Here is a 72,089-nt window from a genome sequence, read left to right as displayed (position 1 = left end):
CAGAAATGCTAACCAAATACGCATGTCCTGGCGGATCTCGGCCGATAGTCTCGTGCGATGATGGCACTCTTTAAGGCCGACCATCGCTTGGGCAATTGAACGGGAAAAGGGGCGGGCCATTGGTATTACCCTCAGGGCAAAATTCAACTGTCCCACCAACTGCTGTAATTGTTGCAGCGTAACTTTTGATGCATTTATACACACTTGCAGCGCAGCCCTGAACTTCAACACTTTCTCAGCTGGCAAACGGAAACACCCTTCAATGGAGTCCAACTCGATCCCCAGAAACTCGAGGCAAGTCGTAGGACCCACTGTTTTACCCGGCGCCAATGGCACACCAAACTGTTTCATTAACACACAAAATTCGGCCAAGGCCCGGCCACATTCAAGATCCCCGGCTGCCCCAAGAAACAGAAAATCATCAAGGTAGTGCATTACATCTTGGAAACCTGTTTTCTTTGTGAAGACCCATTGTAGAAAACTACTGAATTTCTCGAAATAAGCACAGGATATAGAGCACCCCATTGGCATACACCTATCCATGTAATAACAACCCTGAAACATGAATCCTAGGAGACGCTGGTCGTCTGGGTGTACCGGGAGCAATCGGAACGCTGACTCGATATCTGACTTCGCCATCAGCGCCCCGGGCCCCAGGCGATTCAAAATGGCTACGGCCTCATCGAAGGATGCGTACCGCACCGAACACACTTCTGGATCGATTGCATCATTTACGGAAAGACCTCGTGGAGCTGATAAATTATGAATCAGTCGGAACTCACCGGGGTCTTTCTTGGGGACTACCCCTAAGGGAGAACAAACAAAATTCTGGACCGGGGGTACACTAAACGGGCCGGCGACCCGACCTCGAGTCACCTCTTTCCGGATCTTATCCTGTACTACGGTCGTATGCTGCAGGACGGAAAGTTGATTTTTACACTTTTCCACACCCTGAAAGTCCCCTACCGGGATGCGGAAACCATACGAAAAACCGTTCCGCAGCACCCCAGCAGAAGTACGATCCGGGTATTCACTGAGCCAGGGAATCATCGCCAGGGTATCAATCGGAGTAGGTAAAGGCGCCCCTCGGACTATATTAGACCTGTTTGGCACCTCCTCTCCCCCCATTATCACCCGTTCTGGCTCTGCACGAGGACTCAGGATGGGACGACCCACAACCACTACATTCATGTTTGAATTTACACGATCCCTGGGGTCTAGTACATTTACCTCTGTTGTAATTAAAGCAGAAACCCCTTTTTCCGGTATTGCCGGCAGGTTTCGAGTAATCGTCGGCACCCGTACCTGATCGAAAGGGCGTCCCCGCATATTGCCGGGAGGATTCGCCAACATTACTTCCCACCAACGGCATTTTCAACATTCCTGACTCCTTCATTTTATCCCAAGTCAAGGAATCATAACAATCCCAGGTTAAACTTTTATTATGCTCCTTTTCCTTTCTGAACAGATTATCGTAACAGAACCAATGATTACCCTGGTGCGATGTCGAGTACCCCATGATTCGTGATTGATAGATTGGGAACTCGGAAAGCAACTCAGGTCTACGTTCCCCCAAGATTGATGTAAAGATTCCCCAAGCATTGCCCCAATTGCCGATATTCTCATTCACTTTAAAGGCGGCCATTTTTGCGCGCCAAACACTCGGATGCATGAGATCCTTCTGACTCTTTACATGCTCTACCTCATAATGATCAACAAGCAATGAGAAAATGTTCACATACTCCCCCGCCCAAATCTTTTCCTTAATTGCCAAAGGAACATGTTGCCCCAACTTTTCTCTCCGAGAGGGTGTTGACTCATCCCTCGCGATCGGCAATGGCCGCTTACCTGCACCTGACGCTGCCTCTGTGGTCGCAATCGTCCCTGGTGTCTTGTCCCCTACTGCAGCCGGCACGGGCACCTTGGCTGCTTCCCGTTTCTCACGCAATTGCTTTATCAGCGCCTGCGCATCGACAGCCGTGGCGCCCTCGTTACCTTTACCCAACCACGCTGCCAATTGTGCTGCCAGCTCGGGCGGCATATCATCCTCGGACACGGGGGTGACCACAACGGGAATCGGATTCCCCTCCTCCGGCACGGGAGTTGGAGCCTCGAGCGGGGCACTGGGACCCGGGATGTCTTCACCCGCTGCCCCCCTCCTGGGCCTCTTGTTTTTTCCTCCCGGGGCTGCTCCCGCCAAAGGACGTTTTGGACCCCCTTCCTCATTCTTGTCCACCCGCTTCTTTAGCTCGGACATCTCCTTCATGAGAACACGCAGCATCTGGTCAGTAGTCATGCGCTTTCCCACCTTCTTCGGCATTCTCCAACAAAGTAACTGCAAAACAAACAAGAACGATTAAAACGCTCAAAATTGGCTCTTCGTTCCGTCTCGAGCTCACGTGCAGCGAGGAGGTGCAGCTTCAGAGCACAGGAACAAGAGGATGTCTTCTGGTCTTGCGTCCCTTTTTATCCATCTTCAGGGCGGGCGTAAACCCGCCCCTGCCTGCCCCGAGGGCGTGGCCGGCCGCGTCAGTGTCTAGGCCAGCCCACTCTAGGGCGGGAAAAAGCGCGCCCCGGCTACGCCGCTTCGGGCATACCAGCCGAGACGCGCCTCCCGCCCAAAATGGCTTCCCGGGGGGATCGAGGCACTCTGCCATACGTTCGGGGGGACCGAGTGGTCGCCCCTTTCCAATAACTCTGCTAAACTTATCAGCATGTTTTTCTTGTTTAGTCTCCACCCTACTTGTTATATTTGTTTTTAATTTCTGCTTATCAATACCAAAAGGGTATACTACAGCTAAAATTAGCCAAACAAATATTAAAAGAACCACACAAACTGAGGACATTTTACAACATCTCTTCAGAATTGAACGCCTTGATGTATCAGAACTAGCATGTTCACGAATAATAAACTAAACTAAAACAAAATTTTAAATGATGTAGAACTGTAATATAATAAAAACTAAACTAAAATAATCCCTCCTATTACATTTTTTTTTTTTTTAGACATTAACCCTATACAGTTTTTCTTCGACCTTACCTCACGTGAACATGTGTTTTTCAACTAACAGTATTTCTTCGACCTTGTGTCACCTTAAAAAGTGTCACCCTAACACATTTTCTATAGCCTTATGCCAGGAGATTACAATTCTAATCTAAAACTAAACAACTTTAATCTTTGTCACTAGCTTCTTCCAACTCTTCCAGACTACTACTTTCTACCTCAACAGTTGGCGGAATTATGATGTAAGTCCACTCTGGGGACTTGTACTTTTGATTTGGCTTTATTATTCATCTTGTCTTGCGAGTGATCACTTCAATTTTCTTATTCTTTTCGTTTTTCTTATCAGAGTCTCCTCCCTGACTAGAAACCTCATTAATTTGCTCCTTTGACTTTTTAACTAATCTGAATTTCAGATTATTTTCTGGCCAAATATCTCCTTTTCTCAAGATCTTCTTCTTTGGCACAGTTTCATTCGATTCAGTTTTCCAAGATCTTTTTCTGAAATTTCTTACTTCAGAATCTTCATCACTCGCATCTGCATCTGACTCTGAGATCTCAAATCTGTACTTAGGAACTTCTTTACTCGGCAGCTTCACTCTATTAGGAACATCATCCTTACAGCTGGTACTTGGCAATTCTTCCTCTTCTTCAGGAATCACCTTTAGCTTCCCAGTTTCAGAAGTCTTGCTCCTCTTCTCAGAGCTACTCCTTTGCCGTTCAATACTCTCCTGGATTTGATTTTTGTCTTGCTCAGATATTTCTGCTTCAGAATCTTTTTCTTTTTCTTGAGATTCTTTTCCTAGCAGATCTTCATTAACATCTTGTTCTTCAGTCACAATTTCCAGATCTTCTTCATTCAAGTTCTGATTTGCATCTAGACTTTCAAGATGTTCGTTTTCTTGCTGATCATCAGATTCTGGATCTTGTTATGTTATGTTACGTTATGTTATAGCCGTACTTTTAGAGCGCACGGCTACCCCGAGGGGTGTCCCGGCGCTTTAGCAAAGAGGCCTGAGAAACTCAGAAACACAAAGGCAGAGACGCAGTAGTCACAGAGATCACATGGAGAAAAGCACGGTCTTCAGCTCCTTCCTAAAAGCCAGGAGATTATTAGCTTTGCGGAGGGAGAGAGGGAGCTCATTCCAAAAACGAGCCGCCACATATTGGAAGGACCGGCCTCCCATCCGGACTCGTTTCACAGCAGGTACCACCATTTTTGCCAGATCGGCAGACCGCAACATCCTCCGCGGAACATAGGGAGCGATGCGCTTCCTGATGTAGCTGGGGCCGATAGAATGAAGGGCTTTAAATGCCAGCGTAAGGATTTTGAACCTAATTCTGCTAGAGATAGGTAGCCAGTACAGCCTATTAAGCAGCAATGAGGCACTGGCTCTCCTTGGCAGGCCGAATATGGCTCTTGCCGCCGAATTTTGGACAATTTGCAGTCTGGACAAGAGGTACTTTGGCAGACCTGCAAAAAGCGCATTTGCGTAGTCTAACCTAGACCCCACAAGCGCCTGGACTACGGTCTTACGGTATTGCAGGGAGAGCAATGGAAGGCATTTCCTAAGCATCTTGAGGATGCCAAAGCATTTCCCCGATAGCCCCAAAATGTGGGGTCGAAAAGAGAGATCGTCATCAAATACAACTCCAAGATTTTTCACTTGGGAAGATGACTTCTCAGGAGGGAACATGTCCTGGGGCCACCACGACTTCCAACCAGGATCAGGGGCACAGCCGAAAAAAAGCAGCTCAGACTTATCCGAGTTGCATTTCAGGCTGTGCCGCTGAAACCACGTGAAAACTGCACTCAGACAATCTTTAATTCTGTCGCCGTCAAACACCTCTCCCTTCCTGCATGTAAACAGGAGCTGAGTGTCATCAGCATATGAGATGACCCGGGCCCCATAAGCCTCCGCTACCCTCGCCAGAGGGGCCATATAGATGTTAAAGATGGTGGGGCTCAGAATGGACCCTTGAGGCACCCCCACCTCTAGCGATGGCATTTCCGCGGAGAACGGTGGAGCCCAGATCACCTGCCGATGGTCGGCTAAGAAGGATTGAAACCAGTCCAACACCGTCCCCCTCTGTCCTATCTCCCTGAGTCTTAAAAGGAGGCCTGCGTGGGGGACGGTGTCGAAAGCCGCCGACAGGTCTAGCATGACTAACATAGCCTTTCCCCCCCGATCGAGCGTCTCCCTGATGGCGTCAGTCACCTCCACGAGGGCTGTCTCCGTGCTATAATTAGCACGGAAGCCAGATTGAGAATCATGGAGCAGGTTATTATTCTCGATAAAGGTGGTAAGAGTGTGTTGAACATGTTTCTCAACCACCTTCGCTAGAGGAGGGAGATCTATCTGTAGTTAGTCAGCTGCAAGGGATCTAACAGAGGTTTTTTGATCATCGGCAGAATGAGTGCATGTTTCCATTCTCGAGGTACCACCCCGGAGCTCAGTGACAAATTGAGCAAGGGATTCAGCAAGCTGTTTACTGCCGAAGCCACCTTGGCCAGACACTTAGCTGGACAAGCATCCAGAGGTGAACCGGATTGAAGCCGGGATAGTAGCTCAAGCGATGTTTCACAGGACAACTGGGGAAAAGCCGATAGTGTGGGCCCGGGCTCTACCTCTGAGGCAGGTGCCGACCTCCAGTTGGAGCCTGAGGCAGCGGCATCCATGGAAAGATCCACGGGGGGGAAGGAGTCCTAAATTTTTATGATTTTTGTGACAAAGAAGTCAGCAAGCTGCCTAATCCAGTCTTCAGTGTGAGAGTGTGAGAGGGCACCTGCAGCCGGATCTACGAACTCTTTCACAATTCTGAACAATTCCCTGCTCGTATTGTCAGCTTGGTCTATTCTATGCTCGAGGTAGTCCTTTTTGGCTACGGCAATCTGTTTGTGATACAATTTCATGACATCACGGTACTTGACCTTCTCCACAGGATCGTACATGCGGCGCCAGAGTCTTTCCGCCTTTTTACAGTCTTGGCGCATTGTACGTAGTGTGGAGGTAAACCAAGGAGCGGAGTCATGGCAAGGGGCTATTCTAGCTGCCTTCGGTGGGGCTAACTCCTCAAATCTTGCTTGCAACCAGTTCTGAACCAGAGTTACGTCAGCTTCTAGGTGCCCTGTCAGTCTGCATCTTCAGGATCTCCCTCCGAATCAGAATCAGTTGTTGTTTCACTTTCTTCATCAGAGTTATCAGGAGCTGGCACGCGAATGCTATGACTCGCATGCACCCACCTTTTAAATCCTTTACATTTAACTGCATTTGTTGTTACGAGAATTACTTGTCTTGCCTTTTGCCATCTAGGTACTAAACAATTTCTCCTTCGATGTATCTTTGTCCTCACCCAGTCTACGGGTAACAGATCATGTGCTTGTTCTTTCTCTTTTGTTATCACATCTGTTCCCACCTGATGAAACACAGAATTGACTACATCAGAGAGATTCTGACAGTATTCAATGATCGCACTATCATTAATACTCAAAATCTTGCCAACAGGAACAAATGCTTGCCTCATTACTCTACCCATTAAGATATCATGAGGACTAAGACCTGTCTTTTTCTCAGGTGTACTTCTCAAAGACATCAGAACAAGTGGAAGAGCATCTGTCCATTTTACTCCTGTAGCTAGGCACATTTTTGAAATTCTGTTCTTTATTGTTCCATTTATTTGTTCCACAACACCTGATGCTTCTGGTCTGTATGCACAGTGTAATTTTTGTTCAATGTTCAGAGCTTCACAAACCAATTTTAACAATCTGTTTTCAAAATGGGTTCCGCGATCACTTTCAATAGTAACTGGAAATCCGTACCTAGGTATGATCTCCCTTAAGAGCAATTTTGAGTCATTATGACGAGTAGGGAAAGCTTCCACCCATCTTGAAAACAGACAGACAAACACGAGCACATACTTCAGCTTGTTGTGCTTTGGCATATCAATGAAATCCATCTGTAATCTGGTAAAAGGACCACCCTCCCGTCCTATTGTTCCTATGCTTACAACAGTTTTCCTGTTCGGATTCATTTGTTGACAGATCAAACATCTTTGGCAAAGTGACTCTGCAATGATTCTAAATTTTGGACTGAACCATGTTTCTCTGAATAGTCTAATCATGGAATCTCTCCCTAGGTGCCCTGGACCATGGTACATCCGTGCCATGTCAGCAATCATGCTATTTGGTAAAACAGGTCTGCCATCTTTGTAGACCCAAACTCCATCTTCTTCTCGCTGTCTGCACTCTGCTTTTAACTAAGTGTTTTTCTCCTCATCATCTGCTTCATCTTGTACTTCTTTTACTCCCTGCCAAGTTTCAACTACAGATATTAGCATGAGAGAGTTCAACATGTGACTTTTGTCTTTTTCCCGATTGATTGAATAATTGTTCTTTGCGCAGTATCTTGCGATCTCATCTGCGTATGCGTTACCTTTAGTTATGTAATCCTCTCCCTTTTTATGAGCTGCACATTTCACGACAGCAATTTGTTCTGGTAATTGAATGCCATCGATCAATCTCTTGATCAATTTTGCATTTCTGATTGACGTTCCCGCAGAGGTCAAATAACCTCTTTGAGACCAGAGTTGACCATAGTCATGAACTACGCCATAACCATACTGACTATCAGTCACTATGGTTACCTTTTTACCAGCTGCTCTTTCACAAGCTCGAATTAAACCAAGTAATTCAGCTATTTGGGCTGATCGAATTCCATCAAGAGGTGAACCCTCAACAACATCTGAAACTGTGCAAACTGAGTATGCTGCTCTCAGAATTCCTTCGTCTGTTCTTAGACAAGAACCATCAACAAAATAGACTAAGGGCCCGATGTAGGTGGCCCAATACCGATCGGTAACGGCCGAAAATACCGATTTTCGCCCTTACCGAGCGGTATCCAGCCATCGGGATGTAGGAGCCTGAAATCCGTCCGAATCGGTATTTATACCGAATCGGTATCGATACCGAATCGGTAAGAAACTGAATCGGAAATACACCGATTCGGTAAAAGAACGAATCGCTAACATACCGATTCGATAAATATACCGAATCGGACCATGTACCGAATCGGTAGATATACCGTATCGGTAAATAGTCCGAATCGGACCATCTTCCGAATCGGTAAATTACCGAATCGGACAGGCCAAAACTCTGATAGAGATGTAGGGAAGCACAGAAATACAGATTTTGCCTCAAAATCGGTATTTCAAAATCGGTATTTACCATGGATTTGAATCAGGTGGTAACCAACTGCAACCTATAAAATGAGACCCAAAATGCAATGCAACTTGCAGGATGGCGGCATTTTATGTCATTGCAAGGCGGCTACGGCTACAGCAGGAAGGAGAGAGGGAATGGCAAAGAGAGGAACAGCTCTACAGACAGAGGATCACCCTGTTCATGCTCACAGAGGCAGAGATCCTACAGAGGTACAGGCTGGACTCAGACACCATTCTGGAGCTCACCAGGGACCTTAAACCACTGTTGGACCACCCCACCCCAAGGGCACACGCCATCCCAACGCACGTGCAGGTGCTATGCAGCCTACACCTGCTTGCGTCTGGCAGCTATCAAAGTGCAGTTGCTGTGGTAGGAGGGGTGACCCAGAGCAGCCTGTCAAGGTTTTTCAACAAATTCCTTGACGCCATGATACAGAGGATGGAGGATGGAGCAATACATTTCTTTCCCTGCAACACATGCGGAACTGGTACAAACAAAAGCAGACTTTTACCAGATGGCACGATTCCCCCACATCATTGGCTGCATTGATGGCACGCACATTCCGATTTGCCCCCCTGCTGACACAGGGAAGTGTACGCACACCATCAATGTGCAGGTGATCTGCAATGCTAAGTGCACCATCACAGACCTGGTTGCAAAATTCCCAGGGAGTACCCACGACTCCTACATTTTCCAAAACATCTATGCACGGCTGACGGCTGGGGAATTTGGTGAAGGATACCTCCTAGGTGAGACACATCATCAGACCCCCCATAACAAAATGTAGCACTGTGAAGTACATGTATGCATGTGAGTAATGTTACCCCTTTTCCTTCTAGGCGACAGTGCATATGCCCTCCGCTCATTCATACTGACCCCCTACCTCAACCCCTCTACACCCAGCCAAAGGAGGTATAACCGGGCCCACAAAAGCACAAGGAATGTAGTAGAACGGACATTTGGCATCTGGAAAAGCAGGTTCAGATGCTTGCACAAGAGTGGAGGTGCAAGGCAGTATACCCCCATCACCTGCTGCAAGATCATAGCTGTCTGTGCAATGTTGCACAACCTTGCGGTGAAGAAGGGCACTGAGGTGGAGTTGTCAGACTACGAGGACCATGACGACGACGTTGCTGTGCCACAAACACAACCTGCTGGGGTGTCTACACGCTTTGCTGAACCACTGGGATGTGGCTCCCCCCCTTCTGCATGTCCGGCTGCCTCAGTGGAGCGCCTGGTGCTCCGGCGCGGCTCAGACACAGCGCTGGCCGGGCTGCTGCGGCTGCTGCTGTCCCCAGCCTCGGCCATGTCCAGGGCAGGATTCACCACCATGTTGGAGATGATGAGGGCCTCCATGGCAGTGGTGATGCGGGCCATGCCCCTGGTCACCTCTGCAGTGTTCTGAGTGAGGCAGTCTTCCATATTTGCCCCTCGGCGGCATAGCAGGGCGGTTGCTGCGGCAAGCTGGTTGATTGCCCGGTTTTGTACACGGGCGTCCCTGCGCCTAGTGTGCTCATGCTCCTCCATCTTGGCACACAGCTGTGTTATGGCAGTTGTCATGCGACCCATCCTGTTGCTATTTCCCTGTTACTTGCCACGAAATTCACAAATCCCTTTGACATTTCCCCCATCTGCAGGCTGTGTTCTCGCAATTGGCGCTGGCAAGCCAGGATGGACTTGGCATGCATCCGCTGGATCCGCACCATGCTCCCCTCAAGCCCTTGGAAGACGGTGCCCTCCCATGCTGGTAAAGCACTGCTGAAAGTGCATGGGCGGCGGCGATTGGTGCTGCCCTGCTGGGTGGCCTGCTGTGCCACAGGTGTCGCAGGTGTGGGTGCTGGTGCCTGACCCGCAGCTCCCTCCATGATGGTCAATGGGGCCACAATGATCCTCCTGGCAGGAGATGTGGCAGGTGCTCGCTGGGTCCGTGTGGGTGAGTTCTCTGGTGAGAACTGCAATGGGGGAGATAGTGACAGTAGGGGGAGTGGGGAAATGAGAGGGCATGTCCTGGGTCATCCTCATTGGCCATGGCACTGCTGTCCTCCTCCTCCTCTTGTGAAGGAACCATGCTGCTTGGCCCTGCCACCGCACTGCCCGCTGTTGCTGGAGCTGTCGCTTGTGGAGCTGGTGCTCCACTGCCTGATGGTGCCCCTAGGTATAAAGAAGCATTTGTGAACTGAGTGCAAATGTCTTACAGTCACTACAATAAAAGCATTGCACATATCATTTTCATTACTCTGAATCTATTTTTAAGTGCATTGCAGTTTAATGTGCACTGACATTTGTTCCTACATTAGCTGACTACATTTACCATGAGGCATTGCTCATGTATGTTGCTAGCAGTACTGGGCTGGGGTTTGGCTGTACATTGAGGCTAAAGGGGAGGTGTCTGGTAGGGTTTGACATGCTGCGCATGCTTCTTACCTTTTGATGTAGCTCTGGCTGAGCTGTCCAGGTCCCCAACTCCCACCAGACTCTCGGTCTCAATCGTTGTGGACACCAGTTCCTCCAGTTCAGTGAGGGGTGGCGCGGGGTTCCTGCCTCCACCGGTCAGACCTGCCTGCTTGTGCAGCTCTGCCAATTTCCTCTTGGTGAGGCTGCGTATATCATAAAACCTCTTCTTGAGGTCGTCCAGGCTCCTGGGGGTCACACCAACTGCATTGACCCTCTCACTGATGCCACTCCACAGTTTCCTCTTGGTGGACTCAGGGACTGTGAGGGACAGCCTCCTAAACAGCTGCCTGTGGACCCTCACCACCTCCTCCACCAATACTTGCAGCTCCATGCTGCTGAACTTGACCTTGCGCTCAGCCTTCTGGCTCTCAGAGCTGCTTGCCATTTCCACTGTGATCAGGATTGTGCTACCACTCTCTCTGCTGCTCACTCTAAATGCTCAGCTCTGGCTGCCTCTCCAGAAAGTTCTAATGAGTTGCACCTGCCTGGGTAGCCACTCCCTGCTAGGGTGGGGGAGGGTGGTTCCACCTCATTGGCTGTTGTCATTAGTTTCACTTTTACTTGCTCGCCGATTCCGTATTTACCGAATCAGTATTTACTGAATCGGTAATTGCCGAATCAGTAAATATCGATTCGGTAAATACAGATTCAGTATTTACAATGCATTCCTATGGGCCTTTTGGCCCATAGGGTTGTATTGCCAATACCGATTCGGTATTTACCGATTCTGTATTTACCGATTCGGTATCTACCGATTCGGTGAATACCGAATCGGTAAATATCGACACACGATACCGATTGTTTCCGAATCGGTATTTCACCGATTTTTTTCAACTACATCTCACTTTCCGAATTCAAATTACCGATTCGGTAAGAATCGGTATTTTAAATTCGGTAAATGACTTTTACCTACATCGGGCCCTAGGTCTGATTCAGGTAAAGGAACATCTTTTATGTCTTGACGAGGTTTGGTGCAATAATCTACCACATCCAAACATTCATGATCAATGTCAAATTCGTTACTTACCTCAGTAATAACACCATCCGGCAATAATGTAGAAGGGTTCAAGTTCACACATCTTGTAATTGAAACATTATCTGATCCCAGAATTGTTTTCTCATATTTTGTCAATCTGTTACTGGTTAGATGTTGCGTTTTGCTTCTAGTAAGAAGAATTTCAACTGAAAGAGGTACATATACTTTTACAGGAAATCCCATAATGATACCCTCACTTTGCTCAAGACTTACACTTGTTGCAGCCACTGCTTTTAAGCAACCTGGCAAAGCTTTTGCAACAGGATCCAAAACAGCTGAGAAATAAGCAATTGGCTTTCTCATTTTTCCATGTCTCTGGATCAGGACCGACAATGCACAACCTTCCCTTTCACTGCAGTACAGCTCAAATTCCTTTTCATAATCTGGCATACCCAAAGCTGGAGCTTCACACAAACTTTTCTTTAACTGTTCAAAAGCTTCTAATTCAGTTTTTGTCAATTTGATTGGGTCTTTTATGTCTGCTTTTGTCAATCTCTGCAGTGGTTTTGCAATTACTGAAAATCCACTAATCCACTGGCGACAATATCCAACCATTCCTAAAAACATTCTGACCTGTCTTTGTGTTGTCGGGGGCTGTATTGCTCGAATCATTTTTATTCTTTCAATAGTCACTTGTCTGATTCCCTTTGCAATTCTGTGACCAAGGTACTTTACTTCTTGTTTGCAAAACTGTAATTTTGCAGGAGACACTTTATGTGCCTCATCTGCCAAACGATTTAAAAGAGTAATGGTGTCAGTTACACAATTTTCTCGTGTTTTTGCTGCCACGAGCAAGTCATCAATATACTGCACCAATGTTGAGTTTCCAGGTAAAATCAAATCTTCCAGGGATTTCTTTAATAACTGATTAAAGATAGATGGACTCTCTGTATACCCCTGTGGGATACGACACCATGCTAAAATTCGGTTCTGGAACCTGAATGCAAAAATTTGTTGGCTTTCTGGATGCAGTGGAATTGTAAAGAAGGCATTACATAGGTCAATGACCGTATACCATTCTGCATCATGCGGAATCTGATAAAGAATTACCGCAGGGTTTGGGACAATTGGACAACATGGAACAACAATTTGGTTAACCTTTCTTAAATCCTGAACAATCCTGTACGTTCCATTTGGCTTTTTAATACCCATAATTGGCGAATTACATGGGCTACTCTCAATCTCTTTTAGCACTCCTTGACTTATGAATTTTTCAATCACTGGAATGACACCTTCAATTGTTTCAGCTTTCATTTTGTATTGGGGAATATTCGGGTACTCTATTCCTTGTTTCACAGTAATTTTTACTGGATCCACATTTTTCATAAGACCCATATCATTTCCCGTAAGGTCCCAAATTTCTGGTTTGACTGGCTTTTCGAGCTCTTCTGGCAAATTGTTTTTGTCAAAGACAGGAAACAATAATTTTCTTTCTTCTTCAACCATCAACATTGTCAATTTGTAAAGACCATCTACTTCTGATGTCTGTAATTCAATGCCATCTGGTGAGCAATATATCCTGCAATTCATCTTGCACAATATATCACGACCCAACAGGTTTACAGGACTGCTGTCACAGACTAGAAACCTGTGTTCATCTTTGTAATTCCCTATTTCGACTTTAACAGGCTCTGTCAGACTTGTTTTTATTTGCTGATTAGCTACACCTACAACTTGGATGGACTCACCAGAGAGAGGAAGGTTCTCTATTTCTGTTGATCTGACAGTAGAGCGGGTAGCACCTGTGTCCACAAGAAAAGTGATATCTTTATCATTCACTTTACCATTAACAAATGGACCAGACTGATCTACCTCAAGAGTGGGTCCAAGCACACACTCTTCTTCCTCTCTCAGGCACCGTCATGAGTAATCATCAGATGAATCACTTTCCTCCTTATTCTTCAGCCAAAACTGTTGTGAGGCATTTGACAAATTTACTTTTGACACATTATTTACCTGATTACCACCACAGAAACCTGTTTCAGGTGTAAATCTTTGAGCATTTACACAATTCGGGAATGGTGCTTGTGGAATTTGGCTCTGATGAATCTGGCTCTGCTGAAACTGGCTCTGCTGAAACTGGCTCTGCTGATTTGCTACCTGTCGCTGTAGCTGTCGCTGCTGACTTAACTCATTTAACTGCTGCTGTAGCTGTTGCTGTTGCTGCTGATTTAACTCATTCTGCATCTGTGGATTCAATGAAGTATTTTTAAAATTTCTGGGCGGGTTTTTACACTCGCGTTTCCAGTGTCCAATTTCGCCGCAATTAAAACATGGGAGCTTTTGTTTCAGCTCTTCAACATTTACACTAAATTTAGGTTTGCCATTAAAATTATTCTTAAATTTGCCTTGATTCTGTTGCGTATTTTTATTTTCAAAAGCCATCTGCTGTTGCTGATGCTCAGCTACCTTCACTTGCGCCCACATAGCCTTTTCTTTCAAGTTCTTCTGTTTTGCATCTAACTCATCACTGCAATATTTTGCCTTTCTCAGAATGTCATCAACTGAAAGTGCTTGCCAACACACAATTCCGTTCCTAATCATTTCTCCAATTTCAGGTCTCAAGCCATAGACAAACCTGTAGATAAAGTGGCTCATGTCCTTGTCACTTAATTTCCCATAGCCACTGTACTGTTTGAAAACTAACAGGAGCCTTTCATAAAATGAATGTACTGACTCTTTCGGCTCTTGATTTGTTCTGTCAATCTTAACCTAGTCTACTTCTTTCTGGGGAATTTTCCCTTTCAGACAATATATTACTTTATTACATAGATCCGTAACATCTTTTGACGGGGCACCTGTAATTGTGTCTCGAGCAGGCTCTTCTTTTGGCCAGTCCACAGAAATGTTGCATTCTGTCCAAAGATCTGATGGGACAACAATGTCAAAGAATCCATCCAGATCAATCCACAGAACCTTAGACACTTTAATAAATCTGTCTACCTGTCGGTACCATTCAACTGGCTTTTCTCTCAACCTGGGAAAATCATTGGTGAACAACAGAATATCTTGTCTTGACCATGGGACATGCACATACCCTCCACCTGCTATTTCCCTCATAGGAAATTCTGCTCTGACTCTTTTGTCCTGATCTTTATTCTTTGACCATTTTATTCTTCATTTGCCTAATTCTCCTAGTTTTTTCAGGAAAGCAATCAATTCTTTAATATGTGTCATCCTTCCTGCAACATTGAGATTGTCAATATCTTTCTCAAAAAAATCCACTCTGTAGTGTTTATGTAAATGTTTTTGCTTGCTCAAATCAATTTCTAATTCAGCGGCCATTTCTTCCAATTGCTCATACCTGTTTTTCGTCTTCCACTGGATACTCTTGCAAATAAAAAGAAGTTCATCATCCTGATACAATTTCAAACTGTCAGTACCAATTGTGCCAATAAACAATTCCTCCAAATCAGCTTTTAATTTTGCAACGTCAAGTTTTTTAAATTCAGGTGCTTCAGGAGACAATGCATTTTGTGTTAGATCTATTCTATTTAGACTTCTTTCTGAAAGGGCTGGATCTGATTCTGCAACAGATGGTGTCTGGGAATCTGTTAAACTTCGATTTAAGTGTAAATTTGGCATCATAGATTTTTCTCTATGAATCTCTGAAAGTTCTGAATAAAATTTCTCAGCCACTTTTTGAATTTCTGCATTAAGTGGAACTGTCAAAGCAGAATGTCTATTTTCTCCTTGATCAAAAACCGGTACAACAGGACCAATCGTTACTGGTACTGTCACTGCTTCCATACTTTTTGTTAATTGCTGAATTAAATCTTCCTTTGCTTTATTATAACTAGAGATTTCTGGCAAATCAGCAAGTATTCTCTCTGGAATTCTCTCGAAATTATTTCTCTGTTCTGGGACTCTACTTTCTCTAGGTGTACTAGTATTATTTATTGACCCTACTCTTTCAGGTAATTTTAAAAATCTGGGTGAACCTTCATCAGCTTCCCTAGGAGGTGCACTTGGAGAAGTTCCTGTAGAAACTCTCGGGGTAGTTTGTGAATCTACTTGATAAGGTGGCGGTTTGCGTTTAGTAGAATAAATATCTTCTAAAACTGCATCATCTTATTCCTCATCAAGTCTACTTTTCTTCTGGATTTTCTTTTGACCTGGCTCTTCAGTAATCATTATTCTTACTGGATATAGACCATCATACATGTCTGCTTTTCTCCAGCGTCTCACTTTGTCCTCATGTGTTTCTCTATTTAGAATCTGCTTAGAATTTCTAGGCACTGAGCATTTGCTTTCACGTTCAAGTTCCATCATCTCAACTTCCCATTCAACTAAGGCCTCAAATTGTGTAGGTCTAGGCTTCGGCACAAGATCCATAATTTTTTCTCTCAGGTTCCTCAAAACTTTCATATTAAATGACCCATCCTCCGGCCATGCTAATACGCCATCTTTTTGTGTATAATGCATCCAATTTTCAAACCAAATTACAGTATGATAACCATATTCGCCTTCCATATAAGCTGCGGGTGTTTTATACTTATGAAGTATTTTACCACCATGCGTTTCAATTTTCTTGTCAGGTTTAAATACACTTTTCACTTTCTGAAACCATGAAGGCTTCTTTTTCTCGTAATCATTCCAATAACTCATGTTTTAAAATCAATTCACTTATTCCGAAAGCTTAAAAATGTTTTCTCGGTGTTCCGCTACTTCAGCCAATCCGTGCGCGAAAGACACCAACAGTCCAATCAGGTTAAGCCACGTCACCACTTTGCTCAACCAATAGAAGTACAGTATTCAGAACTGACCAATCTGATGTCAGCTCGTCACTGTCACGTGAACCAATCAGTGCGCTTGCTGTGACGTATGTTAGCCAATCACAGCGTGAACTGAAATGACGTACACTGCCGCTGCAGCTTCACTGTGTGCTACTCCGTAAACTCACCCCTCCTTTACAAAAAAATTTCACAGCGCCATTTTAAACAATGCATTTCCAATGATTTTCAATCAGTAACTACAAATAAACAAACCACCTGTCTGTTTCGCTAATAAAGTGATTGTTTTACAAACATTCAGATCTCTTTTCGCAGAAAATAGACAACACTATTTTCACGAAATCACTCACACATTTAAACGGAGAAACCCTGTTCATACACACACGAAGTCTTGGCAGGACTTTAACCAACCACAGAATTCGTCAAACGTTAATAAGAATAGACGACGCCATCTTACCCTTCACTTAAGTTTAGATAAATCTATTACTCTTTTCACAAAAAGTTTTAAAACAGGCTCACCAGGTCCCTATGCTTAATGTTACGATTTCATAGACAATCCTCACTATACATTTAACCAATCACATCTAAGGTCCCTAAACTTGTGTTGTACGTCCACAACACGTGATATATTCTATACCACAATTTTGAAACAGCACAAGTGCACTGTGTAACTCTTCTAGTCACACTACTCTTCGCCGGCGAACAACCAGGAATTTTTCACACTGCTGAAAAAATCCTATCGACTACATACAACAAGTGAACAAACCTAACAACATATTTTAGATATGTATCCTATGTTATTACCATGTAACATGTCAGTTACCATAGTAACCATCCTCTGCTACCAGAGATATGATCCAGCGTGGCTACAGAAATTCTGTCTCTACAGCATCACCAATCACTACCTAATACTCACCTTACCATATATCTAACAAGGCCCATAAAACTGAGACAGAGTTCCGAGAAGCTGAATGATGTGGCCTAATTAATCACACTAATAAACTCATATGTACATTATATACAACTGCAGTATAACATTTTATTCATAAGTAAACAAAATAACATTTAAAACTAGGCCACCTTGGCCGATGGTTCTAACTGATGGTAACAACTAAATTAATCAAGACCAGCTTGACGTTTTAAGTTTTTTATTTTTAAAATTCAAAGTTAGTTTCAAATCCAAACTCTTTATTAGCATTTATTAATATCAATCATTTTATTTCAATTAGAAACACATATTAGTTTATTGGCACAAAGGTCTGGAATGTCAAAAACTGCTCAATATTATAAATCGATGTTAAGCAAACCCTAGTTCCCTAAATTAAGATTTCTGACCTGTAAGAAAAAGACATTTAAATTTAGCAAAGCCCTTACGTGTCCAAGGGAAAACGGACAGCACTTCGTCCTCAGGAACAGTCAGCCCCACTCCCCTCACAGGACCTAATTTTTATACCTTTTCTGACCCACTAATCTAACTAAATGTTATATTTTAGTAAAATGCAGCAACCCAATTGGTTGCCGTCCATCAGACCACCGAGAGACCAACGCATCAGTACTTGTGACATCATTATGTCATTGTCCATTGACACGAAGCGACACTGGCTTCCTAGAGTTGCAACATTTGACTAAATGTTCGTAGCAATTTCCTCCAGGATTTAGGCCAAGCTGCCTCTACACGCTTCCTTGGCCTTGACGTTTTCACTTTCGAAGCTTGTTGCACACAATGTCCATTGTTTGAGCTCCTGCACGTTTCAGTGGAAGTATTTTATTAAAGAGCATCAACACCGCTGTGCTCAGCTTCTTTCAGTCAGGCCAACCATGGTTCTCCAAAACTAGGCCTCAAGCCTTTCACATGGGCTAGTATTTAAACAAACATAAAAGAATAATTAATTCAAGCAATGTATACCCTTCTGTTACCCTCCCATTGCTAATGCCTTAACCCATTAATAAATGTCACCTAGCAGAAGCGCACAAACAAAGAAGCACATTTATAATCTACCATTCTTCATTGTGTCCAGCAGGAATCTTCATTAATCTGAAAGAGGTAAAAAGATGACAAACACAACATATAACCAAAAACAAGGACAAAAATACTCACACAAAATGCACACAAAAATAAGCACATGCCATTTTACTCAGCCGCATTAATATTGACAAAGACAAAAGGACAGACAAACATTATTTACGTATTATAAAAAACACCCACAAATGCAACATGGGCACATATAATGTTAATCCCACGTGTTATGTAATGTATATACTTAAACTAGATTGGTTATTAAATCATGCAATAACTCATTAATAAATTAGTTCATGTTATGAGGAATAACTTCACGAGCCTATTTCTGAAGCTCGTTCCATCACAGTCTATTTCACATGATGCTAGCCCCCATCTCAGGGTCAGCTCAATAATAGTTGCCAGATCCCCCTCATTTCCTGCACCAATTAAAGGAAAATGTGCATAAGGAGAAAGTGGAAACTGGTGCTGAAGAGGAAAGAGGTTACATTAGGGATGCAAATGGAGGATTTCAGGACGATGTGAGGATAAAAGGGACCCCACAGCCCTACCCTCACTTCACTCAGATGAACATGCAAAACGGGCCATGACCCAGCATACTGATGCACATGTGTAGTGCTGCTTTCATTTGCAATTATAATATATGTGGCCATCGATCTGTGCACTCTACAGAGACGCCAAGGAGTGCATGTGCATTTAGCCCAAACTCTTTAATGACTCACTGGCAGGCACTGTGAGAAACCCATACTGCCTTCAGCCTCAGTGCTCTCAATTGTGCTTGCAATGAACACCCATACAAAATCTGAACTTACCAGACACTGAATCAGTTCTGAAAATTTACTAAATCATAGTCATATGTTGGATGAAAATAGAAAGACAGAAAGACAACATCTGGAAAAAGTCAATTTTCTTATGGATGAGGTTAAGCATGTGAAATGTAAACAGAGACTGCTTTGCTGCCATGGATTATTTTAGGATTTGTACAGTTATTGTTGAGAAATGTATCTGAGTTTTCGCCTTTAAAGTTAAGAACATGAATCTCGGTATCCATGTAAAAGTCAGTTTTAGGACCCACACCACATACATTCCATTGTGAGTGTTAGGTAGAAAGGAGCTGCATAGGCTAGTGAGATTGCTTAGCTCTGCAGTTGTATGATAGCAATACAGCACAAATGATGCAGAAGAATGGATTGGGATGGGACAAGAGGAATGATGAGTGTCAGCAGTGTTGAGGGAGCGTCCCTTTTCAGATGTTGGGAAGAAGATGTTGCAGAATGTTATGAGAAAAAAGGTATTTTAGACTCCAAACAAATGCATCAGTTTCATGCCAAGACTGCGAGATTTACCCTAGTTTTTGCTGCAGCACGCAGGCAACAACACACTCCTTGTATATAGTTTAGTGCCAGTTAATGTGATCATGATGAGGGACCTTGAAAGAGAGGGCATGGAAGGAAATTAGTCAGAGTAAGTTAATGTCTCTTTTCTGGCCTTTTCAGTATATTTTAACTGAAGGGGTGTGGACTTCTCATCTTATTACGACGACCCTCACAGCTCTCAAACACTATCTGATCATTTGAAGTAGACTCAGACACGTCTCCAGTAAGTAGTAGGATTTATTAGTCAGAACAGCATAACAGTGCGTCTATCCTAACAGGGGCCCAGAGGTAACTGCCCACCCTGGCATTACAGAGATTCTGGGGTTCCATGACAGAGCAGCATTCTAGACTCACATCACCACATAATTATTTTAGAAAATAGGCACTAATTTAGTTACAACATTTCAAGTATGTGTCACAAAGTTTATATATTGCACATATCCTCATGCTTCTTGATGCCCTTAACGTTTGGGAAATGAAGTAGTAAAAATCCTTAGTCCATGCATTCCTTTAATTTCTTCTTTATGGGCCTGATTAATCATTTGATGTTGTTGAACTGTCCTTTTATCCTTAAATTCCTCCGATTCCACGTGAATTTCATACAAGTCACCACAGCCCCCTGAAATATCCACTACTTTTGTAGAGTAGCTTTAGGGAACCTTTCTTTAAGAATGTGGGTTATTCAGACTTCTCCGTCAAGTTTAGGAATTAGCATTCTCCTGGCATCATACCAAATGTTAATCCTAGCTCATCTCAGAAGCTGAGCGACACTATTCATACTCTCCCTGCAATACAACACGGTCTCCACCGCCCATCACAGCTCACAAACTCCCTGGAAAAAATCCCAAATGAGTGTTTTTAATAAAACTTCGGCAGGATTGCAGAATTCCATTGGTGCCTATTGTACCTCCTACAACTAGATGCATATTGAGTAGACGTTAGAATTATCCTTGTAAAGTTTTTTGAAAGCTATTTTTCCATAATTTGAAAGTTGCATTTTTTGACTAGTTTTTGCTCTGATACTGCTCTGCGCTGGGCTGAATCAAAAATTAGCTAGCATTCGCGCCAAGAATTTTCAATTCTATTAAGGACACGGAGGCGAGGATTATGCTTCTCTTTCTTTACTGTAATTTACACAGCAGCCAATAAACTTTCAGTTTAGCATCAATAAACTACAAATACCATGATGCTCGGCCTTAGCCACGCCTCCAATAGCCCTCATAAGAGCCCTGGTAACACTCCCAGCGTCCTCTTTCTTTGCACGAACTTGCAGAATAAGTCCAATAACAAAAGTCTATTATCTTCTCCAACATGGAATAACAGGGAACACAGTTCCAACTTCATTCTTCAACGGAAGATTATTCATTCATTTTTCTTGTTGTTGCCTAGAAAAAACAAATACGACAACCCATAATTTCTGTATAAAACAGTCTCAAAAGTATCAAACGGGTGGGTAAGCATGATCATACATTGAACATAGCCGGGTGGGATAATCCTCGCCTCCGTGTCTTCAATAGAATTGAAAATTCTTGGTGCGAATGCTAGCTAATTTTTGACTCTATTACAGGACCGGAGGCTTCAGATTATGCTAGTTTAACGCTGTATCAAAAACAACAGATGCAATATCTCCCACCGGCTTATAATAAAACTGTTTAAATGTCGATTCAGACGACCAATCTGCACAATGCATAATATCTTGAACATTAGCTCCCAACATAAATAATTTCGATACCATGGCACAACGCACAGAGTGCCCCCCAAACAGTTGAACATCAACACCAGACTCTTTCATGATAAATTTAAGCCATCTAGCAATAGTGGCCGAAGACACTGGCTTAAATGGTTTCTGCACAGCAATCAAAAGCTGGGTCACTCCAGCCGGTCTCAAGGCACGAGAACATTCCTCGTAAGCTTTCAAGCATTGGACCACACATAACTTGTTGTTGCTAGGAAAGGCATGGTATTCAATGTGTCTAGAAAGTGTTTTCGTACGACCTGTAATAGTAAAGGAAACTCCTTCCGAAGTAAATACTCTACCTGTAACCTCTAAGGCACGTACATCCGATGCTCTTCTGCAAGCCAATAAGCATAATAGCATGGCCAATTTCGCAGAGAGTTGTTTCCTGGACAGCAAATCGTTAGAGGGCCAACTATCAAGTAGCTTGATTACCCGAGAAACATCCCAAAGCCCAGAATACTTGGGCTTGGGAGGATTTGCGACTCGTATGCCTTTAAGGAGTTTGCATACCAAAGGGTGCACACCCACCGGTTTCCCGTCAATGTGGGAGTGCCCCGCAGAAATGGCAGACCTGAAATTATTCACAGAGCGATAAGCCAGGCCTCCTGCTGCCTTTTCCGATACAAAAATTCACTACATGTGAAAGGCCTGCCCCCACGGGATCCAAATCCCGTTCCACGCACCAACATAAGCAGCCCTTCCAGGCTGAAGAGTACCTTTTCCTTGTGGAAGGGGCCCAAGCCTGCTTGATAAAGTCATTAGCCGTTCCCGAAACTCCAGGCAAACTCCACTGTTGCCTGAAAGCCTCCAAGCCATCAGCGAGAGGCGCTGAGACAGGATCAGTGGATGTTGTTCCTGCAGAGGTTCCAGATGTAGAGACTCCGACCAAGGCAACATCCTGGGGAGATCGCAGCACATCCCCAACAGCATTGGGAACCAAGGTTGTGATCTCCACAGAGGCGTCACTGGGATCACCTCCGCCTTCTGCTTGAGAATGTGAGAGGCCACTCTCGGAATGAGAAGAAATGGCGGGAACGCATAATTGACCGTTCCCGACCAATCCTGCAGAAAAACATCCGTCGCTGCCGCTGCTGGATCCGGTCGCCAACTGAAAAACCTGGGCAGTTGTCTGTTCAGTCTTTATGCGAATAAATCTATCTGGCACGGACCCTACAGGTCCTGTAACCCTTGGAACAGTCTGGGAAGCAGCTGCCAATTGCTGTAATCCCGAAGATACCTCGAGTTCCAGTTCGCTACCACGTTGGACTGACCCGGGATGTACTCTGCTATAACCGTGATCTGCCGGCTGAGACAATAATGCCAAAAATCCTTGGCTATTTCCACCAGCATGGACGACCTCATCCCTCCTAGTTTGTTTATGTAACGTACTGCCGATATGTTGTCCATCCGCAGAAGGATGCAACACGAGCTCTGGTGCGGTGAGAGGGTTTTGATCGCGAAGTACCCTGCGAGGAGTTCTAAGCAATTTATGTGTAACTCCAGTTCCTGTGAAGACCATTTTCCTCCTGTAGAAACCGCGCCACAGCGCGCTCCCTAGCCCCAACAGCTGGCGTCGGACTCTATGACCACCTCGGGCAACGAGCCGAAAATGGCTGTGCCGTTCCACGCTTCCACGTGGCTCAACCACCAACGCATCTCGTCCCTCACCTCCTGAGTCAAGGGGACCAGATCCGAGTAAGCCAGACCTTTCTGAAGGTGCTGGATTTTCAGTATCTGTAAAGCCCTGTAATGTAGGGGCCCGGGAAATATCACTTGTACCGATGATGCCAATAAACCCACTACTCTGGCGATCGTCCTGAGCGAGGTCATCTGTTTGCTCAAAAGGGATAGAATCTCCTTCTTTAGGTCCTTCAATTTGGACCATGGGAGCTGCAGTTGCGCCGCCAGTGAGTCAATCACAAAGCCTAGAAAATCCGCTGACTGTGCTGGGACCAGGGCCAACTTGGTCTGATTGATCACAAACCCCAGGTTTTGAAGTACTGAGACTGTCATCTGTAAGTGGTGTGACACTAGTTCTGGACTCTGAGCCATGATCAGAATGTCGTCCAGGTAGATGATCAACCACACCCCTTGTTCTCGAAGGTGCACAACCACCGGCTTCATCACCTTGGTGAAGCACCAAGGAGCCGAGGAAAGCCCGAAAGGAAGGGCCGAAAATTCGAACCATCGTCCGTTCCACTGAAACTGGAGGAATCGACGATGAGGGGGGAAAATTGGAATAGATAGATAAGCATCCTTGAGATCCAAACGGACCATCCAGTCGCCCTGTTACAACAGATCTGCCAACAGATGGATCCCTTCCATCTTGAAGTGGTTGTAGACCAGGAACTAATTGAATTCCCTTAAATTCAAAACCAGTCTGTGACCTCCCCCCTTTTTCTGAACCAGGAAGATATTGCTGCAAAACCCTTGTGGACTGAACTCGCACACTGCTATGGCGTTTTTGCGAAGCAATTCTTCTATCTCTTTGTCTATAAAAACTCTCTCTTGTTGGGAAAAATGGAGAGTCCTCTGGGTTCTTACCTGTTTGGGTTTCTCGTAAAACTCTAGATGAAACCCCTGAATTGTTTGCAAACCCATGCATCCTGAGTCAGAAGACCCCAGTAGTGTTAGAAATGTCATGTGCGACCCCCCAATGGAAGAAGAAAACAGTCCATTGCGCTCACCTGTGGAGTTCTGGGCATGGAAACCTGCTCTGTTGCCACCTCCTTGGAATCTGCCTTTGGAGAACCGGCGTCTTGTGGGATAAAACGTGCCGCCTCTGGTGGAATCCCAGTCGCCTCGACCACGTCGGTAGTCTCCTCTGGGGGGACTTTGATTGGCAAAGCGGCCTGGCGAGCGTCCCCGACCTCGCCCGGCCCTGTTAAAAAGGTGTTGTTGAAAGACTCGCTAGATCCCGGTTTGGGATTTGTCTAATGACGTGAAGGTGCCCACGTATTTGGAGACATCCTTCACAAAACGGTCACCAAACAGGTTGCCCTCCGCCAAGGGCCCAGGCTCTGCTGACGCTAGCTCCGTCAGATTAGAATCCATTCTCATCAAGAGTGACTTACGGCGTTCTGTGCATAACGCACAATTCGCGTTGCCTATCAAGCAAATCTCCCGCTGAGCCCAACCCGCTAAGATATCTGGGTCTACCGGGGCGTTGGACTCCTTGGCCTGCAGGGCCATTTCGAGGATTTTGGCTAATGGGCCAACTACATCCAATACCTTATCCTGGCAACCGCGCCAGGCTTGGTCGATGCCCTTCTTGGGGTCCTTAGCAAACTTCTTCAAAAATGTAAGAAGACTGACGTCAATCTCCGGGGTCTCCGCCACCTTATGGGCAAGGTCGGGACGCGGACATTCAGACCTTAGGCGATTACGAACCTCTTTTTCAAACCCTTTTCGGATATTTTCCTGAAGGTACTCCGCCACCGTAGGGGCCGGAACCCAATCCCCCGATCTAGGGTGGACGATCTCTGTAGGGTTGAAAGTAAATGGGGTATCAGGAGGAGGAGCTGCATCGGAAGAGGCAGATTTCTTTGCCTTCTTCTTTGGAGGGGGATCCTCATCTGTGTCTGTAGTATCGGTACCAGTGGTGGTAGTAGTATCAGTGTCCACATGGTGTTGTTTACTCTTGGCCTTGCCACCGCCAGAGTAAGCATGATCTCGCTTCGATGCAGCTGGAAGGGAACCTAACGCGTCAGCATGTGGCCATTGTTCGGTGTTGCCTGCCTGACTGGCTGCTGGAGTCTTCTTTGTGGGTTTATCTTTTGTAAAGCCATGTCTCTTGGCAAAATTTTCCAGCTGCTTAGTTATGGGTTTGAGTGCAGCCACCAATGCTTGTTGCACAGTCGCAGGCACTGTGCTTTCTACTGCCCTATTAACTGAGGCCTGGACCGAAGCGTCCAAAGCCTCCACAATTTTGTCTTCCACAGCAGCAGCAGGCTGCTCTTCATAAACTTCCTCCCCTGCCTCCTCATCAAAATGCACCCACTCCTCCATAATTAACACACAGTGGGGCAAGTAGAATTCTAAAGTCACCAGAGTAAGGCACAAGGGGAGTAAGGGGGGGGGGGAGGGGGAGGGTCAGCCCCACTGCACACAGACACAAGCAACTTTCCAGTACCAGACCCCTCAGCAGTGCTATAATCAAAGTTTTGCAGTCCAAAGGGCGTAGGAGCCAATAAACAAATATATAGAGTGTGTGCTCACTCTTTAAAGGTAAACTATTAGGGCAACCAGTCAGGTGTCACTCTCCACCAGCCTAGAAGTTCACTCACGGGTGAAAATGCGGGCAAAATCGTCAAGAAAGCGAGAGTAGCCCAACGCGCGTCTAATCCTACTAAAATGTAGCCCAATGGGCACGCGTCACGCCACACGCGCTATTGCCGGGTGGTGTGCGGCTCCAGAATGCTCAGGGAAGCCCACGCACAGCCCCAAGCTGGCTGAGGAGGTTAATTAGGCCGCAGCGCGGCCCGGTACTGTAAGCGCCGAGGCGCAATGGGTGGGAGTTGGAGCGGAGCTCCGGTCACGAGCGTAGAACGCTCCTTACACCGCCGCTGCTAACGGGCGCTCAAAGAACCTGAAATAAAGTGCGGGAAAACCCGTGACTGAATAAACAATTGTCAAATAACCTAAACATACAAAAGCATCATCAAACACACGCTGCGAGCGCTGTCATCCGCAATAGCAATAATTGCAATTCAGTAATCTACATCGCTAAACATGTAAAGCCATTAATAGAAAAGGGGGAGCAGAGCACTTATCTCTTGCTGTGTAAGCAGCAAAGAAAGAGGACGCTGGGAGTGTTACCAGGGCTCTTATGAGGGCTATTGGAGGCGTGGCTAAGGCCGACATTATGGTCTTTGTAGTTTATTGATGTTAAACTGAAAGTTTATTGGCTGCTGTGTAAATTACAATAAAGAAAGAGAAGCATAATCTGAAGCCTCCGGTCCTGTAATAGAATTTGGGCTTGCACTTGGACAGTTTTGGGTTTCGGAGAGGTCTCAAAATATGGCAATACTGGCTCCAAGCCCCTCTATATTCTTGGTAAGCCACAATGAGCCTCAATACAGTAAACTTGCCCTACAAATAATTATAAACACAACCATGTCCTGTGCTACCAACAGTGGACACATGGTGGCAGCAGACTGCCATACATGTTATTAAACTAAAAATTACAGAGCTATATTACCAAATGGCAAGTGAATTTGCTCTTATTTTATCAGTCGTTTTTATAGCCGAGTGCACCAAGCCTGTAGGTACTCTTGATATACCTGGTCACGTATGTACACCAAACTACAAAATAACGGTAAACAGACAGCAAAAATCAAAAATATTGTAGTTCACGCATGAGTGAATAATGGGTCTGTCATGTGACCATAATCGGACCAGGCATAATGAGCTACACCACGGGCCGAAAAGCTATTATGCCTGACTATAAAATGGATTCCTTAGGGACACTTTGTTTCGCCCACATCATGCGAAATAGTTCTATCACGCACCATTCAGAACTGCAGCGGTGTATGACGTTGGTCGAGGGCGCGTGCTCATCACGTGCTGAAGGGCGCGGCCTCCTATAGGTTTGTGAAGCGGGTCGGAAGTGCCATGTCCCGGCGGCAGACTGCGGGGGCTCGGGCACGGCCCGGGGATCGTAAAAGGGAGGAATGGGCAGTCCGACGGGCTAAAGCTAAGGAGCGGCGCAACCAAGAAGACCCTGGAGAGCAGCGCGGCCTGAATGAGCAGTTGAGGACGCGAGGCCTGCGGATTCGAGAGGTGCCGGGGGATGGGTGAGCATTGGAGTCGAGGCTACAGCAAGTAGGGATGGGGGAGGATGACGCATTGTGGACCTGGGAGTGGGAAAGAAATAGGGGCGGAGGAATGAACATCGGACAGGGAAAGGTGACCCCTGGTGTGGAGTGAGGTGCATAATCAGGAAGGAGGTTTATGATTTTTCCGTTACAGTTTTTAGGCGTCTTGGTTTTTATTACGTTTTTCTCACTTTCATATTGTAATTGTTTCTATATAGCGTTTACTACCCCTGACGAAGTGTTTTCGGCGAGTAGCGCACTAATCCGGAACCCAAAATGGATTAGTATAAGCCGGAAATCTAAATTGGCAATAAGAACCGTAGATATGTGAGTTTTATTTTGGCTTTATTGTTCGGGCCCTACTGACGAGTAATCTGTAATATTGACTTGTTGTAAATTTCTTTCGTTGCGTTAACATAACACTTGGAGGATTATTTACAAGCCCTTTGCACCGCCGGTACGTCCGATGTTCCCATATTAAAAGTGACGCACCAGCGGCGCAAGGGGCTTGTAAATAAACCCATTCGTTCCTAAACGTTATATGTCGGCGGACACCAGGGCCATTTTTTATATGAATCTTTTAATTGGCAGTTTCAAATTATAACAAACATTGCATTTTCTGTAACATCACAACGGACCTGCTTTCCACCATTATGACATCCAATAACTATCCCCATCAACCACAAGCAAACAATAGAAGCTTTTGTGAATGTGCCACCATTCCACCTGACCCTACCCTGTTCCCAACATCCTGCTTAATGGTAACTCAATTTAGAATGCTCCGCTTTGAACCCATGGCAGCTAGTGTGAAAGACTTACTTTGCACAAGTAGTTGAAGGGATATCGAATGGCATCTCCTGTGTATGGGGGTCCAGAGAAGTGTGAGGGATTTTCTTGTCTTAAAAGTAGCATCTATATATGAGACTCGTACGTTATGTATCCATCTTTGGTTAGTTTATGTAGTATTGTGGGCTTACTTCGCTACAATTAAGGAGCTTCACAGGCCTCTGTCAGGCTTTCAAAAGATTAAGAAGGAGCCTTCTTAATAAAGAACTCTCACTCACCAGAGTCGTCCATAGTTAGACTTTAATTTCAGGTACTTGACTTTAAGTTTAAAAGTCATGTTTAACCGTAATCTCTGCATTGATTAGGGTACGCATCATAAACCAGATGTAGGAGCATGACATTTTTTACAAGCAAAAGAAAACTCGGTGTCTACTCAAAAAGGCATTTTGAAGTATGTACAATAGTACTCCTGTTCTCTTTTGATTACTCTACCATGCTGTGTGAATCGCCCTCAAATCTTCAAAAACGGTCATGTTTTCAGGAAATATTCATATACAATTAGAAATAGAAAGGACTGTATCCTCTTTGCACCTTAATATGGAGTTGGACTTCTTGGGGCCAATTCATATAGGCATGTAAGATTACCTAAATGAGTATACTAATGTATATTCCATCTTCATAAATGGTTTTGTGAATCGACTTGTAGTCTTTTTGGGGAGCAGTGTGCGAGCTGTTATGACATGATTTCTCCTGTATGTATGTATGTTGTATCGCATACTTCTATAGCGCAGACTGTCACCCAGAGGGTATCCTGGCGCTTTGACTCTACCTGACCATCACCCAGACCTAAAGTTATACCACCCTAGGAAAAAGATGAGTCTTCAATCCTTTTTTAAAGTAAATGAACTCCCCGGCACTCCTTAAGCGCAGAGGAAGGGAGTTCCAGAGTTTGGAAGCAGTGAATCCAAAGGAACAGCCGCCCATCCGTATCCTCTGAATTCTTGGAACTGTCGCCAGACATGCCAATGTCCTCAGTCAACTAAGAGCAGAGTTTCCTTTCCTTTCCTTTTAATTTAGTGGGTGTTACTATTTTACTGCCACAGACTTAAAACCAACATGTCGGGAGCAGCAAACCAAAATAATCCTTTCATCTAAGGAGGAAAGCTCATGATTCATTCACTGCTTTGAACAGGGCCCCTTGGTTGTCTTATCGGTTAAAATTGTGTCCATGATTAAACAGTTGAGATCAGTATAAACAGTAGAATAAGAAATCCAAATGTCCCAACGGGTGTCCCTCAAATGTTCACTGGTGATAAAAGCAAAGGGTGTGGTGCGTTTGCATGCATTGGAAGAATCTGCCTAATTTTGGCAACAGATGCCATTTTCATAGTCTCATCTATGCAGAAAAATATTAAAAGTAGATTCTGCTATGAAGACATGAAGGGCACCATTGTCTCAAGGACTGTGCTTGTAGTAAATGGGCTCTCCTTTCTTTGCCAATTTTATTAGTTCTCAAAGGTACGAGGGGATGGGGGATCATCTTGCATTTTAGAACCATTGCGAAAGAAGTGACAATTATGTTGGATAATCCGTTTGCCGATTTGTACTATGGATTGCGGGATAATTCTTTGACAGTACCTTGAACTACACCTGGAACACACCAAAGTGGGGACTGAGTTAATGATGTCACATGATTTTAACATTGCATTTACAATGGATGAGCAGACGGAATCTCACACGGAGTTGCTTCCCAACTTGTATAAGGAGGGGCTGCCCTTCCATTATTGATTGTTTTTGTGGCAGGCTTAATTCCTATGATTCTTAATTTTAGTATCTATTGTCAATCTTTTAGCAACCATAATCCGTTAATTTTAACATTGAGGGGGGCAAGTACATCTTTAAGGTGCGCTTTAAGGGCCTGTATAGTTCCTCAGATACAGAGCCATGGCAGAGATGAGCAATGGTGGAACCTGAACATTTTGTAAACAAACTACTCTAGTGCTGTGCCAGCTAATTAGAAATTTGCTAAGCTCTCTACCCCTAACCATATGCTTTTAGCGGCCTTCGGCCACATTACAGGTAGCTTAGCTTTTGTATTTTTCAAGAACTCTCGCTCCCTGCCCCACAATGGTTTGATTCTAGTTGCTTAAAGGCTTTGCACAGTCTAAAAAGTGCACTTAAAAAAATAATACCAACTGACAGGGCATAGGTTGTCTCTTGCCGGCCTACTTATAAGGAGAAATTAAAGAAAAGGAAAAGGATATTAAGGGAAAAGGCATGGGAGAAGTTGGTACTAGCCAGTTAGGTAAAAAATTACTCCGCTTTTTTAATCAACCAGCCTTGTTTTTTTACCTAGGAGTATGCCCCTAGCTTATGTCATCATATTCCTGCCCAGGATTTGGTGACTCACTTTAACGATATTTATAACTGTACTGACCAGACTGTCACCATTGAGTTGGTTCTGGTAGCGCTGGATAAATCAAGCCTCGTTTTTACTTTGGAAGAAGCCATTCAGGGCATTAAGAGTTTCACTAGACAGAAGGCCCTGGGTTCCGATGGCATATGGCCGGATTTATTAGTTTTATTTTTGGATCTCTGGGCACCCTTATTGCCCCTGATTTTTAAATGCAGCAGTAAGGGAAGGCCCACCTCTCTCTTGGTCATCATCAGTGATCGAGCCAATTTTTAAAAAGGTGAACAAACCTGAGTGTTCTGGGCCAATAACACTTTTGGACTCAGCAGTTTAGGTCCTGGGATGGGTGTTTTTGGGCTAATGCAAATATTAATTCTGAATCCCAATATGGCTTCCGGCCGGGTAAATCTACCATAGATCAGTGTCTAAATCTTAATATGGTGATTATTAAATCTACTATTGCCTGTTCTGAAACAATACACCTGGCCTTAATGGACATTACGGCCACGTTCTTTTGGGTTAATCGTGGCAAATTGCGGAAGATCCTTTTCAGTTTCGATTTGGACCATAACATAGTTTACTTTTTACGTGATGTCCACGCGGAAACCACTGCCACAGTAAGATTCTCAAACGACTCTGCATGTACGGATAGTCTTAAAACAAGCCGTAGGGTGCAATGGTGGTGTATTCTCAATTTTTTTTGTTTCCTTATACATAAATGGGTTGGAAAAGGCTTTAGTTGCTACTAAATCATATTGCCCATCTATTGGCTTACGTGTTTTGCCAGTATTACTTTATGCGGTTGATGCGGTCTTGATGGTGCGAGTGGCCTGAAAATGTTGTAGAATTACTTTGATTCTTTTGTGAGAGATTTAGACCGGTCTGTCTACCTCTCTAAGTCTTATGTTATGGTGGTGTTAACCAAGTCAACAAGAATCGGTATACTGTGGAGAAGTGTGGCTCAGGGGTTAGAGGCGGCAGACCCGGAAGCTGAGATCGGCCCTGGACCAGGGTTCAATTCCCCGCCTCGGCGGGTCTTGGGCTAAAAATTCCACGGACTCGATAATTCTCGCTCCGGTGCCTTCTCGACTCACGGGTTCACACTCTGCGACTCTGGGCAATAGCTTGCTTAATCTCCACAACGGCCCCTCGCGGCGGGATGCCTGGCTTTCACCTTGTGGATACCCTGCTGGGGTTATCTCACAGGGGAATACCAGGACGGGTTCCCTAAGCAAGCGCCGGGAAACCCACTGCGGGTAGCTGTGCGCTATATAAGCTCAAATACATTTACATTTACTGTAGCACAGGTTGCAAGATTTTCCCATTTGGCGATTTTATTTGAGTCAAAATTAAGCTGGAAACCCCTGGTTGAGGCTAAGAAGCAGGAGCTTGGGTAGTCTGTAGGAGGTGCTTTTAGCATCGCCTTTAGGCTGGGCAGTAGACCCCTTAACCGCATCGCTGCTGCGGCGATTTTTGCGCTGTGCGGCAATTTTAAAATTACCGCGATACATGACGAGCTCAGCTCGTCATCAGCACACGCCACCCGTGGGTGATGACGAGCTGAGCTCGTCATCAGCATCGAAGGGGTTAAAGCCTTAGTTAAAATCTGTGAGGCTAAGTGTATATCAAAAGTACTATGTGGGAGGGACGTTATGGGAGGGACATTTGGGGGTACCTTCCTGTAAACTAGCTCCAGATAATTGAAAACCAATTCTGTAGGCGTGTACTCTGTGTTCCAGAGAGCAAATCACTGACAGAATATCGATAGACAAAATATCGACCTACAGAAAAATCGACTCTGGAATATCGAAGGCAAGAATATCTACATCCTATCTACAACATGGTAAGTACAAAAATATGGGGGGGGAAAAAATATCGGTTTAAAATATCGTATTTAAAAATATTATTATTATTTTTTAATTAAAAGTGTAAAATAAAGTAAGTATTACTTATAAACCAAATAAACATAGTTAAAATATTTAATGTTTAAAATTAATAAATACATATACAATAATATAACATTAATTAAACATATACCTAAAATCTATAATAAATACTTACTTAATGTTTTAATAATTATTTCAATAACTCATGAATTATAAACAAATTATAAATTACAAATGCATCTAAACATAAAACAACATAAATAAAAAGTAAATAATTATATTTAATACATTAAAAAATTAAATGAAAGTTCAATATTTTGAAAATTATTATTATACTACATTATCAAAAAGAATAATACAAATATTTTTGGACTTTGAATAGTACTATTCAAAGTCTCCCAAAAAACTGCGGTAAAGATAACATTGGGTGCTACATTAGGGAAAGAGTTGGATAGCGTAGGGGTAAAAATTACTACTCAAACTCCAAAGGGTCCTAAAGTAGGGAAAGCGTTGGATAGCGTAGAGGTAAAATGGATACCGTAGAGGTAAAAATTACTATTCCAACTCCAGAGGGGACAACGGTAGGGAAAACATTGGATAGCATAGGGGTAAAAATTACTATTCTAACTCCAGAGAGTGCTACAGTAGGGAAAGCGTTGGATAGCGTAGAGGTAAAAATTACTATTCCAACTCCAGGGAGTGAAACAGTAAGGAAAACGTTGGATAGCGAAGAATTTAAATATAACCAACTTCTAAATAATTTTTATATTTAAAATAATGAATATTTAAATTTTTAAAGAAATTTACAAACAATTAATAATTATTAAAAGCAATTACAATTGAATAATTACCAATAAATATGAATTAATAAATATTAGTCGCCAAATAATACATATTAAAAAGTAACATATTTTTTATTAAAAAAATATTAATTATTTGACATTATTTCACAATTAAAAATTATTAAATGAAATAATTTTTCATACCAAATAATACTTTTTATTAAACGTTGATTACCAATTAATTAGAAATTTCCAATTAATAAAAATGAATTACCAATTAAAAATATGAATTGCCAATTAACAAAATTATTTATCAATTAAAAACATTACCAATTTAAAAAAATTATCAATTAAAATAATTAATTCCCAATTAATAATTATCAATAAAATAATTATCCATACCAATAAATATAAATCATTAATTAATTACAATTAAATTACTTCCCAACCAATTCCCCTATAAACCCAAAACCCGCTACAGAAATAACAAGCATTTGCAATGCAATAGGTCTCGCCCTTGTGAGAGTTTGAGCTATTGGCGTTGTAAATGACAATGCCTTTTATTTGTGTTTTAAAATCCAAAACGTAAATGACCATGCCTTTTATTTGTGTTTTAAAATCCAAAACGTAAATAAAAGGTATTGTTATTTACAATGTCAATAGCTTAAAGTCACGTAAATGAGAGACCAATTGCATTTCAAATGCTTGTTATCGTTCCAGCATTTTCTGAACCCCAAACCTTTTTTTTGAGATGCTGCAGCTTCCCTACTTCCTTTGCCCATACCTAGTGTACGTAGCTTAAGCCTGCTCTGGAGGTGCCCCCTTCACAGTTACACGCAGCAGGCACCTCTCTTTGCTGTCACGTTAGAGTGTTACAAGGGTCCTCTGCTCTCTCTTCTTTAAGGCTAATTCACTCCGTCTCCTGCTCTGATACATAATTACTTTGCTTTCCTGCCTCAGTGCCGTGACGGTCACTGTCTGAAAACCATTTAGCTCGGCGGCATGCTCTACTGTGTTCTTCAGCACTCACAGGCACGCACACTGCTCTCGTCTCGTTGGTGCAGCACTCGCATTCTATTCCATGAGCCTCACTTTCCTGGCCCTTGGCTGTTGCGCCAGCTCCTCTCTGTGACTGGGACCCCACGGGGAGCTTCTGCTGATGCGCTAATCGCATGCCGCAAAGATGCTGCTTGAAATGTTCCAACCATTGAAAAGTAAAGAGTGGTAGATTGAAGAGTCAATAGTGTTAAATGTGCAATATAGAAAGGTGGTCAATATATCAAATTGCAAAATTCAAAGCAAATTAATGAAAAATAACTGATTAGATTAAACGTCCACCCTATTTTCTTCTTCCCGCCACCTCTCCTGCCCCCAAACCATGGCCTGTGCACCCGTGCCTGTACTGCAAACTTCTCTTTTGCAAGCTCAGCTTTTTATTTTATAGATCATAACGTGCCACTTTCCCCACAGCTGCATCACTAGCGATTGCTACTGAAACAACCTAAGTAAACGTCATTGTTTGCGGCCAAAACACTTTTCACATTGTGGGCCGAGCCGAGTTCCAGCCGAAAAATCTGGGTGCCCTTACAAGACACACTCGCAGAGGATGGATTGGCCATTTATATCAGCAGGCATTTCCCGGCTGGTGGGGTGTGAGTGGGGTGGAGTCTGGGTCACTGTAGGCCAGTTTTTGGAGGCCGACGACCGGTGCCTCTGTCCACAGCTCCCCGGGGTATAGGGCAGCCGGCAAAAAAAGAAGGCGCAGTAAAGAAACAGGAAGAGAGAAAAAGACAGGAACAGAGAGAGTAAAAGACAGGAACAGAGAGAGTAAAAGACAGGAACAGAGAGTAAAAGACAGGAACAGAGAGAGTAAAAGACAGGAACAGAGAGAGTAAAAGACAGGAACAGAGAGAGTAAAAGACAGGAACAGAGAGAGTAAAAGACGGTAACAGAGAGAGAAAAAGACGGTAACAGAGAGAAAAAGACGGTAACAGAGAAAGACGGTAACAGAGAGAGAAAAAGACGGTAACGGAGAGAGAAAAAGACGGTAACGGAGAGAGAAAAAGACGGTAACAGAGAGAGAAAGATGGTAACAGAGAGAGAAAAAGACGGTAACAGAGAGAGAAAAAGACGGTAACAGAGAGAAAAAGACGGTAACCGAGAGAAAAAGACGGTAACAGAGAGAAAAAGATGGGAATAGTGAGGGAGAAAGGCAGGAGCGGAGGGAGAAAGGCAGGAGCGGAGAGAGAGAGAAAGGCAGGAGCGGAGAGAGAGAGAAAGGCAGGAGCGGAGAGAGAGAGAAAGGCAGGAGCGGAGGGAGAGAGAGAAAGGCAGGAGCGGCGAGAGAGAGAGAAAGGCAGGAGCGGAGAGAGAGAGAAAAAGGCAGGAGCGGAGAGAGAGAGAAAAAGGCAGGAGCGGAGAGAGAGAGAGAAAGGCAGGAGCGGAGAGAGAGAGAAAGGCAGGAGCGGAGGGAGAGAGAGAAAGGCAGGAGCGGAGAGAGGGAGAGAAAGGCAGGAGCGGAGAGAGAGAGAGAAAGGCAGGAGCGGAGAGAGGGAGAGAAAGGCAGGAACGGAGAGAGAAATGCAGGAACGGAGAGAGAAATGCAGGGAAAGAGACAGGAAGGCAGCGTCGCAGAGCTGTAGTGCCAAGTGTTTGAAATTCGGAAGACACTGTTGGAAAACAGACTCTTATTGTGAGTGTCCACACACGAGCGTGGCACTACAGAGCTGTAACAGGAGCAGAGAGTGAGGGCCCACGGAAATGAATTCCCACATATTTAAAAGACATGCTTGTGATCACTGCAGGAGCGCGCACCACAGAAACAAAACATACCTGATTCTGAAAATGTCTAAGGAGGAAGAGCAACGCTCTGAAAAAACACATTCCCGCATTGGACCCCAAAACTCCTGAATGTTCTAACGGAGGAAATAACACTCAACAATAACTCACTGCCATGCAGGACACACTTGAAGGCAAGGCACTCATCTTAGGCAGATATTGCCAAGACAGGTGAATAAATATGACGAATACACGGTAACCCTTCTCCCCAATGCTGAGAATATCAGACACTAACCAAACAGTCACAGTGTAATGCACTGTGCTCGTTATCCCACCTTACCAGGCTGTAACCCGCCCGAAGCCCATGTGGTGCGGCCTGAGGAACAGCAATGCATTTAATATATGGATACATTTAAAAAAAGATTGTGTGCGGGGACTCATCACAACTCAGATGGGCAAGCGTGGCATCATTATCGGCGCTCTCTTGGGAGCACCATCTGGGCTCGCTCGGTGCACCATGGGGAATAAAAATATATAAAGCTATAATCAAAGGTTCAGAAACTTTGCTGATTGTAAATGACTGCTAAATCATATACAATGCTACAGTGACACTCACTTGGTCTGACCTCCGCTGGGAAATCTCTTTTCTGGTTTTCATCCTTGTTTTTCAGTGTCGAATGTGCAAGTGGTTCGGAGATGAAGAGATATAGAACAGAGCAACAAAGCTCCTTAAAACTGCACAGAATGGAAAAAAGCCCCTCACCAAGACCTTGCATTTAACGATCCTTAGAGCGAATCATTTTTTGGTATCGGACTCTAATCTTTGTAGAAAATCAGATTTAGCTGAACAGGAATCGCTCATGCTCGGCGGAAAGACGTTAGTGTTAAGAGCGAACTCGCAACTCTCCTTCTTAGACTCCGAGGCGAGACACTGGTCTTTGTGGCATGCTTGCACTTCCAATCTTCTGCGCAGGAGCTAGCTCAGAGACTCCTTTTACTGCAGTATCTTTCTAAGAAGAGTTTCTTCGTCTTCTCTGCTTTATCGTACACATTCAATCTGTATTGAAATCAGTGTTGTGATCAAAGCAAGGTCGAAGCAAAAAAAAGATAAACAAGTTCCCGCTGGGCCGCCGCGCTGCCTGCGACGACCCGGAAGCGGTTGGGCAGCCGGCCAATCGCAGCGCGGCCCCAACCGGAAGTCCCGCCCCCATCGCGGCGCAAAGAGAAGAGACTGTTCGAGGAGCCCCGAGGGCTCCTGATCGAGTCCCGGTCCCGAGATGGGGGACCGGGTGAAGAGCGGCCGGGCGCATGAAGAAGGCGGGTCTCTCATGTGGTGAGAGTGCCCCGCAAAGCGCAACCGCCGCCCGAGAGGCACGCCGAGCACCGCCAGAACAGGTGAGTGTGTTGCGGAGGAGGAGAGGTGAGTGGGGGTGGGGTGTGCGCGTGTGTCTGTTGTAGTGTGTCTGTGCGTGCGTGTGTCTGTCTGCGCGTGTGTCTGTTAAAGGGGGGTGCGTGTGTGTGTATGCAGTGTGTGTATGTGCGCATGCGTGCGGGAGCCTTTGTGTGAATGCGAATAGCAGGCAGGGCGACGCGACGTGCGCGCTCACGAGCTGCAATCTCCAGGAGGACAGGCTCGTCACAGTCTGATGTCCACAATATTCCCAGAAAAGCGGCAACATAAGTTGTCTCGCATAGACAGCAAAAGCTTCGCTTTTGCTTTCGTCTAGGCGAGACCTAAAAACAAAAATTAATTAAAATTAATAATTAATTTAGTATATTTAAATTACTTCCCACCCTATTACCCTATAAACCCACAACCCGCTCCGGTACTAAAACATAAAATTTACTTGAAAATAACTTGATTAATATATAAAAAAAAGTACACATTTAAAACAATTAAAATACTTAACAAAAATATATTACACATACATAATAAAATACATAACAATAATACAAATCGATATTAGTTACATCGATATATATGCTATCGATATTACTAAGTTCGATATTACTTACATCGATATAATAAAAATCGATATTGCTTACCTTAGTGTCGATATTCTGTCCAACGATATTCTTGACCTTGATATTCTATACCTTTGATATTTCCAACTCGATATCTTTGTAGGTCGATATATAAAACTTGATATTTAGACTGTGCACTCCACACAGTCACATCAACCTATTGTGTGCATGAGGAGTTAGGGGTTATGTATCTAAGTGATCAGATAGCCTTGCGCTTACTGCAGAATTGGATTAGGATATGGTCACAGGAGGAGCCCAGCCTAAACTGTTTAGTTATGGGGGATTTCTTGTCGCTCGTTCATGCTTTAAAAATACCCTGGCTGTTGTATGTAAGGAACTCCTTTGTTAACATGGGGACGAAGGATCTGCTTTTTTAACCCAGAAGGCATTGGCAGAGGAGACCTCAAATGGGTAAAGAGTGATTTAGGGAGCAGGAGATGTCAAAATATAAGTTTGGACTGTTTGTTTTGTTAACTACCACTCTGGAGATGGAGCCCTATCTAACACTGAAGTGCAACAGGGATAGAGATGTCTGTTGACTCTATTCAGATTCAATATGTTGCAACTGATTTTAGCTTCACCATGTAGTTGGTAGGGGTTTAAATCCATGGACCCCTCTGGTTGCAATAACAATTCTCAGCAGGATACCTGGCATTCTATTATATTCTGTGAATATTATACAGAACCCAGGAGATCCTTCATAGTTCCGTTGTTCAAAGGAACATGCTTTAAATCAGGTCACCCAGCCCTACTGTTTCTGCAGATGATTAATTATTCCTCTCCAGATTTTGAGTAGCTTTTTTACTGTATTTTTTTTTAGTACATTTTTATATACTGTATTTATACTGCTGTTTTTCTTTTAGAATTTCAAGATACAAACTGAATAAAGAAAGGGTTGATTGACAGGACATTGAGATTTATGATTTTTTTTTTCCTTTCTTATCTTTACTGTTGAATGGTTTTCTTTGATGGTTTTTATTATAGCCTTATAGCCCGCCGTAGAGGGCTATACCGGCTATTAAAGGCCCTCTCCAGCGTTAAAGGCCCCGAGCCGAAGGCGAGGGCCTTTAACAAGGGAGAGGGACTTTAATAGCGGTATAGCCCATCTACGAAGGGCTATAAGGCTATTGGAATATTCGTCCACTAGAGGACAGAATGTTTAAAAAAAAAAAAAAAACGTTTGGAAGCGTGAGGGGATTGGAATCCCCTCAGGCTCCCTGAAGCCTTTGTTCACAGCCAGAGCTGTGAACAAAGAAACATTGGAATGTTGGAGCTCCAGGGTTATACCAGCCATTATAAGCCCAGAGCACTCCAATGGACCTCCCAACATTCCAATGTTCTAATAAGTTGTGATTTTAAAGTCATAGGGGCCTTTATTCTGTTCATCTGGTGGAAATGTCTGGTGACAACAGTAGCCAAAATATTGTCTTCTAGTTAGTGGAAGCATGTAAAGGGTGAGCTTCTTATACCAGGGATCCTTAAAACAGCCTAGCGCCTCAACTGAGATATATGCAGAAATGACTGAGAGTAAGACCTAGAAGGGCAAAGCAATTTACTTTGTGATGTCTTCAAATGTGTTATCCTTTTAGACACATCAATGTTTGGCATCAAAGTAAACCTTGTTTTTGAGGGTTTAGACTGACAAGCTTGGGAAAGAAGAAACCTGAAAGGTTCTGTGATCATTAGTAGGCTCACATTTGCTCTGGATAGATAGTAAAGTGGATTAGTTTTAAATGTACAACACTATCGAAGTTAACTAATCCCCCACCCTCCTGTCCATCAACAAAAAAGGCTTATCTTGAAGTGTAGTGTGCGTGTTGGACTTGGCCCTTTTTGCGGGGTCATCCCTAAACTTTTTGCCTTTCACCTAGCCTTTTTTCTGACATGGTGTTAGTAGTTTTAGGACTCTGGGCACTTCAGCACTGATGTCCAGTGTTAAGTGTGTGTGTGTGTGCTCTCTGTGTTAAATATGGTAAGATTGGTCTACACCTGTTTGGCATATTTAATTTAGCGGTCAGTCCCTTTATAAAGTGGTATTTCATATACCCAGGGCTGGACAATTAAATACTTCTGGTGGGCTTGCAGTGCTGATTGCGCCACCCACCAAAATAGACTTTCAAACCTATCCCAGGCCTCCTAGTGTTATTGCAGCTGTGACGTGGCACCTAACATGTGTGCCATGTCTGTGACCCCACCCCCCCCTTATTGCATGTCAGTCACCCCTAAGGTAGGCCCTAGCTAGCCCTATGAGCAAGGTGCATTGCAGGTAAAGGATAGGACATGTACCTTAAGTGTGTGACATGTCCTGGTAGTGACAAACCCCATTTTGGTTTCTCACTCCTGTGGGGCTGCCCTCCCATAGGAATGCATTGGGAGTTCCCTGATTAAGTGTTTCAGTGGAAATTCCTGATATGAGAGGTGCAGCCTGGTCAAGTTTAGTATATTTGGAATTGTCATAATAAATGCTGCGCAATGGTGTGCGCAGATCTATTATAACTATTTTAGAAATGCCACTTTCAAAATTGGCATTTCTGTGTGCTATGAGACTGCCTGCCTGATGTGAATTGCATGTCTGGCTTTTGAGTGACAGGGGCTGGGAGGTGTGTGTGGTTCCAGGAGGGGCAGGGTGAGTCGGCTCTAGGCTGAATGAGACATCTGCATTTGGAGTAGTGGGAGGAGTAATCCCCTGACCCTGAATAGATCTGTGCCTAGCCTGTACATTGCTGGCTCTGCCTCCTGTGGGGTGTCTGATCACCGAGCCCCCACCTGACAAAGGGGACGAGGAGCCTGGAGGAGGAACTGCCATGGGTTCTTGCCTCCCTGCTGGAGGACCCTGTGTGCTAGCCCCTTGGGCCCAGCTGTGCCCCTTAGACCTTTTCCTTGGATTTAACGGGACCTTTTGGCTTCTAGCGCTATACTTTGATTACCCAAGAGGAGAGGGCTGGGGCTTCGCAGCGCAGAGCTGCATCTCCTTTAGGGGGAATCCCAACGTGGGGATTCCCTCGCATTATTGCCCAGCGGAGTGTGAGCCCAACCCCTGTATGCATTTTTTCAGGGCGGGTGCCCACCCGCCTTGTGGTTCCTTTGGAGCGGGTGCCCACCCGCTTTTCTGCGATCTAAAGGAGCGAGTGCCCACCCCGCTGTCATGCTTATTTCGCGGGCGCCCACCCCGCATTGAGGATTTGCTCAACGACCGGGTGCCCACTCCGCCTGGCTGCCGAAAAATAGGAGCCGCTGAGAGAAATCACAGCAGCGACCCGGGACAGGTGACCTAGAAGAGAGAAGTCCAGCGCACCGGCACTATGGAGAGAAGGAGCTTCGTGGGCTCCTCTCCGCTGCTCCCTGCCTTTGCCCCAGTGAGAGAAATGAAGAGAGAGGCTCCAAGGAAGGCGGGACCCACCGAGGCACATTGTCGGTGCCTGGGGACCGCCCCGTGACCAGCGAAGACGGTAGAATGATCCACAGAGCCGCAGTGAGTGGTGGCTCAGTTGTAACCCTTTTGGGGGGAGCGAGGGGGCGTGTCGGGTTACAATGTCGGTGCCTGCTCTCCGTGGCCACTTTAAGGACCCCTGTGAGTGCCTGTGTGGCTTTCACAGCTGCCCCATCTGACAGTGGGCAGCTGCATCATTTGGGGGCACTTTTGGTTGTATAGAGTCCCAGAGAGGGGCTCAGGTGGCACAGTAGGGCTCAGGTGGCACAGTAGTGCCAATGCCTCCTTTTTGTTTCTCAGTTGCGCTGCTGTAGTGGGCAACTACAACTTGGGGGGCATTTGTGTTTGCTGCTGAGGCAGCCAGGGGGCCCTTTGCGAGGTCCCTCTTAGAGCCCTGACATTTCGGACAGAGGGCAGTTGAGCCCAGAGGAAGGCCAGTTGGCCTGGGGTCAGTTTAGAGTGTTGGTAGGGCGCAAGGCCCTAATGTGATACCAATGCATAATGTGTTTATGCCCAGTTTTCAGGCCTACTATGTTTGCCTAACTGGTTCAGGCAAGATGCAATGTTACCAGTCATGACTGGTTGTTTTACTGGAATGTGATCTGACATATGTCCAGTGTTTAGGCATAATGTGTTTAGGCCTAATGTGATGTTGCATGATGTATCTATCGTGATGCCTATGACATAATGTGTTTGTTTAGGATGTTCATGCATAATGTGTTTATGCTGGTGAGGCCTAATGCGTAATGTGTTTATGCTAATGAGGTGTGGGCCCAATGTGATTTATTGCCTTATGTCATGTTATGATGTTTTAGGATGGTGTCTAATGCTAATGTGATAATACTTAGGTCATTATGGTACCAGTAGTTACTGGTTGTTTTATATTTACTTACCTGTGCTGATGGTCCTGACAGTGGCTCGATTGGCCCTGTTCTGTATATAATCCCCTGTGAATATTGCCAGTGCCAGTTGGCACAATGTAAATGTGTGATTACGTTTCTAATGTGTTTATGATAATACAAAGGTATAGCTATTCTTATATAACCTTGTGTGGAGTTTCCTTTGAAGTGTGCCTAGTGTGTTGCTGCTGTGTATGTGTGTATTGCGCAAACGCTTTACACAAGTTACCAAGGGGGTGAGCAGGGCTTATCTTCAGCGTGTAACTCCCTTGCCCTGACTAGAGTGGTGGTTTCTGCCTGACTTTGGCGCAAGCCTTAGCCAACCAGAAATCTGATTTCTAACGGTGCTCATTGCAAAACTGCTCTTTTGTAAAATTTATTTTTATGCAATGGATGTGTGCCAAAACCAAGTAGCCCATGTTGCAGTGACATTCATGGATATTTTTTGTATTTGCTGAAATAATGTATTTTACTTGGTGGAAAGCAGTTTCAATAAGTTCTCGTAAGAAATGGGAATGGTAAAAATTGTTTGCAACGCAGTCTGCTATAGTGGTGTACAAGAGTGAGTTCCAGAGTGTTTCAGTGAAACTAAAGCTAGATTTTATTTGGAAAATGATGTGCGTGGTGCGCCTATAGAGCTCTGAGAGGGTTGTGACTGTTACACGGGCTGCCTGCAAAGCCCATAATTCATTTTGTCCCATGAGGGGGCACATCTCTTAAGTGCCAAAGGGTCTCCCACAGTGTGGGCTGTATCCAGGCTGTCCCTACGAGTGTCCGGAAGAGCCCGGGCCTAGTACCTTTAATCCTTCCTTTGTCTTGTAACAATGGGTAAGTGATAGACGGGTGTAAAATCACATGACTTAAAAATACACCATTTTATTGCTTCCTTGAACAACCAGTTGGATGTCGTAAAAAAAAAATGTAGCTGCCAGAAAAGCACCTTTCCTTCTCTGCTGAAGCACCTGCTTTGTCTGAGTCATGTAACTGAGGGACAAGTTCTTCGTAATCTCAATATTCCACGTTCTGTGTTTTTCTTCACATAATGTGGGAAATATGGCAGCCATTTCACCTTTATCCAAAATGGGACCAGCTGCGAAACACAAGACAACCAAAAAAGTATATTATAGAAGAGCGGTTTATTGGTGTTGCCTAGCAAGAGGGGGCAAAAACTTTAATATAGAGCAACTTATTTGACTTGACAGAGCTTGTACGTGTTAAATTTAATTCTGTTTTAAAATTAAGTCTTCATCCATTGTATGATAATTTGGACACAATTGATGCACATTTAACAAAATTTGGGATGAAAGTGACTGGAGCCGTGGTTCGAGCTCCTTGACCAGTTTGTACAATAGAGGCTACAATAAAGAACATGCAAATTGGGCCATGGTGACTGTGATGAATAGCTGAAAAAGCATCAAAAGCCGCCCCCCCCCCTTTAGCAATATTGTCTTTCAAATTACTTTAATTTCTTCATATGAAGTAGATTTATTAAGAACCTTAATTTCATTTAGAGTCAATTGTTATCAAATTTTCCCTTTATTAGGATATATTTTTTTGTGCAAAATATACTTCTACAAATAATATTTATTTTATCTTCATTTCGTAAACATTTAGTAATGACAGCCAATTTACTATTCCCACTTCCTATGTATTCATCCCCTCATAAAAATATGTAACACACATACCAAACACTCTAAATCTAAAAACCTATTTACTTACATGTTACCACTTGCTCATTCAATGTATTACATTCATATACACTCTTAAAACCAGATTATTTTCTTTTATAGTTACATGAGTATATGCAAGACGTTTTACTCATTCATTAGGTCTCGGTCTCCGTCACACTGTGTAAGCAGTGGGCGGAGTCTGAGATTTTTTGTTTTAGCTACAGTGGGGCTTGAACCCGCCCCTCTTCTCCATTGGCTGGCTTCCTAACTGGAGGCCAGCCATTGGAGGAGAGGGGCAGTCACTCTGTTCAAGCCCTGTCTTTTTGCGATTCGGGGGCGTGTTTTTTGCAGTTTTTAAACCGTGACGTCAACACACTTAACTGCTAAAAACACGCCCCCGAATCGCAAAATGACCTTGTGTTTCTCAGAGGCATTTTTGCCTCGCCTCGGAGAAACGTGGTCATGTATAGCGCTCCTCTCTTGTTTAAGTGCTTGGCCCTCTGTCTGCTTCGGTGCCGCCCTGCTCACCGATGCACCAAGCATGGACGCCGTACTGGCTGTAGGCCGCAGGTGAGTCACGCAGCTTCCAGCGTCAGCTTCAAGCGGGGCCTCCATAGAATCGACAGGAACAATATACCAGGGCGTGTGTTTGTCTATTTTATCCTCATAGGAGCGTCGAACGTTCAGCGCCCAGTGCTGAACGTTCGAAGAGCTAATGCTAGCCCGTCGGCCAGCGGTCGTGCGCAGCACTGGCAAGGTAGTGCTCGAGACGACCGTTGGCCGACAGCAGCACTTAAGGGGTTAACAATAAAATTAATCGTCAGAAATCTAGGCTAAAAACCTATTCCTTTGTTAGCCCCATCCCTTTGTGGTTACTATCAGACTAAAATCAAATTAAGATTGCTGTAGTCTACTACTTTTTGGCTCTGCTCCCGCTGGCCACGCCCTCCTCCGTCCTTGCATTCGCCATTCTCTCCCTTCGCTTTCTGTTTTCGTGGCCACGCCGACTCCATCTAAGCCGCACCCACTGGCAAAGTGGGTAGCGTTAGGACAGGCGAAGGCACCGCCCCGGCTGGCTGCTGCTGGCAGTGATGCGGCGTAAGCCCGCCCCTCCACTTCAGCTGACGTCAGAGGAAGCTGGGCCCATCGGTGGTGGTGGTGTTGTCGCCGCTGTCACAGCCAGAACAGCTGCGGTCTCTCGCTGTCCCACCCGCACCATGAAGTGGATGTTTAAGGAGGACCACTCTCTTGGTGAGACGTGAGGGTATGACGAGCCAGAGCGCGAGAGGGGGAGAGGGAGGGGAAGGCTGCTGTACTTACAGGTTTCTGGGGTCGGGGACGTGTAGGAAGTAATAGAGAAATTGTCTATCACCTGGGATGGTCGGGAGGTACGAGTGGTTGAGGATTTTGTTTTGGGTGGGCCACATTACGAATGCTTAACTTTGGCCGATATTTGGGTGTGACAGTAGACCATTGTGGTGACAGTCAGCCCGGGAGTCTGACGGATTGTCGAGTGTGGGGTTGGAGGTGGGGCTTACCGGGGTCAGATGAGAAGGTCACTGGCGCATCTGTGGGGCCGTCGGGGATTTTTGCCGGATTCTCATTGAATTAGCAGTGGGGCAGGCACTTGTTTACCAGGCCCATATGGGGAGCGGGCAAAAGGCTTATTTGAAAAAGTGCCCAGGCAGAACGGCTCTATTATGGATATTCTGATAGCCATGTGAAGAACATGATGGACACCTTGGGTTATGAAGACCCACTGGATCTGTGCTTGCTTCCCTGCCCCCTGGCTGGCTGTGCTTGCTTCCCTGCCCCCTGGCTGGCTGTGCTTGCTTCCCTGCCCCCTGGCTGGCTGTGTTTGCTTCCCTGCCCCCTGGCTGTGCTTGCTTCCCCGCCCCTGGCTGTGCTTGCTTCCCTTTGGTGCTTCCTGGGTGTAGCCTACACTACGCCATACACTAAGAGCTAGGACTAAATTATGTGGAAGGCCAAGTTTAAATGGCACCCTTGCTGTTGTGGTCTTCCATCTGAGGTAAAGCTCATGCCTCCTTAAGTAAAACAATAATTGAGAGCAGTTTATCATACGACCATGGTCTTAATATCATCTGGATTTGGTATATTGTTGGTTACTCATTCCCTGGAGTGTACGCTCCTTATAGTTTTAGACTGGGTTCTGTTTCAGAGTAACAGTTTTCCCTGGCACAATGATGCAGCTTCCATATACACATGTCCCTTTGATAAACCCTCACTTCAGAAATCACCTCGGACTTAATTACATTTTGTACTTTTTGTGCTGATTTTAATGGGTAATTTTCCCATAAATATTTATTTCTTAGGAGATGAGACTTCAAGCGACGTAGGTCAGCATTCATTTTTTTTCCAAATGCTGCACTCCAACACAAACACATTTCACTGATCATCTCCTAAATTCTGCTACTCTGTAACGCAACAGCTTAATCTTTTAATGGATTATGTTTTATATGTAGTAAAATTTTGTAGATAGTTTTGACGTGCTATGTATAATATATTTGCTAATCTGTTTCATTGATGTGCTTATATGATTGTGAACCATAATCGAATACATATGATGATTCGGTGAAAAAGGACATTTTGAGTTTGGAAAAGTGAATAAACCTTGAAGGAACAAGTGAGAAAAAGGTGTTACAAAATGAGAAGCATAAGAGAAGTCCATTTATCTTTGAATAAGCATGTAGATAATTTTGTAGAGACTGGTAAAGCTGACCATTCGGTCTTTAGTTGCAACATTAAGCATACTAAGTTCTTTTGAGAGTAGCAAACTCCTATTCTGTCCTGGCTTATTGGTTCCTTTGAGAAATTGAGGTTTGAGTGTTGAGGCACAATTGAGTTCAGTATTCCAACTGTAAACTTTACCATGCTGAATTTAAGAGAATTCATTTTTGGCTTACTAGGATGTCAAAATTCTCCACTTTTCGCCATGGTTTAAGGGCTGGACTGTTCCCATGAGGCACAGGATCAAGACTGATTTGCATGTGGCTGAGTCCAAACTGGGGTGGTGTGGTTAAGCAAAAGAATGGTGGATTAAATCTAGATCCTTGTGACTGCGGGTAAATGTTTGCATTGTTCATCATTCCGTCCATCATATGTTCCTTTTTTGCTTTTGAGTTTCCCAATGACCCAATCAAGAAAGACCGCTCTTGGAAACACTTTAAGATTTCTATTTGGGCCCGGGTAATGAAGTGTTTTAAAAAAGAAATGAGAGGAAGGTGAAAATAGAAACAGGTGACCGCTACTAACTTACCTGCCACACCGTACAGCAGACACACAAGCCGCCACTGCCAAGAGTCATCCTGCCACCGAGACCCGCGCCGCCGCTCCGGAACTACAATACCCGGCAGGCCTCGCGGCGGCGGGTTGCGTGACGCGCCTGAGAGCGCGAAGGACAGCTTAAAGCAGGGGAGAGACCAGCAGAGCGGGGGGACCGCTACTAACTTACCTGCCACGCCGTACAGCAGACACAGAAGCCACCACCGCCAAGAGTCATCCTGCCACCGAGACCCGCGCCGCCGCTCCGGGAACTACAATACCCGGCAGGCCTCGCGGCGGCGCGTTGCGTGACGCGCCTGAGAGCGCGAAGGACAGCTTAAAGCAGGGGAGAGACCGGCAGAGCGGGGGGACCGCTACTAACTTACCTGCCACACCGTACAGCAGACACAGAAGCCTCCACCGCCAAGAGTCATCCTGCCACCGAGACCCGCGCCGCCGCTCTGGGAACTACAATACCCGGCAGGCCTCGCGGCGGCGCGTTGCGTGACGCGCCTGAGAGCGTGAAGGACAGCTTAAAGCAGGGGAGAGACCGGCAGAGCGGGGGGACCGCTACTAACTTACCTGCCACGCCGTACAGCAGACACAGAAGCCGCCACCGCCAAGAGTCATCCTGCCACCGAGACCCACACCGCCGCTCCGGGAACTACAATACCCGGCTGGCCTCGCGGCGGCGCGTTGCGTGACGCCCCTGAGAGCGCGAAGGACAGCTTAAAGCAGGGGAGAGACCGGCAGAGCGGGGGGACCGCTACTAACTTACCTGCCACGCCGTACAGCAGACACAGAAGCCGCCACCGCCAAGAGTCATCCTGCCACCGAGACCCACACCACCGCTCCGGGAACTACAATACCCGGCAGGCCTCGCGGCGGCGCGTTGCGTGACGCCCCTGAGAGCGCGAAGGACAGCTTAAATCAGGGGAGAGACCCGCGTCGCGGGACGCGAGCGGGACGCCAGGGGCTAAGCCCGGGCAAAGGGCGGGCCCTCTACGGCACGAGTAGGCCAGGCTAGGCCACCCCCCTTAAAGTTACTTCATTGTGCATCAGGGATTTACCTGCATGACAGCCTATTGTGAGTAGTGGTGTTTCAGACGCTGGTTGACCGCCTCCTGAGCCCTAGTTATCCAGACGGGGGTCGGTAAGCAGCCTATATAGCTTCTATTGAATCGCCCAGGAGCCCGGGATAAGGAGGGGGCCCACGTGGAAACGCCAATAACAGACAAACACTCTGACGATTTTGGAAAGGAGTCAGCTGGATATCTGCACAAGTTTTGAAGTAAGACTTTTGTTTTAACCTTGGGAATTAAACCTTGTTGTTTTATCGAGTTGCGGGCGTAAGACTATCACACACCCTTGCATAATTATGCGTAAAAGAAATCATCACATGGCATCCGAAACACCAAAGAACACCATGGAAAACTACCTTGTTCAAGTGGTTAGTAAAATAAACAGCGAACGCAGACAATCGTTAGGTCTGTCCCAATCACCTATCCTTCCTCACATGAGCCCACCCACCTCCTCGCAAATAAATGAGTCTCGGTTATTAGACTCCAACAACGATCCCCATGCACCAGTTTCCCCAGTAATTGTCAACATCGATGTTAGCACAGTGAATGTGGGGGACATTGAACAACATGTGGATAATGACTCAGATGCACAGGTTGCCATTGAGGTTGAAGGAAATGATGAAAAAGGACGTGGAGGACGATCCACCGGCTAAACAGACCTCAAGGGCAGTTAGAGCCTGTCGCAGATTGCAAAGCAAACGTGGGGGGGCACGTTCTGGAAAAAATAAGGTAACATCACCACCAAAGTTAAAAAGTACCCGCCAGAATAACGAGGAAAACAATCCGAGGGACATATTGGACGAGGACTTAATGTCTAAAATAGCGGAGCTGTTAGAAATAAAAATTCAGACAATCATTAAGCCACTTATCAGTAAGATTGACAAACTTTCTGCAGAGATAAAGAAACTTGGAAGCACACAAAATGTCTTAGCAGATGCAATAGGCAATGCCTTAAGTAATGTTAATAAAGGCCGTGATTCCCCAAAGAAAGATAATGAACCGAGGGTAACATCAGATGCTACCCCTCCAGGAGTAATTCCTTCAGAATGCCCACAAACTTCTGGCCATATTACTAACAACTTGCCATTAGAAGCCCCAACTGTCCGATTAACTGATCCACCACATGCTACAGTGCCCTCTAGTTTTGAAGAAAACCAAACACAATTTGTAGTTGAAGCAGCACCGCTGGTGCTAGTGCTAGCCAACACGCCAACCCTATTACCGGACCAAACTGAGTCAGCCTCATCACTAAAAAGCAAGGCACTATACTGGCTCTCAAATAATATGCGGATAGCACAGGGGGGCGAACAGTGGCTGGCTGATTAAATTAAAACGGCAAGGAGGGTTGGTTGGATAGGAAACAAGCAAAAAAAATGGAAGGGCGACTGTGTGATACTAAACTTTTCGACCCCAGCTGCTCTTCCTGATATTTTGTTAAATATCCTTCCACCACAAAAAAGAAGTAGCTCTATAATCCCTCTCACATTAGAATTTTTCTATAATGAATCACAAAAGGCCAACAATCAAAAACCCCGGAAGCCAGCTTGGTCAATGAGAGATAATGGTTGGGGAGGGGGACTACCAGCTTTTGACACAAATTACGCTCCCCAAAACAGGGCAGGTCCATGGCTACTAAACCAACACAATACTTTTCACAACACTACCTCAGGGCAAAACTGGAACCAAATGGGCAGACGAGGGCCTGGCATAATAGCCAATAACTGTGGGCCTATAGGAAATGTTAAATATAAAGGAGGATGGCCAGGCATGCAGCAGAATGTATTGTATCCTAATACCCCAGCACCTATAGGCAATGTTGACTTTAATGGAGGATGGCTGGGGTCTCACCAGAACCCACCCTTTCCCATTACCCATGCACCTAGATGGAATGCCCCTATAAATGGTTGGGGCTTTGGGGCCCCATCCTACAACTGGGGAGTCAGCACCTCAAATAGGTTTGAAGCCTTAGCTGGCTTAGCTGACTGCGACTGACTTGAGGGAAGGGCCTTGACAACGCCATGTAGTACAAACCACACATATGCTAGGTTGCATCTTGAAGTCGAACCAAAGCAGAATGCACCTATTAAAATCTCGCAACAGCCATTACATTCTGTTGACACAATGGCACAACAACTGCATTTAGATACATCTAGGGTAACCGCACCATGTCAGGTAGTAGAAACACTAGGTGCTTTAGGAAGTACAAAAATCATCTGCTGGAACATTGCGGGTCTGAAAACAAATCTTTCAGATCCGTCTTGGCATGATTATCTGGCTAGTGGGGATCTAATCATGTTCCAGGAGACCTGGGGGCTTGAAAACTACTTCAAGGTTGACTATAGATCTTTTTTCATACCCGCAGTAAATACAAATGGGGGGAGACCCTCTGGCGGACTAACAATCTGGGTGAAAATCATAGGAGGCCTGTCCTTTAAGCAAATTGATACAAATAATCCCGACATCTTACTACTTGAGATAAAAAACACCAAGGGTTGTAGCATTTATGTGATCAATATCTATAGTAGACCACATCGATCATGTAAAGAATCAACAGTTGTAACCCACCTGAGTAATCTTGTGGCGGGATTTGATCAAAATGCACAAATGATTATAGGCGGTGATCTCAACAGAGGTTTTGAACCCATAATAGGTCTAGAAGACATCTATAAGGATGAGGACAGTGCCAACAATATTCCCTTAGTAGATACGAATTACAAAGCACCTTGCTCAGTGAGCGCCATACAATTACTGAATTTGACATTAGAATCCGGCCTACGCGCATGCAACGGGCGGTTGCCATCAGACTGCCCCAGTAGACCAACGTTTACCAGAGGGGCACACTCCAGCCACCTAGATTATCTACTAGTTTCCCTGAACTTGTGGCCTATGACCATCGACCTAATGGTGGATGATCGTACGGAAAGCGACCATTATCCTCTGATCTTATCTGTCCAAACTCAGATTTTTAAACCCTTGACAAAAGTGCTAATAGCACAATGTCCTTGCCACAGGATCCCCTAGTGGCAAACAACCGTAGATCCCTGAAATGGCCAGTGGTATTAGACAACTCTAAAATCATTAGTCAAATCTATAATGTATTTGTGAGGCATATGTCTTCTCTCTTAGGTAACAGTACTGTCATCCAAAATCCTAGTCTGATAGAATCCCATGAACACTTAATTAACCAACTTGGCGGGATCCTGACCAGGGCGGTAAAAAGACCACATAACGCCCAAAAGAGTAAACAAACTGGGATCACCTGGTATAACCAGGATTGCCGGAAAGCCAAGACAGACCTAATTACAGCGGTCAGGGGGGGTTCAATGGATATTGTGAGAACTAAGAGAGCCCAGTATAAAAGAATTTTATTAAAGTCCAAGAAAGAGTGGGACGAAAGGGTTTGGTCCGATCTGCTGGACGCATGTAAGTGCAAAGATCAGACCTCCTTCTGGAGCCTCATTGCTAGAGGCACCAGGGGGGTGACAGAATGTAAAGACAAATTTTTAGAGGAAAAAACATGGGTCGAGCACTTTACTTTGTTATATTCCTGTACAAGTTCAGGTGAGAGTGGAGGTTGGGATAGTTTGCAGGCCCCTCTGGCAGCGCATGATGCACCCCTTGTTTTTTCTCTAACAGAAACTATTTCAGCAATTAAGGCAGTCAAGTCAGGGAAAGCACCAGGCCCTGACAGAATACCAGGTGATCTTTGGAAACACAAACTACATCTGGGCTCCTTATATCAATTTATTATCCAATGAAATTGCTCAAGGAGCTCCTATTCCGGAAACCTGGAAGGGGGCAGAGATTGTTACTCTGTTCAAGAAGGGTGATAGGTCAAATCCCTCGCACTACCGGCCTATCAGCCTTATTGACGTGTTGCAAAAAATTTTTGCACGACAGGTTCTTGGTCGGCTCACCTCTTGGATCGAAGAGCACTCTATTTACACAAAATATCAGGCAGGTTTTAGATGCAAGATAAGCACTGTAGGCCAGGTTTTTAGATTTTTATGTTTAGTCTGGAAATATACCATTATAAGGAGTTCCCATATATACGTGGCCTTTGTTGATTTGAAGGCAGCTTTTGATATGGTTCCTAGGGCAGCCCTATGGAAGACATTAAACAGAATGGGTGTCCCTGGAAATATCCTTCAAATTTTAACCAGACTCCACGAGAATAATTACGCACGAGTCAGATGGGGACCGAATGGAGAAGTCACCGAGAAAATAAAAATAGCAAAAGGGGTAAGGCAAGGGTGCGTAATGGCACCTACCTTATTCTCTTTATACGTCATTGACATCCCCGACACTCTTTTGGGCTGCGAGCATGACTCTCCCAAATTGAGCGGGCAAGCCGTTCCGGCATTACTATTCGCAGACGACACAATTGTAATCTCTCAGACACCTAGGGGGCTCCAATCTTTTAAACACATTTAGTTTGTATTGCCATGACAAGGAATTAGAAATTAACTCCTCAAAAACAAAAGTTATGACAATCAACCCCCATAAAGGTTTTAATAAGGTTTTTAAGATAAACAATGAACCTATTGAAGTTCCCAATTTTAAATACCTGGGTATTATTTTAGACAGTGATGTCACATGGAAAACACAATTGGAGAATTCAAAACTTAGGTTAACCCAAAACCAGGTACCGATCTTAAAGAAGCACAAGAATAGCCACTTCAAAGCAGTCTCACCAGCCATTGAATTATTTAAATATAAAGTGCAATCATCTTCACTTTATGGTGCGGACCTTTGGGCCTATGCTTTAAAGGATACCTTCCGAGTGAGGGAAAATTCCTTCATTAGGCAACTTCTAGGGATACCTGGGTCAACACCACTGACACCCGTATTATGGGACCTTAATTTTAGGCGTACTGATGATTATGCTTCTCTTCGTCCGCTACTCTATTGGGTCCGTTTATGGTCCACTGAAGAGCTGGCTGATTATAGAGAAGCATTGCAAGAGATATTGGCTATAAAGAATACCACGCGCTTGCCATGGCTAGAGTAGGTCAAAAAATGGCTTGAAAAACTAGGGTTAAGTGACTTTTGGTTTGACCCTGATTCTCTCACAAACAGCTCAAAAAACATCTTGAAGCAAAGGTACTGGGACTATATTAGAGATTCAGTGCTTTCAAATCCCAGAACAGGGACTCTAACTTCGATTTTTTTTTTAAAATTAAAATGAATATGCAACTAGAGCCCCTCATGGATGAAATTCACCCTCCATTGGCTAAAAGCCTATACTTAAAGTTCCGGTATAGCATTTTGCTATTAAAAGAAAGAACAACTAGCTGGAACTGTAATAAGGGGTTGACCGGGGCCGCTGGCTCTAACATATGCGAGTTCTGTGAGATGGGGATGAAAGAGGATGAGTCTCATGTTCTATTCATATGCCCAGCATACCTTAAAGCTAGGAAAAAATGGCTTAAGCCAATCTGCTATAGGCTAGGCCTTAGACAAATTAAGGTTGGACTCAGAATATTCAAAGGAGATACTGCACAACCGATTGTGTTTAGCCTAAGTCGCTTTCTCCTATGTGTAGCCTTGATCAGGAGGAAGAAAAATCAAAAAACCTAAATGTAATGGGCTACTTAACCATGTTATTGACTCCTTTACTAGTTAATATAGTGCTGCCTGTTTTATTGCTATGGTGTATACCACTTTTTTTAACAAAAACAGATGTCTAATTTATTATTTTACTATTATGTATATCTATTCAGTGTTCTCTATAGAAGAGGGACCGACCAGGATCTAGCCAACCCCAATGTAGATGGTTTTTTGCGTATTTTGTACAAATGAGATGTGGTGATATTTTTACCCACTGCTGCTATTTGCTATGTATTATAATATGATGTGTTATGATTTTAATATATTGTATCTTACAAGGTTTTTTAAACCGAATAAAGATTGAAATGAAATGAAACGGGTGGAGCTAGAGAAATTGCAACTTCCAAGAGGAACAATGAATGTCTGGAAACACTACACCATTCAGATCACAACAATGAGGTTAAAGGTCAAGAACTGAAGAGAAATCCTGATTCCCAAAACATTGGGATTTTGTGATTCACTTAAGTTACAGCAAGTCACATTATTAATGTTACTTCACCAACAGACCCACAGGATGAAACATTAACTGTCAAACCATTGGCTTATTTATATGTTGCTCACAACGCAGCAAAATGAGTGTGCTGTGTCGTTAGGCCACAGATTTTAAAAGATGCAATTGCCTTGGATGGAATTGCCTAGCATGTGGGAAGTATGGTGAATCCACATGATTTTGAAACAATTAAGCTTACCGAAGTGACCGCATGGATGCTAGGGGGAAGTTTGTCAGTGGAAAGTCTGTTTGCAGTGGTTAACAAGAATGTCTAGTTTGGGTGGCAAAGTTCCTTGACGACGTTGGTTGATGGGCTTGGTCATGTTTGGTTCATCTAAGAAAAGCTGGTGGCATTAACCATTGTGCCACCCTGGGGGTTGTGACTAATCTGCACTTATGATGGATGGAGGTGGCAAGCAGCTGTGATGGATAGTGTGGAGAAGTGTGGCTCAGGGGTTAGAGGCGGCAGACCCGGAAGCTGAGATCGGCCCTGGACCAGGGTTCAATTCCCCGCCCCGACGGGGGTTGGGCTCAATAATTCCACGGACTCGATAATTCTCACTCCGGTGCCTACTCGACTCACGGGTTCACACTCTGCGACTCTGGGCAATAGCTTGCTTAATCTCCACAACGGCCCCTCGCGGCGGGATGCCTGGCTTTCACCTTGTGGATACCCTGCCGGGGTATCTCACAGGGGAATACCAGGACGGGTTCCCTAAGCAAGCGCATAGATGCCTGCGATGTGGGCGATTTGCGCTATATAAATACATTTACATTTACATTTACATTTACATATAGGGTAGAAGTGGATTCCTTTTTCGTTTGGAGAATTGGCTGCTCTGGGCTGTATTATTACTCTGATTTTAATTAATCCTTTTTTCCTCTGCAGGAACTGCCTATTCAGGGCACTTGGTGACCAGCTGGAGGGCCACTCCCGCAATCATTTGAAGCACCGCCAGGAGACTGTGGACTATATGATCAAGCATCGACAGGATTTTGAGCCTTTTGTGGAAGATGATGTGCCTTTTGATAGACATGGTGGGTGTGTCTCCTGCACCGGTAGAAGCTGTAAGCTTTAGACCAGGAAAGATATGGACTAATGTGGCAGTTACATCTTGTTTCGTGTAAGGGAAGGGTATTTTTTGTGAAATAAAAAATGGGATCCTGGGTGAGGTGTATTCCCTTGTTGCCAGAGTGGAAGGGCTGGGTGAGAGTCCATGTGAACTTGGGGCACTTGTCTAGAGGTATGTTAGAGCCTTGTGACTGTAAAGATGTAAATGGGCTGAGGATGGGTGGTGTAGACCTGTGAAAGGAAGTGTGTTGTGGTTGGAGAGAAGATTAGTTTTTGTGAGTACATTGGCGGAAACAGAATGAAGCCTTGTTTGTGATAGCATGACGTGTGAGGGGATTTTGCGCTCTTTTGTTTGGAAAGGCATGCTCGGGTGAGATACGTGATGGCGCCTTGTGACTAAGTGCATGGGGTAGTAAAGAAGACAGACTGAGTCACAGGGAAAAACCTGTTTTTCTTTTGTCAAGAAAATCCTGTACCAATGAAGTGTTATAAAAAAGGAAGCTAATTCTAGTGATTAATGAAGGAATGCAGGCGGGAAGATAGAGCTTTGTGATTGTAGAAGCATATTTGGGTGGGAAAAGAGACCTAAACGAGTGGTACCCACCCTGACTGGGCGAGTAGGTCCTTGGGACAGGGAAAAAGCACAAAGGAGGAGAGGTTTTCTGATGGTGCAAGCATATGGAAGGGAGGGAAGCTTTGTGATTGGGGGTTCGGAGGGGGGGGGGGCGTAGCCTCCTGCAAAGCCTCCAGTGGAGGAGGGAAGGTTTAGCCTTTTGATGGGGAATCCACCCAGCGACAGGGTGGCTAGGATGGTAGAAGACCAGGTAGAGCGTTGTCAGAAGAAATTCTTGGGGATGAATAAGTAGTTGAAGCCTTTGAAACTGCAAACATTTTCTTTGAGCTAAGAGTTGAATCATTGACCATGAAATTGTGCAAGCGTTAGGTGAAGTGTGTTTTTTATTGGTCTAGAGTTGGATTTTGACAATAGGAAAAGTTGATCTTTAATTTAGGTGGAACATTCCAAAAGAGTGCAGGATGGGAGATGAGGGAAATTGCGAGTTCGTGCATTTACTGATGGGCAGATCAGTGTAAGGGGTGGTACAGTCCACTAATGGCGAAATCATTTTGGGAGGGGAAACAAGGCCTCCCTGTGACTATGACATGTGTGTTGAAGGACCACATGTAGCACTGTTGGAGTCAGTGCATATGGTGGAAGGGTTATAGTGCCTTATAAAGTGGAAAACATACAGACAAGGAGAGAATGCTAGCTAATTGTTATGTGGCCAAGGGATCTAGAGCTTCGTGCAAAGGGGGCATTTTTATACTCCGAAATGTGTTGTGTTTTTTTTTTTTTTTTTAACACGATCTACAACTTTACATGAAATGCTGATGGTAAGCCAGTCACCTCCCCCATACTGTTTTATGTTTCTGGGGACACCCCCTGGAGATGTAAATGGGTTGTTACTGTTTGGCGAACCAGTCAATCTCCATTTTCCAGCTGGCTCAAGGAGGAGGAGATGGAGAAGTCCAGAATTTGGCAATGTTTATCTTGGACAATGTTATGCCGATCCCAGTGACGGTTCTGTGCAGAGTGGGACTTATAACCATTACTTAGTTATTTCCCAGTGTGTTTTTGAGGGCCAATATGGAGAATAATGAGAATGTGCTTTGCTTCCTCTTGGCACTAGAAATGGAGGACAATGTAACAAAAAGATTGTAGATTCAGTGTGGGAGAGGGTACCTATGAGGCTTGCAAAAGCCACTAGTGGATCTGTAAAAGCCCTTGTAGTGTTGCTCCTAGACAATTCACTTTTTTTCCTTTTTTTTTTTTTTTTTTTTAGTTGCCAACTTGGAGAAACCAGGTACCTTTGCTGGCAATGATGCAATTGTAGCATTTGCACGAAACCATCAGGTGCAGGTTGTGATACACCAGCTGAACAATCCGTTATGGCAGGTAAGAGCTGGCGACCACAGTAGCCTCAACTGAGTAGTATCGTGTGTGTGAGGGTTGAACGAGATTTGGCAGGTCTGATATATGTAAGCAGAAGGTGTGCTTTGGCGAGTGGCTTAATTGCACTGGTTCCTTCTATGCTTTGGACATTTTGATCCGAGTGGAGGGTGGAGTGTAGTTAGCCTTTTCATTGTGGTGGACTCTTAAACTTTGATTGGTTTGCCTTGATAGGTTTGCCTTGATATAGTGTAATGATATGTATTTTTGTGTAACAATCCATTTGCCATTTTCATGGGCTTTTCACATTCCTGGGTGTTCCTTTATGGATTTTATTTGACATCTAATGCTTCATAACAGTGATGGGGAATTCATGGAGCCCAGGAGTGTGTTGTGACCATACATCTGTATATTAATTGTCTAATGTTACTGTATGCCATGTCCCTAAATTCTGATTTAGCCCTTTTGGAGCCCATGAAAAGTATAACTTTCTAAAAGTTAAATTCTCATACATGTTAAAAAAATCCAACTTCAATAATGGATTGAATTTTTAATAAATATGACAAATAGACCTTGAAAGACTATTCTAGTCAATCCCTGTCAAAGGTCTTATCACAGTTTATATATAGTCTGGACATTTACATTTTCCAGTATCCAGCCACAGCCCTGCCAGTAAAATTCAACCTTGGGGGCTTGTCACTGGAGTAACATGCCAACTTTAATTTTGCACATGGTTCACTTTTGAATATCAGATACCCGACCTTGTGGGCAGCAAGGGTTACTTAGGGATAACTAATTAATAGTTAAAAGCAGGGTTAGCCTGCCTGTCAGAAAAGGTTATTTTTAACAGGTTTGTTAGCAGGGTTTTAGGCTGCTGTAGTCAGCCTGCACATGGTAGACCAGAAGCCAGGATTTACAGGCTTGCTCTGTGGGTGACACAATAGGTGCTGCAGTCCACAGGTGGCATTTAACTTCCAGGCCATGGGTGCATTGTCTACACCATATACTAGGGAATAGTTTGCAGTAGGGGATGTAACTAATTTGACCGTGTATATAGGGACGCACAGGCACTTTACACCTGTTTAGCAGCATTGCTGTGCACAGTAAATCCAGCAAAAACAGTAGGCTTAAAATTGAGGGGAAATCCTACCAAAGACTGTACTTTCCTATAGACTTCTTATCACGGTGTTGCTGTACTGGTGTACATCTGAAAACATGGTGATCCAAGCAGCACAGACATTGATTCAGAGTATCTACAGGCTCCAACTCACAGCCTGATAGCATTTGTCCTATATTTATTAGTATTGCTAATCCTTTTATGCTTATAAAAATAGCTTTGTTGCACGACAATACGACTCCCTCACAATGGCAGCTTTGTGAATCTGACCTCGAGTGATTGGCTCTGTAGGGGTTGGTTCACCTCTCATGAAATCTTGCTGTGCTGCCTGAAGGAGGTCAGGCAGCACAATAGGTGACTTTTTTGATCAAAGCTCTGTCCCTGGTGCGATGAGGGGGCCAGTGTGAACATGAGCTTTCACAGCACAGTGATAAACGCGTGTGCTGACCCGACCCTCTTTTAAAATTGGGACATGTATGTAGTAAGTTTAAGGATGCCAGGACAGTCCTAGGAAAACTAGGACTGTACGGCTGATCCTTTACGACTGGTCACCCTACCGAGGGGGAATGTCAGCAATAGATTAGGATCTGGGCACTTTAGTTTCAAGCCCTGAAGTGCCCAGTGCCGACTGTCTTATCATTGACGCCTCATCACAGATTAAGGTGGGGTCAGCAAGACTCACTGACCCCGTCCCACTCTGTGATGAGTAACTGAAGGTTCTCCTTTCGTTGGCTGACCCATGACCAGATCAGCCAATGAGGCGGCGGCAGGATCTTCTGGTTTCCCTTCCCCGAAGCCTCCAGGACCACCGAGGCTTAACACCCAAGATCACCACAGACCCAGTAAGGTATTTCTTTTTTTTTAAGTGTGTTCGTTCCACCACAACTCCATATTATGGGCCACCTCTTTATTCTTCACAATTCTTTACTGATGTCACTACCCCTGTAAGTCAGATGCCTACTGGGAGATATTTTGCGATTCATTGAGCTCTCCATATAACCTGGCATGTGTGGTTCCAGGGATTGCATAGTTGCCCTTGAATTCGACAGACCCTGCAGATCAGCCTATCAGTTCCCATGTCAAAGAGTTTATTTTGCTCTATTTTTCAAATGTCTTTTGAATTTTGGTGATGTCTTCGTACCTTTTTCTTCCTTGAATGTGTGTTCACTGTTAGCCTGTCTGAGCCACAAGTCTTCCTGATCCCCTGTACCCACTCTCGGCCTTTCTCGTTTCACCATGTGGTGCTTTTACAAACCAAGCGTCTTGCCACCTCCTGCATTAGTGTATCACTTGATCTATTGTGCTGAAAGTCTATTCCAAGAAACAGTTTATGAATCGCCGTGACCAGTGTTGTCTCCCTGTGCCACTGTATTTCCTGAGCAACTGTCCGCACACTCTTCTGGTGTAAGTGGATTCCTCCCTACTTTGTAGGTTAATTAAATGTCCTCATCTATAGGCATACCCTATACTAGTGCCAGTCTACACCCTTTTCCACTGTTGTGTTCTCAGAACTGTGATATGGCAGCCGTGGGTACTTGAACTCCTTCTCCCTTATCAAAATGTCTCTGTGCAGCCAAGAGTTGCACAGGGGGTGATTGGTGGAAAGAAGGGCGAGCGAGCGCAGCCTTGTAGTACATCTAGAGGCATCCGGGTTTACTTAAAAGCTCCTTGTAGGGCGCTCACGGACATGCCTTGGCACGGTCGAATGCCAAAGAGGCTTCGCCTCAGTAGTCCGAGCCCTCGACATGACTCTAAACTGCAGTGAAACCCAGCTGGTGGCGTCTTAAAGAGCACTTCTGTTGTCACTTATGCCTTGTTGTCCTTCCCCTGAGTGCATCAGGTCCGTGGAACAGACAAGCTTGGTGCCCAGGAGCTGCATATTGTGTATCGCTATGGAGAACATTACGACAGTGTGAGGCGCCTTAATGACAACTCGGAGACTCCTGCCAACCTCCAGACTCAGGTGCGTGGGGCATAGAAGTGCACCGTCACCTTTTTTCTATTCTGGTAACTGCAGTTGGATTTTGCTTGTTCCCTATCACTTGTTCTGCTGTCTCTCATTCATATCTCATTTTCCAATTGTTGCTTTTCGCTGCTCTACCTGGGCTTCTTGCGCCTTGTTGCTCTCTTCTGACCTCTTGCCCCTGGCTGCTCACGCTGTCTGGTCTGGTGCCCTCGTGTGCTTCCCGAGTGCTTCTTCTGTCATCCTTCCCTATGATTGTCCTAACTCCTTTCTCTACATGTATCTTCTTGTTCTTCCAGATGCTTTGTAATGATGATTTGAATTGGAATGAAAGAAACCAGCTGAAAAGCCTTGAGACCGAGACACAGGATTGGGGTGATGAGGACTATCAGCAGGAGCTGGATGATGCAGTTCACAAAGTGCGCAACGCTACAGGCTGCTCGGTTAGTGAAGATAACTGTTGCACATCTGAGGAAAAGATAGCTGATGGTAGAACAGCTACAGTGATGCATCAGAGCTTGCATTGGGGGACTTGCTGGTTGGTGAACGTTGATGCAGATACATGTGTAGGTGTAGATGGAAGTACCTATCCTGTCCTTGGGGTGGTTGAATGGAGGGAGGGGGGGTTGTCAGGATTTTAAGTGCTGTGTACTGCTATCTAAAGTAATTGTCTTTATTCTGAAGGATGGGAAGGTAAGCTATGATAGATGCTGCTTTACACTGATAGTGCTTGACTTGGTTAGAGGTTTGCTCATCTGGATGATTCTGCCTGCATATAGAGCGAAGCCTACTGAAGGGGTCGTCAAACTGGGGCGAGGGAGGACGGGCTCTGGCCAAAAGAAGCATTATGCTGATAACAGTGCTTTGTTTTACGCTGAAAAAAAGTGAGTGGCAGTAAGCTGCTCTGTAATGGACCACCAGTAACCTATTGTCATTCATATCCTAGCTGGGAGTATGTGTCAAAAGGGAAGGGGCTCCATATATTCTTCAAAACCCCCACTCGACTTCTAATAAGCACACTGTAGATACTTGTACGTATTAGCAAGGCCTGCCTGCCCAGAATAGTATTTGGCAATCATGTATTTGATTGCATTTTTAAAACAGTAACTGCAATGCTTAATTAAGTCTAGACGTATGTAAACATTGCTAATTGAAATTAAAAATTGTGAAAAATTCTGAGGGGGGGGGGGTTCCAATGACTGCCCGGGGGGAGGGTGGGGGCATTAAAATGTGTGAAGACCTCTGCCCTAGTGGCATCTCAAATTGCATTCATACTGTTTTTATTTGTAAATGTTCGTTAGGATATTTATATATCACAGAGTAAATGAAAGTCCTAGTCTGATCTTTTTTGGCAAGGTCTTCCTGGTTCCAGTTCTCAGGTTGATTTAGTGACCGTGAATTCTTTCTGTTTTATGACTTACATGGGATTTCTTTATCTATGCGTAGGATGTTAACCTAATCCTGCAGAACCTTGAAGCTGAGAGCTATGATGTTGAGTCTGCTGTTTTCGCCATTCTACAAACCGAGGAATTAAGCAGAATAGGTAAAGTGTTACTGGTGAGCCAGCCTGTGGTTATTGATCTTTCCCTGCTGTGATGTCATCTGCTGTCTTCAATGGATGCTGCTCCTGTATTTGCTTTGCAAGTGGTTGCCCCCAATAGTTGTGACAGCTGTGCGCGTCCATGACTGAGTCAAACTACTGTGTGTAGCTATCTGATTGAATCATCTGTGTTCACCTAAGGTAATCTCTGACTGTATTCGATATTCTCTCGTAAGCAGAGGCTGGTATTACTTGCACGCTCATTGCCTTTGACAGCACCAATCACCCCCGACTAGCTACTGTGTCTCCCAACTGAAGGCAACATTCACTGCATCTCTATTTGGCTGTAGCCTATTTATCCCTAGTCCAGTTCTGGCATTTCTATACTGCCTTGCGGCTTTGGCTTCCAAAAAGCTGCTGCAATGTTAGAGGCTGCTGACTGAGTACCCACAACACAATTGGTGGTTTATCGCCTAAGTAGCTGCTGTGCATACTTGCTTGTGGCAGTGCTTCGGACAGCAGGATTGATTATAGGCTGTAATATAAGGCATCCTCCAGTTCCCATTTACCAGTGGAGGTCCATTGGTGGGCTATAGGTGTTGTGTAAACTGACTTGTTGGGAGACATGTCTTGATTACCTAGTGGTTACCAGTGTCCCCTCTGCATCCAGTAGCATCCCTCCGCAAGCTGATAGTGCCTCAAAGCATCCCCAGATGTCAAACTTACGAGCCCTTCGGGTGGCTTAAGGTGTTGTTGACTAGTAGGATCTGCAGCTGGCTTGTGGCATCCTTCAACAACCCCTTGCTGGCTGGTGGTCGCATCTCAGATCAGGATCTTTGTTGTCCGACTGGCTATTGGTGTTCGATATGCCAAGTTTCTTTCTGACTGTTGCTGCATCTCTTTATTATTGTCTGTGTGTTTTGCTGCATCAGCATCCCTTAAGCTTTTTGCTGACCTGTTGACTCTTATTTTTCATTCCAATCGTCTGGCAGATGCTGAGGGTGAATCTGTAAAGCAGCAAGTCCAAGGTCTTTCACCTCCCAGCCCAGCCTTGTGTGAAGATGGTCTAAAAGCAAGTGGAAACTTCAGTAGCCAAGGAAATGGCCAGAACAAAGCTGATAATGGACTCGTAAAACCGAAGAGTCAGAGACATCAGGATGGTAGTGCTAGACTGATAGTTCCACTGGTCAGCTACAGTGAGGAAAACGCGGCAGACCGAAACAGACCTCAGAAGGTATATTGCAAAGCTGCATTTCCTTCCATAACCCACATCTACAATGTGACCAAAGTTCATATCCCCACACCTTCTAGCACATACCAAGTGGATATGTCTGCCCGTTCAAAAGACCACACCTTTTCGTCCCTCCATAATCCACCCCGACCTTTCTAGTCCTAAGTGCATTACTCTACCCTTTCCAAGTCCTCTTAGAGCCGCATTCTCACCATAAGTAAAGTCAGTTAGGATCAGATTTCAAAGGTTTTTTGGGGGGCTCGAGGAGGTTTAAGCTGCTGACTATTCTGGAAGTGTGTAAGGAGGTTTGTTCTGCAATCTAATTTTTTTTGTATTCTGACGCATGGGTACAGAATTAATAGTAACTTTGACATGGTTAAAATCATTTTGAATGATGCAGAATTTTCCATTATGGGATCTTCTTTGATGTTCAGAAACTTTTGCATAACTCATTGCGATATGCCAGAACACCTTTTCATTAACTCATTTATAAGAATATCATTAACATTTTATTAAAGCAGTGTTCCTCTAAGGAGTGTGTACATAATCCATTTCCTACAGTGTTTTCTTATTTGAGGGGATACTTAAGTGGACTTTTGGCCAAATGTATTTTATAGTTCAATTCGATGTCTCTGCTACTGGCAACTTAAGCTGTCTGTTGGTAAAACCTGCTGTTTCTAGTACAAGAGATATACTCATTCATTCATTTCAATCTTTATTTCGGCCATTTGGCCATAAAAGATACACAATACACATATACAATCGCAGATAATCAATTCATAAAAGATACAAACCATTGGAATGCATATGCTAAAAATGCTGTACAAACTATGCATCTAAAAAATATTTAAGAGGGACCCACCACAAGAGATATACATAATGTGGTCTTTCTGTCAGCCCCTTTGTCATGATAGGGTGTTTTTGTTGTATATCTTATTTTCTTGTCCCTGATTCAATTGCTTTCCTCCCTATTCTTGATTTTGTCCCGCCCAGGACCAATTTGGTGTAAGTGTTTTGAGTGGTTGATGTGTCCTTCAACTGCTGACCTTAGAATTTGCATAGCCGTAAATGTGAGTGATTATTTTGCCTCTTGCTTTTTCCTTGACCTGTTATTGTCCCCATGCTTTTTTAGGTCTCGCCTAGGTAGTTTGCGTTCTCTTCTAGACATGCTGTATTCAGGATAGGGGCATAAAGCTCTGCTGACTTTCCACCCATCTTTTTGGCTCCTGTCCCTGTCCTTAGTAAATGGTGGCTTTTCATTGGTCAATAGGCTTAGTAGTCCCTCCTTAGTACCGCCTTGTCTCTTCTTGTAACCTCCCATGAGGTCATCCCGTGTTACATGTGTTGTTACTCCCTAGGTTTTAATTACACCCTCAAGGCACTATTTTCTTAAAAGGCTTCAGGCAAAAGGTCCTAAGCTAGGCTGGCAGTGGTTACTTTGCTGACTAGAACATCTTACATTTATATGAGGCCATCTATAAATTTCCCTTATTCCGCTCCACACAAAGTACAACCTAATCTGAAATTAATGTAGTAATTCTTGTCACATTTCAAAGCTACTAATTGTATATATGGACATAGCTATTTTAATGTACTTGTAGTACTGTCTTGCATGCAATGCATTATGGGTATGGTGAATTTACCATAGCTTCTGCAGTACCATGTGTGATCAAAAGAGGTCCGCAGTGCTGGTGACTTGCTCACTAGGGACCTCTAGGAGCAGTTTGTGGTACTGCACCTAGACATGCAGTGCTGGTGCCTTGCTCACTAGAGACCTCTAGGAGCAGCTTGCGGTACTGCAGCGAGACATGCAGTGCTGGTGCCTTGCTTACTATGGATCTCTAGGAGCAGCTTGCGGTACTGCACCGGGACATGCAGTGCTGGTGTCTTGCTCACTGGGGACCTCTAGGAACAGCTTGCGGTACTTCAGGGAGACATACAATGCTGGTCCTGGCTCACTACGCAAACATTTGTTATGCACTGGGTCTCACATTACTGAAAGTATGAGCTATTGCGTTGCATTATTTGCAATGCCTATACCTCAAGCTATCAGTAATGCGAGACCTATTGCATTGCAAATGCTTGTTTAGGTTGAGCCTGGGCAGCACATTCGCTGGTCTGCAAGGCATGCTGTTTTGAGGTAGGGACTTGAAGCTTCGCCCACATTTTTCATTGGCTTGTGTTATTGTCCACAGTAAACTGAGGGTGTCCACTTGTCAAAAGGCTTAATAGTCCCTCCTTAGTACCGTCTTGTCTCATTTTGTGACCTCCCATGGCGACACCACCTGTTACGTGTGTTGTTGTTCGGTAGGCTTTAATTACAACCTCCGAGTACTATTTTTCTCAAATAGCTTTGTACTGCCTGCTGTTGCAGGCAGGACACGCTCTCTCCTAACGCTTTTTAAAACCATTTATAGCACGCATTTGCAAGTCAATAGGTCTTGCATTTACGAGAGTTTAAGCTTTTTGTATTGTAAATGACCATGCCTTTTTATTTATCTGTTTTATAAACAACAAGTAAATAAGAGGCAGTCAGTTACAATGCCAATAGCTCAAACTCTCATAAATGTGAGTACTATTGCATTGCAAATGCTAGTGTTCTTCTCCTACCCAGTGTAGTGTTGACCTCCCTGACCCTTTTGACCCGTCAGCTCCTTTCATTTCTAAAAATTCCATTCTACGATAGCTGACATGAATGTGCTCACATTTTTGATGGCCAACTCCATAAATCAAGAAACATTGGCACAGCATTAGTGTACAGGACCGAGCAAAGAATCAAAAAATGTGGCCTCATATTGACATATTTTCATTGAGGTCATCATAAAAATTGTTTTATGAAAATTTGTTTTGGGATCCTGTACCTTGGTGAGCTACTCCAGTGTTCATGAATTCAAATGAGTTGCTATGATTGGCATGAATGATTACAAGACCCTAACTATTCATTTTGTTGAAGGTAAAGTGATCATTTGGAACTGGAAATATTTCTACTTGAGACTCTTTACAAAGTTTCCACTGGAAACGTGCTACAAATCCATGGTGTCTGGGGAGGGAAGGGGTGCTATCAAATAGGCATCTCTTATAAAAGGGCAGGAAACATTCAGTCACATCACCATAGTCTTTCAGAAGCGATGATAAGCATTTCACAGGCTGACTAAAATGACATTCTTAGGTGTACCACTATGAGATTTTTGTGGCAACGTTTTCGTTTTTTCCCCCCTTTACTAGCTATCCAACAAACAGCGGAAAGAGCAGCAACGCCAAGAGAAGAAGCGGCGGCAGGAGGAGAGACATCGGCAGAAAGTACTGGAGAGCCGCAGTAATAATGTGGACAATAATAAGAGCCCAGTGCCCATCGAAGGACAGGTCACTCTGGTTAAAACCTTTTCAGCACTCACCATCTGACCAAATTGGGCTCGAAGAAACCTGCTTTTTTCAACAGACTGCTAAAGTAAAAGGAGAGCCTCCCAAGAACCCATTCAATGTCCGGCTCTCTGACAAAGTCCTCACCCAACATCTGTTTAGGCGATTATGGCACAGGCCCAGATCACCCTGGTGCCTATGTGGCCCCCTTGGATTGACCTTCGTTTCTGCATTTGAACTAGTTTAAATTATATATTTTATTAAATCTTCCCTATGGGAATGTGATTTTGTTCTATTTCATAATCTTATGGGCATTGCCACTGCTGACTGATGTGGCAATTCACATGCAAAAATCACCATATACAAATAAAGTGTTTAACACGGCCTTCCTTGTTTCTAGTGTCCCATCGCTCCACGTTTTACTGGGTTCTGTTTTAGTGCTTATCTGCTTTTTGCTATTATTTGAAAATCACTGATGCAATTGTTGATTACCTCTGCCACTACCAGCGGAACACAGGTAGTGCTCAGTCGGGCAATGACAGAAATGCATCCACCTGCCAAGGTGAGTGAACGAGGTGCACAATTATGTGATTATGTGGTAGTGATGCGACGTTGCTTGTGTGCTGTCCGGTAACTGAGCTGTACTATTAGGTGCTAAAGATGCCTTTTGTGTTTGGTGTGCACCATTGCATGGTAAGGGCATTGGGTGATGGTGCATTAGTGGTGGCTTTTGGTACTTCACTTGGCAACAGGATATTGCTAGGTAACTCATCCGTGAATGTTGAGGACGTTGTTAGCTATGATGCTTACTGGAGCTACTGCGGGGTAACTGAAATTACTATATGATTCACCAAATCCTTACAGCGCAGTTACTTTATTTGAAAACGCTTTGATAGACCTACTTCATTATTCACTATTGCTGATTGATAATGTTTTAGTCTTGGTGCCTTATTGGAAATCGATGCACTTAGCTGTGGCAGCGAAGAAGCACTATTGTTAAATGATGGTTGTGATTATTACTAATTTCGATGCATTACTAGGCAGTTATCATGCACGAGTGAGTGATTCACTACTAGTCAACCATAGTTACCCATTATTGCTGTTATGGTTCACCGCTACAGGCATAGCTCACAGATATTGGATGATGGTACAAATAGCCCGAAACAATGTTGCATTACTGTGTAATGATGCGCTATTTTGTTTTAATACACTGCTTATGTATTGAGGAACTGTATGATTACAATGGGTGCTGTCAGCTGGTGCTTTACAGTGCAATGTACTTCTGCATTTGTGCACTGCTGTGGGTCCGTGATGTTACTTTATTTTGTGATGCCGGTGAAGCACTTCGTGCTGTTGGAGCACATTTGATGGTGCAGGATAAGATTGCTGCTAGAACACTAAAATGCTGCGACTGTAATGGTGCGGTGGTGATTGTGTACTACGTTGTAATGTAAACTGATTAATGATGCAGGAAATACCAGCTATTCACAGCAGCCAGTAGCATTTTTCATTATGAGATCACTAGCACTACTCCAAACTGAATTTAGGAAGAGTAATACAGTGTGGCAAGCCCTGCAGAGTTTATTTTCCCGCACATAGAGGGCTGGATCCCACAGCCTCACATCTCAGCACTCTGCTTCCACCCTTGCTTGGTGTAGCCAGTTGTGTATCTCTATACATGTGTTTCTGGATAGTTGTCCTTTTCCAGTAGAACGCAACTTTCTTTTGGGCTGCTGGAAATGCTGCCCAAAGTCTTCTTGGGTCTCGGTACCAGTCCCTGGGCAAGGGTGTATCCGCCAGAGTTCTTTAGCTCATTAGCTCAAGTGAAGCCTTTTCAAACAGAGGGCGGGAACACACTGCTTTCATCTCAACACTCAGTTTGCCCCAATACATCTTGGTAAATGCTGTCCTGAAAACACTTACTTCAGTGCCCGTCTTTAGTGTTTTTTTTTAAAATTTTATTTTCCATTTCTAGCACTAATAAACCAGTGTTGTATTTTTTGACAAATAACATTGCTCAGGATGTTTTCATCGGCCCAGCAATAATGTTTCGACGGGAGCAATAAATGTGGGGTTTAAAATGCCTTTCATTCTTTACCTGTCTAGCAGACGGCGGTTATCTTGCCACATTGTAGCATCTGGTTAGATGACGCAGGCACCCCCACCACCTTCTCAGTCCATAGGTCTGCTTGAGCAGCAAGCTTTATTCAGCCTTATGTACAGGTGTTGAATGTTAATTGTTAACTACACTATTGCCACAGAGGTGCAATAGTCAGTCATAACTGTGTTTGACTTGGTAAAATGAACCATTCTTGGTACTCAAACAGAGTGAGACAATTAAAAGTTTGTGCTCAAGACCTACAGAAGTGATATGTCGACAACTCGGGACATCTGACTCTCCCGCATGTAGGAATGTGACTTTGTGAGTAGGGTTCTGTATAGAGTTATTTAGGAATTTAACAGACGCTAAGCTTTGAATTGTTTAGTAAATAGTGGGTATCTTGCAGCTAGCTCAGGTACCCACTTATTGCTGCCAGTTTCTGTTTACCAATTCTCAAGAGACCTTGTTTGCACTAACAAAGCAATTTGTTTGTTAGATCGATTAATGCATGCATTGTGAGATTTGCATGTACATTTGTGAATTTGTTCATTTTATTTCCAGTGCCTTCAGGCTGTCCTGCAGACCCAGCCTTTGTGCAGTGCAATTTCTCACAGCATGGTAAACTCCAGTGTGGAGTACCCACAGCAGAAACACAAAGAGGTGTGAATTTTCCACAATTGAACATTAACAGCTGAAATCAAGTCCTAAAGAAAAAGATACTCCATCCAAAGAGCCTCGGTCCGAGGACCCACCTTGGGATCCAAAACAAGAGACTAAGTATTGACCCTAAAACTGGACACCACCTGGCCACTCTTCCTAAAAAAATGGAAGCTGGATCTCTGAGGATTGCCCTATACCTCCTGAAGAAAAAGGACAGGGATACTAACCCTTCTCACCCTTACATACCTCCCTCTCCTCCGCCTAACCCAAAAGTAATCATTACACCATCACATTTTCCACCACCTCCACTATCACCTGACCCACAGGATGAAGATTATGGGCATGAAGAGCAGGACATGCCTACAAGATCAGGACATACCACAGGACACTGATCCCTGGGAGAATTATAATAGGGAACCAGATCAAGACCATGATCCCGACCTGTATCCCTCCAGACCCTCTCCACCTGACGACAACATTGGCTATGTTCAGCTTATCAACCAGGCTGCTCCAATATCACGGGGTGGAGCTTCATACAGACCCTCTAGAGGAGGATTTCCTTGTGGAGACACAAACGCACAGACAAAGGTCTACTAATACTTTACCTATGCTCAAGGGCATGTTAAAACACATGGATGAGGTATACAAAGACCCCGTTAGATCCAGGATACTCACACCTAGAGTAGATAAATACAAGCCCACTCCTACTGACCCTGTGTATATAAAAAGTCAGTTGCCCTAAGACTCTCTTTTGGTATCTAACGCCCGCAAGAGAGCTAACTCTCCAATCACTAGCTACACCCCTCCTGATAAGGAGTCTAAACTCATTGAGGCCTCAGGCAAAAGATTGGCTTTGCAGGCGGCTAACCATTGGCATATTGCCAATGCTCAGGCTCATAGCACGCTACGATAGGGCTCACTACGATGAGTTAGAAAAACTCATGCAACATTTGCCAGATGAGTATAAAACCAAAGCTAATGACCTAATTCAAGAAGGGAAGCTCATTACTAACACTTCCATCAAATGCGCGCTAGATGCGGCAGACACAGCATCTCGTGCCATCAATACTAACATACTATTGCGCAGACACGCTTGGCTTAGAATCTGTGGATTCAAGCAGGAGGTACAGTCCTCCATACTTAATCAGCCTTTTGATAAGGATCATCTTTTCGGGCCAGCTGTCGATACTTCCCTAGAAAAGTTGAAGAAAGACACAAACTGCAAAGTCCATGGGGGCATTACAATTACCTTCTAGTAGGGGCTCCTTTTGCCGCTCCTTTTACAGGGGTGGCTCAAATACAGTGTCTCCAAAAGAGAGAGTGGCCCTGCTCACCAAAGGGACAGGACTCAAAAGTGACATTAAGTCGGAAAAAAGCTCCCTTTGGTAAGCCAGTCGCATACCGGGATAATCAATTCTCAATCAAACCTCATTCACATAAAGACTATAACAGTCGCCAAAGGACAGTACACAAATGCTTTATTCACCAGGTGAATGCAAATCGTTAAAAAAAACAATTGAATACCCTAAACAAAATTAATAAAAAGTCAGATTAAAATATTATTTAACAATCAAACATGAAATGTGCATCAAAAGAGTTTGTGTACAGGATACTGCACAATTTAATAAATACACATCAATATTTCATTCACAGTTTAAACGACATATACATGAGAAACATTTCTTCAATCGTATCACAGAAAATGTATACATCAATTTGATACAAACTAAGACCAAAAAGCAACGTGTTTCGGTGGCAATGACCGGTCCAATCCACCTTCTTCAGGCTTTATATAAAAACGTGTCCAGGAACTTTAACATCTTAATTTCAACGTGTGGACATTAACCAAAGAGGGAAGTAAATCTTTTTCTCCTCCTTCCTATTCACAACCGGTCCCGGTCTAACATTATTCATTTCGTGAGGAGAGTTTTTTTTAATCGGGTTTTATCAGTTCGTGATCGGTTATTGATCCAAAGAGACTGCCCTCATTTGCAGACCCTGTTGTCAAGCAGAATTCTTATTCATTTAATTTGGATGTGAACAGCGTTAGTTTCCTCTCGTCAAAATATATTCAGCATGATTTTAGGGGTTGACGCCTGGATAAACCATCTCCGTGTCTCCAGATGGAATCTCCAACCTTTTAGGAGATTCTATCTGGAGACACGGTGTCCACATGCAAATTAAATGAATAAGAATTCTGCTTGACAACAGGATCTGCAAATGAGGGCAGTCTCTTTGAATCAATAACCGATCACGTACTGATAAAACCAGATTATTCATTTTGTGAGGAGAGTTTTTTTTAATGTTAGACAGGACCGGTTGGCCAGTTGTGAATAGGAAGGAGGAGAAAAATGTACTTCCCTTTTTGGTTTATGTCCACACGTTGAAATTACGATTTTAAAGTTCCTGGACACGCTTTTATATAAAGCCTGAAGAAGGTGGTTTGGACCTGTCTTTGCCACTGAAACGTGTTGCTTTTTGATCTTCGTTTATATCAAATTGATGTATACATTTTCTGTGATACGATTGAAGAAATGTTTCTCATGTATATAATGTTGTTTTAACTGAATGA

At 44.4% G+C, this 72,089-nt stretch overlaps 1 protein-coding gene and 1 pseudogene across 1 annotated transcript; one reads left to right on the top strand and one right to left on the bottom strand.

Moving 5' to 3' along the window:
• Positions 1-20,299: 20,299 nt before the first annotated feature.
• Positions 20,300-20,631, bottom strand: LOC147710819 (bolA-like protein 3 pseudogene; annotated as a pseudogene).
• A 6,422-nt stretch (positions 20,632-27,053) lies between these two features.
• On the top strand, positions 27,054-67,140 carry OTUD3 (OTU deubiquitinase 3). The gene is made up of 8 exons (XM_086921563.1): positions 27,054-27,371; positions 55,415-55,563; positions 57,439-57,551; positions 60,503-60,625; positions 60,925-61,068; positions 62,072-62,168; positions 63,158-63,399; positions 66,622-67,140. The coding sequence occupies exons 1-8, from the start codon at positions 27,190-27,192 to the stop codon at positions 66,796-66,798; spliced, it is 1,227 nt and encodes a 408-aa protein (XP_086777689.1). The 5' UTR covers positions 27,054-27,189; the 3' UTR covers positions 66,799-67,140.
• Positions 67,141-72,089: the final 4,949 nt, after the last annotated feature.

This window comes from Lissotriton vulgaris, chromosome 5 (assembly GCF_964263255.1).
Source record: "Lissotriton vulgaris chromosome 5, aLisVul1.2, whole genome shotgun sequence".
NCBI classification, from domain to species: domain Eukaryota; kingdom Metazoa; phylum Chordata; class Amphibia; order Caudata; family Salamandridae; genus Lissotriton; species Lissotriton vulgaris.
Note: the sequence above shows the minus strand (reverse complement) of the source record. Positions and strands in the feature narration are given on the sequence as shown.

What these genes read in the sequence shown, in the direction of transcription:
- OTUD3 (XM_086921563.1), top strand. Translation starts at nt 27,190, where the DNA reads ATGTCCCGGCGGCAGACTGCGGGGGCTCGGGCACGGCCCGGGGATCGT. An exon ending in TGTGCCTTTTGATAGACATG is followed by an intron (nt 55,564 to 57,438) that starts GTGGGTGTGTCT and finishes TTTTTTTTTTAG; the next exon opens with TTGCCAACTTGGAGAAACCA. An exon ending in GCAACGCTACAGGCTGCTCG is followed by an intron (nt 61,069 to 62,071) that starts GTTAGTGAAGAT and finishes ATCTATGCGTAG; the next exon opens with GATGTTAACCTAATCCTGCA.